Source organism: Staurois parvus, unplaced genomic scaffold, assembly GCF_062004578.1.
Source record: "Staurois parvus isolate SC_StPar_1 unplaced genomic scaffold, SC_StPar_1.0 ptg000503l, whole genome shotgun sequence".
Classification (NCBI taxonomy): Eukaryota; Metazoa; Chordata; class Amphibia; order Anura; family Ranidae; genus Staurois; species Staurois parvus.
Genome location: NW_028318299.1, coordinates 2,938,520 through 3,010,608, shown reverse-complemented (window position 1 = coordinate 3,010,608; position 72,089 = coordinate 2,938,520). Strand labels below are relative to the sequence as shown.

Below are 72,089 nucleotides of genomic sequence, written 5' to 3'. Positions count from 1 at the left end.
ATGATCTGTCCCCCTCGACGTATCTGCGCATGTGCCGGAGATCGCCGATCGGCTGCTAATGCCTGAAACTGGCACATGCGCAGATACGTCGAGGGGGACAGATCCTCATAGGAGACAGATTTTCATGCTACACCAGAACGGCGAGAGGAACGCGCGGAGCAAAGGTAAGTGAATTGACACAGGGGGGGCTTGGGGACTTAATATGGGGGATGAATTAATATGGGGGATGAATTACTATATGGGGGATGAATTACTATGGGGGATGAATTACTATATGGGGGATGAATTACTATGGGGGATGAATTACTATGGGGGATGAATTACTATGGGGGATGAATTACTATATGGGGGATGAATTACTATATGGGGGATGTATTACTATATGGGGGATGAATTACTATAGGGGGGATGAATTACTATATGGGGGATGTATTACTATATGGGGGATGAATTACTATATGGGGGATAAATTACTATGGGGGATTAATTACTATAGGGGGGATGAATTACTATGGGGGATGAATTACTATATGGGGGATGAATTACTATATGGGGGATGAATTACTATATGGGGGGTGAATTACTATGGGGGATGAATTACTATGGGGGATGAATTACTATATGGGGGATGAATTACTATGGGGGATTAATTACTATATGGGGGATGAATTACTATGGGGGATGAATTACTATGGGGGATGAATTACTATATGAGGGATGAATTACTATGGGGGATGAATTACTATGGGGGATGAATTACTATATGGGGGATTAATTACTATGGGGGATGAATTACTATATGGGGGATTAATTACTATGGGGGATGAATTACTATGGGGGATGAATTACTATATGGGGGATTAATTACTATGGGGGATGAATTACTATGGGGGATGAATTACTATATGGGGGATGAATTACTATGGGGGATGAATTACTATATGGGGGATTAATTACTATGGGGGATGAATTACTATATGGGGGATGAATTACTATGGGGGATGAATTACTATGGGGGATGAATTACTATATGGGGGATGAATTACTATATGGGGGATGAATTACTATATGGGGGATGAATTACTATATGGGGGATTAATTACTATGCTTACTATGGGGGAATATTACTATACTTACTATGGATGACACATACACATCATTCATCTACTCTTGGTCCGGCCCCCGGGTCCAATTATAAAATACTTTATTATTTCATAATAAAGTAATTATAAAATAATTTCTTTGTGTTTGATTCCTATTCAAGAGAATTACTTTATATATAGTCAATATAGGCACAGAGGTAAAGTTTTTTAACATTTTCTAATGGTGGTGTGCCTCGTGATTTTTTTCATGAAAAAAGTGTGCCTTTGCACAAAAAAGGTTGAAAAACACTGAGCTAAATAACACAGCTCTACGTATATTGATGTTTAGCCAGTAGGTGGCATAAGAGAACAGATAACTAATCTGTAAATAAAACATGACTACAAATCAAATGCAAAACAACATATAATTATCATACAGGTCAATCTTGATCTGAAAGCCCTCAGAAGGGAATGTATTCTGGGAACAGGACATATATACTTATGTAGATGTACAGAAATTTGTTAGAAAGCTTAATGTTAAGACATTTTGGGACTAAAGAGGATCTAGTGATAGACAGGAGGCATTTATGTATATACATACAAATTTGAGAAATCAATCAGTATTTAATCCCAAAAATAATAATGTTTGTGTGGAAACTTTAGAAAAAAATGGTGAAAAAAGACTTGGAGGCTCTCACCATCCCTCATATTAGGAGTAAGAAAGACATTTTCCAAGGTTTGGAGTTATTGGAAAAGAATAAGGAAATTGTAATTAGGTCAGCGGATAAAGGGGGGGGGGAGTTATCTTGAATAAAAAGGATTATGATGAGGAGTTAGAAAGATTGGTAAGTGATCAAGATACTTATGAGGTTCTGAAGGGGAATCCCACTAGTAAATATAAGACTAAATTGAGGGAACTTAAAACTAGGGGGGAAAAGGAAGGAATTCTGAACAAAAATATTGAACAATATTTTCTCATTTCTGTCATAAAAAATATTCAAAAAAACTAAAATTTTGTCATAAATTTAGGCTGACATGTATTCTGCTCCATGTTTTTGGTTTAAAAAATCCCAATAAGTGTATATTGATTGCTTTGTGTGAACGTTATAGCGTCTACAAACTATGGTATAGATACTGCAATTTACACAGCTTTTACTCTCTGACTGCGCATCATATTTCGTGAGGTGCTAAAATACCAGGAGAGTAAAAACACCCTCAAATGACCCCTTTTCGGAAATTAGACACTCTAAGCTATCTGCTGAGAGGAATATTGAGTCCATGGAAGATTTATTTTTTTTTTCACAAGTTTCTGGAAAATGACAAAAACATTTTTTTTTTTTTTTACACAAAATTGTCATTTAAATGATTTATTTCTCTTCAAGCCATGGGTATATGTGGAATTACACCCCAAAATACATTCTTCTACTACTACCGAGTATGGGGATACCACATGTGTGAGACTTTTTGGGAGCCTGTCCGCATACAGGAGCCTGAAATCCAATGACCACTTTAAAAGCCTGAAGGTGCGTAACTTCCTCATTTCACTTCCTCACTACCTATCACAGTTTTGGAGGCCCTGAAATACCAGGATAGCACCTAACCCCCTCAAATGACCCCTTTCTGGAAAGTAGACACCCAAAGGAATTTAAAAAGAGGCATGGTGAGTATTTTGCAGGTCTCATTTTTTTCTCAGAAGGTTTTGAAATATAAAAAAAAATATAAAAAATATGTTTTTGTTTTTTTTCTTCATTTTCTAAAAACTTGTGGCAACAAATGAGATCTACAAAATACTCACCATGCTTCTTATCAAATTCCTTGGGGTGTCTACTTTCCAAAAAGGGGTCATTTGGGGGGGGTTTGGTGCTATCCTGGCATTTCAGGGCCTCCAAAACTGTGATAGGTAGTCTGGAAGTGTAATGAGGAAATAAAGCCCTTTAAAAGCCTGAAGGTGCTTATTGGATTTTGGGGTCCTGTACTTGGCTAGACTGCCAAAACGTCTCTCACATGTGGTACCCCCATACTCGGGAGAAGTAGCAGAATGTATTTTGGGGAGTAATTCCACATATACCCATGGCATGTGTGAGCAGTAAATCATTTAAGGGACAATTTTGTGTAAAAAATATATATTTTTTTTATGTCATTTTCCAAAAACTTGTGGTAAAAAAATAAATTCTTCCATTGATTCAACATGCCTCTCAGCAAATAGTTTGGGGTGTCTACTTTACAAAAAGGGGTCGTTTTGGGGGGTGGGGGTGTTTTATGCCCAGCATTAGAAGTTTATGCCACACGTCATTCAGTCTTTTAACCACCTGAAGACCAAGTCTTTTCTGACACTTTGTTCACATGAAAAAAATCTGTATTTTTTGCTAGGAAATTAATTTAAACCCCCAAACATATATTTTTTTAAAGCAGACACCCTAGTGAATAACATGGTGTGTACTACAATTTTTTATGGCACATAGTACTTGCGCAGCGATTTTTCAAAAGCAAATTTTAAAACAAAAATACACTTTTTTTACTTTTAATGCACAAAAACACAATATATTGGCCAATTATTTGGTAAGATATAAAAGATGATGGTATGCCGAGTAAATAGATACCAAACATGACATGCTTTAAAACTGCGCATGCCCCGTGCAATGGTGACAAACTGCATACATTTTTAATATCCATAGGCAATGCTTTAAAAGCCTTTAAAAGCTACCATTTTAGATTTACAGAGGAGGTCTAGTGTTAGAATTACTGCCCTTGATCTGATGTTCACAGCGATACCTCACATGCATGGCGCAACCGCTGTTTACATACCGGCACAGGGTCAAGGCTTGTGCACACAGGTGTGGGAGGGGCAAATTGTTTTTGTTTAGTTATTTTGATTTTTATTATTTTTACACTTTTTTTTATCACTTTTAATGCTATCACATGGAATGCAAATATATAAAAATAAAAATATAACTTCAATGGGCATTGTCATATATTCTTTTTTGAGAACTCTGGGGTCTATCAGACTCTGGATATCTTCTCTGCCCTTACATTATCTAATCAAACCAAAATCGGTGTGATCAGATGCTTTCCCAATTTACAAATGGTGCTGTTTATATCCTGTGAAACTGAAGTGATGAAATGCTTGTAGCTTCTGATATCTTAGACTATAGAGATGATTGGCACCATTCTGGTCTCCAATCAGCTCTATGATCAGCTGGCAGAAACACCGGCTGCATTTTCAGGTTCCCCCAATGGCACAGAATTGCCCGAGAAGGCCATGGAAGGCATCGGGGGAGGGGGTCATCATTTCCTGCTGCTTGTAAAAGCAATCCTGCAGCTAATTAGCCACTAGGATTGCTTTTACATGAAAGCCGATCGCCGGCCGAAAAAAATAATACTGTAGGCAGCTGTAGGCATCATCCTGGTATAACCATTCAAAGTCCAGTGATGTACCAGTACGTCGCTGGTCCTTGTTGGTTATATATGCTATGTGATTTTTTTTGTATGCAGCCTGTGGACTGAATGACTAAAATGAGAAGAAATCTCTGCCAGAAAAAGTGTGTGGTATGCCCACCATTAGAATATACCGCCCTGCATCCACCCACTTCTAATGGTGGGCACACATTAGGTCACATGGTGCCACAAGCGCCAGTTCCAAGATGGTACAAATGTCTAAATAGTGGCACGCTTGAATAAAAATTGTCCACGTATAAGGGGTACCCCATATGGAAAAATGATGACACCAAGTCCCAAACTATCTTGCCACTGCTCCCCATGTAGTCTGGGCATCCAGGGGGGCTCCACGTGAATATCTTTTCCCTCGTAAATCCGAAACGTATAAGTGTAGCCTGTTGTCCTCTCACAGTTCTTCTACATCTTGACCCCAGAGATGGGAGACAATACAGAACAATACAGTTCAATACAAGAGGGTTAGGAGGGCCTGATCCTGGGAGCTTACAATCTAATGCAGACCATAGACGAGTCGAAAATTGTCCGATTTTCGCACCGTTAGTGGGTCAATTGGTCAGCCGTTTTTTCTGAGTTTTGGCACATTTTTTTTATCAGTAAAGTTGGAAAGAAATCTGCCAATTTTCCCGCCAATGATGGGCAAATCGGCCGATTGTTTTACAGATAAAAAATCTGCGCATGAGCCGTGACCTGCAAGAAGAAGAAAAAGAAGAAGAAAAAGAAGTAGAAGAAGAAGAATTCCAGTCCGCTATTATATTTGACATGAAAACGTATTGTGGTTGCAACAATGTATCTATTTGTATACGAATAAAACCATCTGTATCCGAAATGGATACATTGTTGCAACCGCAATACTTTTTCAGGTCAAATATAATAGCGGAGCTCTCTGCAAGGGACAGAAGATTTTTTTTACCGTTGGTTGTAACATTGGCCTATTGAACAACCGTTTTTTCTTTTCTTTTTTTTTTTTTAAATGGACTATTTTCGACCGTCTATGGCCTGCATTAGAGATATGTGAAAGACCAGGATGTACTAGACCTCTGGTGTCGCCAGTTCACCAAAAGGTAGTGTGGCACTAGTACTGGCACTCTGCTGCATATGAGAGTCATCAAAATTTACCGACAAGTGCTAACAGAGATCAGGCCTGATTCTGCCAACACTGCGGTTTTGTGTGCAATGTATCAAGTGACAGTGACCTACTGACACTGCACTTGCTGGGGGAGAAGGGGGGGTAAGAGTAGAGGCTAAACACAGGTGCGGGGCTGATCCCGCTAACGCTGCGTTTTTGGGGAAGCTATACTAATGTGATCGCTGATATAGTGCTGATCTGATCAAAGATATTGACCCATTCAGGCACTATACCAGAAATGGAGGTTTATTGTGTATGAGCGTATACCTGTCAATCAAGGGGTTAAATGTGATGGCTGGTATACTGAGGGGCAATCTGATGCCATCTTGGAGGGGTGTGAAAACCACGGGAGCGCAAATCATGTATATACAGTGGGGATCGAAAGTTTGGGCACCCCAGCTAAAAATTTGTATTAATGTGCATAAAGAAGCCAAGGAAAGATGGAAGAATCTCCAAAAGGCATCAAATTACAGATTAGACATTCTTATAATATGTCAACAAAAGTTAGATTTTATTTCCATCATTTACACTTTCAAAATAACAGAAAACAAAAAAATGGCGTCTGCAAAAGTTTGGGCACCCTGCAGAATTTATAGCATGCACTGCCCCCTTTGCAAAGCTGAGACCTGCCAGTGTCATGGATTGTTCTCAATCATAGTCTGGGAAGACCAGGTGATGTCAATCTCAAAGGTTTTAAATGCCCAGACTCATCTGACCTTGCCCCAACAATCAGCACCATGGGTTCTTCTAAGCAGTTGTCTAGAAAACTGAAACTGAAAATAGTCGACGCTCACAAAGCTGGAGAAGGCTATAATAAGATAGCAAAGCGTTTTCAGATGTCAATATCCTCTGTTCGGAATGTAATTAAGAAATGGCAGTCATCAGGAACAGTGGAAGTTAAAGCAAGATCTGGAAGACCAAGAAAAATATCAGACAGAACAGCTCGCAGGATTGTGAGAAAAACAATTCAAAACCCACGTTTGACGGCACGATCCCTCCAGAAAGATCTGGCAGACACTGGAGTTGTGGTCACTATTCCACTATAAAGAGATACTTGTACAAATATGGTCTTCATGGAAGAGTCATCAGAAGAAAACCTCTTCTACGTCCTCACCACAAAAATCATCGTTTGAACTTTGCAAATGAACATATAGACAAGCCTGATGCATTTTGGAAACAAGTTCTGTGGACCGATGAGGTTAAAATTTAACTTTTTGGCCAGAATGAGCAAAGGTAAGTTTGGAGAAGAAGGGGCACAGAATTTAATGAAAAGAACCTCTGTCCAACTGTTAAGCATGGGGTTGGATCAATCATGCTTTGGGGTTGTGTTGCAGCCAGTGGCACAGGGAACATCTCACGAGTAGAAGGAAAAATGGATTCAATAAAATTTCAGCAAATTTTGGATGGTAACTTGATGCCATCTGTGAAAAAGCTGAAGTTAAAGAGAGGATGGCTTCTACAAAGGGATAATGATCCTAAACACACCTCGAAATCCACGGGGGATTACATCAAGAGGCGTAAACTGGAGGTTTTGCCATGGCCTTCACAATCTCCTGACCTCAACATCATTGAAAATCTATGGATAGACCTTAAAAGAGCAGTGCGTGACAGACAGCCCAGAAATCTCAAAGAACTGGAAGACTTTTGTAAGGAAGAATGGGCAAAGATACCTCAAACAAGAATTGAAAGACTCTTGGCTGGCTACAAAAAGCGTTTACAAGCTGTGATACTTGCCAAAGGGGGCAGTACAAGATATTAACTCTGCAGGGTGCCCAAACTTTTGCAGACGCCATTTTTTTGTTTTCTGTTATTTTGAAAGTGTAAATGATGGAAATAAAATCTAACTTTTGTTGACATATTATAAGAATGTCTAATCTGTAATTTGATGCCTTTTGGAGATTTTTCCATCTTTCCTTGGCTTCTTTATGCACATTAATACAAATTTTTAGCTGGGGTGCCCAAACTTTCGATCCCCACTGTATATGTGATTTTGCGCACCCATGCCGCCCTGTAGTAGTATTTCTGCTATAGGGCGGTCAGGAGGCAGTTACAGAAGTTTGTGTTATGTCGCTGCATTATTTTAACTGACAATTGCGCGGTCATGCAACACTGCACCCAAATTAAATTTATGTCCTTTTTTTCCCACAAATTGAACTTTCTTTTGGTGGTATTTGATCGCCTGTGCGGTTTTTTTTTTTGCGCTATAAAAAAGTCTGACAATTTTGAGAAAACAACAATATTTTGTATTTTGTGCTATAAAACAAGTCCAGTAAAAAAATTTAAAAATCAAATTTCGTCATAAATTTCGGCCAAAATGTATTCTGCTCCATGCTTTTACTAAAAAAAATTCCAATCCGTGTAAATTAATTGGTTTACGTCAAAGTTATAGCGTTTACAAATGGCGGTATAGATAATGGGATTTTATTTTTTTTATACTAATAATGGCAGCGATCAGCAACTTAAGGCGGCAATTGGTGACTTATGGCGGCGATCAGCGACTTATGGCGGGACTGCGGAGGACATTCTGACACTGAGGGGGAACTGACCTGGGGACTTGGGGTCACTGACATCTCCAGTGACACCAATACAGTGATCAGTACAATATAAAAACACTGACACTGTACTAATGGCACTGGGGAGGAAGGGGTTAACTTTTTTTAGGCAATGAAAGGGTTAACTGTGTGAGGGTAGTGTTTTACTAGGGGGCAGGGGTGTGTGCTTCACGGGAATAAACTCTTCTGTCAGGATCAAAGTGCTCGGAACTGACAGGGAGCAGACCTGCAGTGTAAACACTGCAGCCGTGCTGCCTGTCAGTGATTGCCGGTAATCGATGGGACCCAGCAGGTAATGACCGGCCGGGACCCAGTGATTGACACCCACGGCCACGATCAAACGGCACGGGTAGGGCGGTCCCGCGCCTCATGCGCGCCCCCTACCTGTTTTGCAGAATGACATTTAAAAATGGCGTTCTGCGCAGCGGTGCTGCTCTGTCTCAGTAAAAACACTGTGGCTGGATGGCAAGTAGTTAAATGCAATTGTGATCTAGATAAGGATTTTAGGGAACAAACGGATATCTTAATAAAAAGATTTGAAGAGAAGGGGTACAAAAGTAAGGAGTTGAGGAATACAAGGGATAAGGTAATGGATATGGATAGAGATGATCTTCTAAAGAAAAGGGTCAGAGATGGAGGGAACTTTGATTTAGCATTTATTACAGGTTTTTTCAAACAGCATAAATTGGTAGAGAACATATTCAGGGACCACTGGCCAATATTATTACATGATGAGGTATTGAGGAAGCTTTTACTGAAGCACCCCAAATTCATTTATAGGAGACCTCCGACTATCAGAAATAAACTTGTGAGAAATGTTCCAGACCCACCTTCCAGGAAAACCACTTTTTTGGATAAGGTGGGGTTTTTCAAATGTGAGAGATGTATGGCTTGTAAAGTGATGAAAGGTGACAGGGATAGGAAAATTGTGCAATTTCAATCACAGGCAAGAGGGGATATATGTAATATTAGGAAATTAATTTCATGTGGTAATCATGTAACTTATCTCCTGGAATGTCCTTGTCACCTTCAATACGTAGGGAGAACAACGAGAAAATTATCTGTAAGACTTGGTGAGCACATTAGAAATATTAGAAAAGGTTTTAGGCTTCATAGTTTGTCCTACCATATTAGAAAGTGCCACAACAGGGATCCATCTTTGCTCAGGTTCTGTGGGATCAACAAAGTTGAGCCCCATTGGCATGGTGGCAATATGACTAGGTCAATTTCACAGAATGAGACAAGGTAGATCCTGCAATTGAATACTTTGTCCCCTAAGGGGTTGAATATAGACATTGATCTTAATTGTTTCTTATCCAGTTGGTAGTGTCCAAAAACAATAAAAAAAATTTTTGTGATTCTTATGAATTCTTTTATATTTATTTTTATATTTATTTATTTATTTTATTTTATATTTTATTTTGTTTTTATTTTATTTTTTTATTTTTTTATCCAAAAAACAAAGTTTATTGAAAACAAGATACAAATTATCACATTATCACACGAAAATGTACAGATGAAATGCACATAGGACAAACAGCAAAGCATAAATCATACAAAGGCAAATGAGGTCCAACGCAAGACCAAACAGTGTGGATGAACTAGGCCACGACAGGGTTGTGCCTGCAATATTTAGGTATGCTTGTCAAGTGCTAAAAATAAAGAGACGTCTGGCCTTCCACCATAACGTCTAGCGATAAAAATCTGTAGGGGGGAGAAGAGTAAGTACGATGCCTATGTGAGAGTCAATACTACAGAATACGATGGTGGAATTGTGCGAATGTAGGAGTAATTGTCGTGGGAACCGCGAACGAATTGCGGGAAGTGATGCTGACAGCATACTCAGCGTGCTATCGGAAAAATTGTCCAAAACGTGTAAAAGCATATGAAAAGAAAAGAAAAGGCGAGAAAAAAGGGAAAGAAAGAGTAAGAGGGGGAGAGAGAGAAGAAGAAAAAAAAAAAAAAAAAGAAAAAGGGGAGGGGGGAGGGGGGGAAGCAAGTGGGGAGGGCAAAATAATAGAAGGGACAACCGTCAAAAAGATCTTATCCTCAAGACAAACAGTAGCGGGAGTGGGTGGAACCTAAGCTATCATCGGCGTCAAAAGAAAGCGTGTGTAACACAGGGGGGAGTATGAGGACACCCTCAGGTCAAATACCACTAAATAACACTATCAGGAAGTCCAAATTAGGTTTTAGACAGATTGGTCCATGAGGGATCGATACTCCGGGGTAGTCAGAAAATGGGTCCAGCAGGCCCATACATGAGAGAATTTCGTAGGAGTATCGAGGGCAGTCGCAACCAGTTCTTCCATGTGCGCCGTTTTACCCACTCGAGTGAGCCATTCGCGGATAGAGGGAGAGCGTGTGGAGCCCCATAGAACCGGAATACAGAGTCTGGCTGCGTTGATCATGTGCATGGCTAATGATTTAAAATAGTGAGCCCTGGGAAGGGAAGAGTGGTGGAGGAGGAATTGGGCAGGAGAGAGAGCTAAGGGTAAGGTAGTTATAGACACTACTAACCTATGGACCTCCTGCCAAAATGGTTGAAGAATCGGGCAAGACCACCAAATGTGAAGAAAGGACCCATCCGGGGTCCCGCATCTCCAGCAGCTGTTGGGGAAGGCGGGGTTAAAATGATGAATTCTTGAGGGAGTTCGGTACCATCTAGAGGCTATTTTGTAGCTGTTTTCTTTATTTTTATATTTATTTTTATTATGTATTTTCATTTTGATTTTTGATTAAAATATTTTTTTTGTTAGAGGTTTTTAAACAATGAATGCTGATTTTATTAAAGATTGTTTACTTATATTATGATGAAGAGAGTCTTGTAGTGTTAGATGAATTAAACATTCAATATTCTATTATGAATGATGGCCTTTAGATTGTAATTGGGGAGGAGTACTGGGGAGGTATAAATGGTGAGAGGAGCCAGAAAATAGTGTCTTGGATAACGTCCCGAAGGAGGGGCAAAACGCGTCAACGTATTTACAGTTCCGGTGGATGCGTAGTGACGTCACGTCTGGTGAGTGGAGCGCACGCTGGTTTGCGGCGCTCCAGAGTGCCTTCCTGCTTTCCTTAAGGGGAGATTGTAATTCATATTATCTACTGTCAGTCCACTTCTGCAAAGGAGGAATTTATGGACTTGTGTCATAATGATGAGCCGCTCAGCTTATTATAGAAGTGTGAACACAATTTATATCATGTGAGTGCAATAAGGGCAGCTTTTTTCAAATAGTTTTATACAGTATTGCACTATTTGTGTTCTTTATTTGTTTCTCATTGCCATCTAATGGTGGGAATTGTTTTTGGAGGATATGAAGTGCAGATGTATCTGGGAGGATACACCGCATCTTTAAAGCTTGTTTGACTCTTTAGACATGCCAGGAAAGAGTCCACTGAATCTGGTGAGTGGGGATTGGATGGTCAATCACGGATGGTGTGAGCACACTCTGAAGATTTTGTTGAACACTATTTTTGGGATTGGAGCACATTTTTATACACCTTTGGAAATTTTGTTCAGACTTTTTACACATTTATATATATTTTTTGCACGTGTTCCAATAGTGTTTATATTCACATTTCTATCAGGTTGCAGCTTTCTAATATTTGGAGAACATTTAGTATCTGCTGGAACAGATTGTACATGAGTTGTTATATATATTTTTCTCTTTTTGTCTTTCAGATGGCTTTATACTCTACAATCCGGAGCATTCTATCCATTGTGAGGAATGTTGGTTATTTGATCTGTAGGGCTTTTTTTAGAGGAATTAGGTTGAGTTTTACAGTTTTGATCATATTTGATCCGTGACGTCACCCAGGATCCCCGGCCCATTTGTTTATCTGGCAGGGATCTGTCATTTAGAGCAGGAAGTGCTACCACTGATAAATGGCAGTTCCCTGGCCACTGTATGTAAAAAGAAGTCACTTATAAAGTTGTACGTCCTACTACTCTGCAACTTCACGTGTAGGTGTAAGATAACTCGACATGCAGCTAAACCCTCCTATTCTGCAATAAGCCAGGATGAATGTAATCTTGAAGCTTTCTGACAAAACAATGTGGGGTGAAACTATTGGGAAAAAAACATGAGAAATGCATACAATCAATGTATGAAACATACAATACACCATGAAATAAGTAGGCTGCGGTTGGCAGTAGGTCCATGCTCTCCAGCAATGCTTCCTGCAGGGGTTGTATGCTCATTCCACAACATGTACATCAGGGATCATGGCTGATTTCCTCTGCCTCAAATCTTAAGATAGAGTCTGAGCTTCAAAGATGCACCAGTTTCTTTTTATTAGAATGAAGGATGATGGGAGCTTTTATTACCTAAACAGTTTCTGCTTTCTGCAAGACAGTAAGTTTAATTTGGGCTCCACCCAGTGGCCACACTTAATATTGCAAAGAGGACAAACATAATGAATTTCCCTGCTGAAGGCAGAACAGTCTGCAGTCTCTGACAGTTCTTAGTAAAGCTACATTTACTGAATATTATCTGTGGCCCTTTGGTGATGTCAGGGACCATATTTGAAGCCCTCTACTTCAAGTAAGTTGACCCTCAGTGATCTAAACTTATGGTTGAGTTACTGGTGATAAATCTGTACAGGGATCTCTTCATATCTCATATCAAGAAAAACAAATGGGGTCTCTATTTAGCCCTGGGGCTGCTACATTGTAATAATTGGGGTCACAGTTTGGTGTATTTTCAGTAACAGAACTCACTCCACCAACAGATCAGAAATGGAAGATCTGCAGAAGATCCTCCCCAGGGAAAGTGTGTGTGTGTGGGGGGGTTGTCATCCACCTCCGTAGCACATGATTCTAGTCTCACATTTCTATCAGGTTGCAGCTTTGTAACATTTTGGAGAACATTTAGTATCTGCTGGAACAGATTGAACATGAGTTGTTATGTATATTTTTCTCTTTTTGTCTTACAGATATTTTTAGTCTATAATAACTGGAGTTGTATATCCAAGGTGAGGAATGTTGGTTATTTGATCTGTATGGCTTTTTTTTTTTTAGAGGAATTAGGTTGAGTTTTGCAGTTTTGATCATATTTGATCCGTGACGTCACCCAGGATCCCCGGCCCATTTGTTTATCTGGCAGGGATCTGTCATTTAGAGCAGGAAGTGCTACCACTGATAAATGGCAGTTCCCTGGCCACTGTTTGTAAAAATAAGTCACTTATAAAGGTGTACGTCCTACTACTCTGCAACTTCACATGTAGGTGTAAGATAACTCGATATGCAGCTAAACCCTCCTATTCTGCAATAAGCCAGGATGAATGTAATCTTGAAGCTTTCTGACAAAACAATGTGGGGTGAAACTATTGAGAAAAAAACAGATGAGAAATACAAACAATCAATGTATGAAACATACAATACACCATGAAATAAGTAGGCTGCGGTTGGCAGTAGGTCAATGCTCTCCAGCGATTCTGCCTGCAGGGGTTGTATGCTCATTCCACAACATGTGCATCAGGGATGATGGCTGATTTCCTCTGCCTCAAATCTTAAGATAGAGTCTGAGCTTCAAAGATGCACCAGTTTCTTTTTATTAGAATGAAGGATGATGGGAGCTTTTCTTTACCTAAACAGTTTCTGGTTTCTGCAAGACAGTAAGTTTTATTTGGGCTCCACCCAGTGGCCACACTTAATATTGCAAAGAGGACAAAGAGGACAAACAAACAAAGATAAATCTGTACAGGGATCTCTTCATATCTCATATCAAGAACAAAAACAGATGGGGTCTCTATTTAGCCCGGGGGCTGCTACATCCACCTCCGTAGCACATGATTCTAGTCTTACATTTCTATCAGGTTGCAGCTTTGTAACATTTTGGAGAACATTTAGCATCTGCTAGAACAGATTGAACATGAGTTGTTATGTATATTTTTCTCTTTTTGTCTTGCAGATATATTTCAACAATAAAATCTGGAGTATTATATCCATGGTGAGGAATGTTGGTTATTTGATCTGTAGGGCTTTTTTTTTTAGAGGAATTAGGTTGAGTTTTGCAGTTTTGATCATATTTAATCCGTGACGTCACCCAGGATCCCCGGCCCATTTGTTTATCTGGCAGGGATCTGTCATTTAGAGCAGGAAGTGCTACCACTGATAAATGGCAGTTCCCTAGCACACGGACACAGAAAAACAAACATCCCTTTCTTCAGAATAACAAAATGTAGAAATCTTTAACAAAGTGTGCAATGTACCTTGCAATGTACACAGGTCACCCAGAGGGTAGAGGTTTTTTTTTCTCCACAAAAGTGGAGTTACTCTTTAAAGCAGATAAGTAAACAAGCAGGTCACCCTGGCAGATGATGCGGGCTCACCAGAGACACAGGATCTAAGCACTAACTGGTTTCCCCCAGAGCTCCTGATGGTGGAGATGGTTTAACTGCATGTTAGTACCAGGTTGTGGTCCTCAAGATTGCCCCACCAGGAGATGAGCAAGCTGGGATTCAGTAGCAGATATAGCAGGTAGTATTCAAGCAGAAGAGCAGTGAGAAAGCAAGCCGAAGGTCAGTAACAAGTGGTTGCAGGTTGGAATCAAGCAGAAGTGTAGCCGAGGAACAAGCTAAGGTCGGTAATGTGTTGTAGTAAAGATACAGACAGCAAAAGGAGCAAGATATTGGCTGGAGAAGAGCACAATCATCTGGCAAACAGGAAGTGCAAAGGCATGGCCTAAATAGGAAGATTGTGGGAGGAGCAAGGAGTTCAAGGCTACCAAGAAACAAGTTAGAAAGTGCCTTTACCTAAGGAAGCATGCAAAGAGCTGCCCAGTATCTCAGGTGGCTCAGCATAAAAATCTACTGCCCGATGCAACAGAGGTCATGGGTTCAGGTCCTGGTCCTAACACTCCCATAGATCATATTGGGATTCAGGCTTAACCAATTTGTTTGCTGAGATGGTTGAACCTCCTGCAAACAGAACTCTGTCCTGTTCTCTCCCTAAAAATAACCAACAGAATATGCCCTCCCATGCATAGAAAAGCACAGCGAATACATAGATTTCTAAGGAGCCATGAAAGGGGCTTCAGCTTAGTGCTGGGAGTTCGATGTTTGTTCATGATGCAAGAAGGTTTGCAAGTAAATTTACTGGCTTGGGTAAGACAGCTATCAAACTGCTCCCCTCACCCTTCTTTCAGGGGCATCCCAAAGTATAAAAGTAAAGCATATTATAGAAATAACAATCACCAGACCAAAACTGAAAGAGTCCAGAGATGCCTTTTATTATTCATAATATGAGCAAACATAGACAGCCAACATGTTTCAGGAGGAAAAACTCCGCCTTCATCAGGGCTGCAAAACATATAAAACAATGAATAAAAGATCAACATGAATACAAGAATAGAATATAATGAATAAACACAACACATATTTCATTTATTGTCCCTTAACACACTGGACTGGTGCTCCCTCTTTTGCTTTTCAGCATCTAGTGCTTATATATTGCCATGGCCTGGGGAGGGCAGAGGGGCTTAGTGGATCTTTGAGGACCAAGACCACGTCCATGGACTTGAGAGACATGCAGTAGAGAGTATCTTCCCATTACATTGTTGCCACACTTGAGCACAGAAGATTGTTTGATTTGTTGTTGTCTTATATATTTTCTGTATTGATAAATTAAAATGTGTTGTACTTTGGGGGGTTTTGTTCCAAAGTACTGAACTTTAAAGTCCTATTCAACATTGGAACAAAATCCTAAAAACTGGAGGATACATTAGGGAGCATTATATCTAAAATTACCTCTATTATCCAATATATTGGTTATCAAACATTTGCATAGCAGTTCATGCAGTTCAAGTTTTGTACGTGTTCTCTGTGAACAGGGTAACAGATCAATATTAATATACTGTTTGCTTTGATGGACAAATATTTGTATTAATTTAAAGAGTAAAATACAGCATTTGTCCAGTAGATAGAGCACTTGTGTCAAATACATGGAATCTGACCCGCCAAGTCATTTCATGTGGCCCTAGCACCTCTCCTGCTGCTGCAGCACCACCCCCCTCCCTTGTCTCTGCCCCACCTGGTCTCAGCAGTCGGCAGCAGAGAGGAGGACAGAGCTCCTCCACCAGATCCTGTGTTTCTTAATGCAGCTATGAAGAGGCTTGTTCATCCCAGCAGTCAGCAGCAGAGAGGACAGAGCTCCTCTAAAGGTGCTGAGTCTCTGTACAGATGCAGCACCCCCTTGTCTCTGCCCCCCCTGGTCTCAGCATTCAGAAGACTCCTGACTCCTGTGGTCCTCCTCCAGACACTGCACTCTGCTTCTCAGCTCCACCCCCAGCTTCTTCCTGGCAGTAGCAGAAGGTAAGAGGGGTGCACTGTGATGTAAGGAAGTGAGGGAACTCTTGACTTCTGATGGTGTGGGGGGGCTCTTGACATCTGATGTAAGGGGGGTGGCGCTCTGGACATCTAGTCTTCCAGCTACAACCGGCGCCTTGAGAGCAATCCTAATGCTATTGTAGCCTGCAATGTAATTGAGTTTGACATCCTCCTGGATAGAGCTTATGAAAGTTCTTTCAATGCTTTGTCATCTAGTGATCTAATGTGGTATTTTCCATTTTAAATCAATTAAAAGACATTCGTCCAACACAGGAAATAACCTAATAACATTGAGGGGGGGGGGGGTTCCCCATCTCACAAAGAACAAACGTACATGATGTGTCACTAGGAAAATTGTGATGCTAATTCCTCATAAGTGCACCCTTTGTGTTAGTGTTACTGACAGACTGCATCATGTGTATCTTTTATGTATTTCTCCCAGAGTTCTTACCATGGCTGTATTTCACTTTGTTTCCCAGGTCTGGAGTCAACCCAAAAATTCAGTTTTTATTTTGATTGCAGAAATCAGCCCGGGAAGTGTTGTTGGTATATTTTCCCGGGATAGTGAGTACTCTTACGGTTTCCTGTGCGATGCCCTCAGATTCCAGAATTTACTGATCAGAGAAGTTCGAACAACCCTCATAACAAACAATGGATGGGCCGGTTTCAGAGAGGAGGCATCCCGATGTGACTTTGCCATTTTGTATCATTCCAAGAACCGAGGGAGAATCAACATCACAGATGTGACAGATTCCATCTATGACCAGGAAGTCTGCCATCTTTCCCAAACACTAGGTAAGACCAAGGCACTTATATTCCTAAGGGGCAAACTATTTTGGGTGGATTCCTGGAGGTGCAGCAACCTTTTGGCAGTTTAAACTTCCAGAAGGTAAACATCCAATGGGCACTGGGGCTTCTAAAGGTATTTTAGTATAATGGAGCTAACTGGCTCTGGTGAGGCAACTCATGTAAAACAAGACTCCTCTTCATTGGGTACCCAGAGAGTGGCTTAAAACATACACACATTTAAAGTAGATGTAGGGAGGTGCAGTGTGGTGCGGTAATGACACACAGTCTGGTTTTAGATACCTCAACACTTGTATTGCAGAGTATGCTCAGCTACAAACAACCCTATCAGGAGAACGCTGCTTTGGGTGAGACTCACAGTTCTGTGTAATGCAGAGGTACAGCGGGTAAATATGCACCGATAGCATCTGTTTTCAGAGGGTGGAATGCAGCCTGGCTGGCCTGGTCTCAAAGGGGAGAGTTCTGTAGCAGGATTGGGTGTCACTAGCCTGCTCCTACTCATCAGGAACCTTTCCCTGCTGCTAATACTTCCCCTCACATATGGGTGTCCTACTCTAACCACAGTGCTAAAGAGTGCCAAAACCTGGGGCAGCAGGGGCATGTCTGAGCCGCACAGGAAAATGGCCACCTGAGACAGGAGCTCCTCACACACCCTGCTATAATAGCAACCCAAAGCAATGTTCGGCATCAGAGATCGCCGTGACATATACCGCAACAGACCTCAGACCAGTAACGCTCATCACTCGTGATGACAAAGGGAAAGAAAATCACTAAGGGACCGAAGAAACTCAGAGTTCTTCTCCCAGCCTCACACAACAGACAGCCAAGATGGCACCGGCTCTAACACACAGGAATGGTTGGAGCTGCAGCAGGAAGACACATCACTATCTTCATCAGTCTCTGACACAGACATAGCTGATCCTCTGTCACCAGTGAAGGAAAAGAGCAAGAGACCAGCTTCATCTCCTCTCCTATCACCGTGTACAAAGGCTCCTGGAAGTAAAAAGAAAACAATTCCCACTTCTGCTGAAACAACAGATCTGACTGAAGCAATACATTTAATGGCAGAGCTGCCAGCTTCAGACTCCCCTGTCACAGCCATTACACTGAAACAGATGCTATTGTCCCTTCATGAAGACATACAATCTGATCTTCAAAAATCTGTACATTTTATTCAAAAACAAGTCACCCAAATTGAAGAACGTACAGATGCAGCAGAAAGGAAAATTCAGGAATGTGTTGTAGCACACAATTCCTTGATAGATGCTTATGAGACACAATTACAAGAAATCATAAAAATTAAAGAAAAAATGGCTGACATTGAAGACCGCACATGGAGGAATAACGTGAAAATCAGAGGGATCCCTGAATCAGTCACTCCACCAGAGTTATCCATCTACCAGGGGAGACTACTGAAAACACTTCTACCAAACATGTCACAATCTGAGCTCATTATTGATAGAACCCATAGACTGATGAAACCTAAACATCTGCCAGATACCGTCCCTAGAGACGTTATTGCCAGAATACATTTTTTCATGCTAAGGAAGCACTCATGATAGCTATGCGAAAACTTAAAACACTTCCAGCTCCATATGAAAAATTTGCTATATTTTCAGACATATCAGCCTATACCGCACAAAAACGCAAAGAATTTAAATGCATCACATCAGCTCTAATAACCCATAAAATACGATATCAGTGGGGATATCCCACAAAAATCTTAGCCAACTTTCAAGGGAAATTAATTCCAATTTTGACCCCTAATGATGGGATAAAAATTCTGGCATCATGGAATATCGCTATACCACCAGAGCCACAATATATGCGTAAAGAAATGCACACCAAAATATCCGCAGACTGGGTTACAATCCCGACAACCTGAACATTGGGACTTTTGGTCTCTTTTATCTTTTCCATATTGGGATGTCTCAGTGCCTACTTCCGCATTAGCAGGGTAGAGTTAGCCCCTATACTTCTCAGGTATACTACACACTCCACCAGATAATGAGTCTGCTATGCACACTCATACAAGTTTTTGTTTTGCTGATGTTTTCTTATACTTCTTACTCTTTTTTTATTCTTACTATGCTTATTACATTCTTCTTATCCTCATATTCAGCTAACATTTCTATTGATGGATACATCTCAAAAAGCAGATACCCTTCAGAGCATGGGGGGGGGGGGATGATCAGTGCTGTGCTTGGTACCTACAACTTATAACTACAACACTAGCTACTTTAGAGCAATTATATAAAACCCAAAAATGGTCATAATAACGTCCTTTAATGTTAAAGGACTTAATAGCCCTTACAAACGCACATCTCTATGGAGAGAATCTTTAACTACTAGCCTACAGGGCACTTATACCCCCTTCCTGCCCAGGCAAATTTCCAGCTTTCAGCGCTGTCACACTTTGAATGACAATTGTGCAGTCATGCAACACTGTACCTATATGACATTTTTATCATTTTTTTGTGTGGTGGTATTTAATCACCTCAGGTTTTTTTATTTTTTCTTAAACAAACCAAAAACCACAGAAAATTTTGAAAAAAAAATGTTTTTTCTTAGTTTTTGTTATAAAATTTTGTAAATAAGTGATTTTTCTCCTTCACTGATGTGCGCTAATGAGGCTGCAGTGATGAGCACTGATAGGCTGCACTGATAGACACTAATAGGTTGCACTGATGGGCACTGATGAGGAAACACTGGTAGGTGGAGCTGATGGGCATTGACAGGTGTCACTGATGGGCACTGAAAGGAAGCACTGATATATGGCACTGATAGGTGGCACTGATAGGCAGCACTGACTGGCATTGATAGGCGACACTGATTGGCACTGTTAGGTGGCACTGACTGGCACTGTTAGGTGGCACTGATAGGCAACATTGACGGGCACTGACAGGCGGCACTGATACACACTGATAGGCGGCACTGACTGGAACTGATAGGCGGCACTGATTGGCAGCACTGATAGGTGGCACTGATTGGCATTGATAGGTGGCACTGACTGGCACTGATGGGTGACACTGAAAGGCAGCTCAGATGGGCACTGATATGTGGCATTGATGTGCACTGGTAGGCACTGATATGTAGCATGGATGTGGCACTGATGGGCACTGACAGGTGGTATGGATGAGCACTGAGAGCTGGCACTGATGAACACTGACAGGTGGCACTGCTGGGGCTACACTGATCATCAGGACACACTGATCATCAGTGCCCTGATGATCAGTGCACATGTCCCCTCCGAGGAATGCCGATTACCGGCACAGCTCTCCTCTCGAGCTGTCAGCGTGACAGCTCATGAGGAGAGCAATGCCGTTAACCGACATTTCCCTGTTTACATGCGATCAGCTGTGATTGGACACAGCTGATCACATGACCGAGCCGACATCTTTGGCTCTTTCCGTGGATCAGTGATCTGCTGTGTCCAAGGGACACAGCGCACCACCGATCGCTGCGCTGCACGCTCCCGGAGCCGCGCATGTGCGGTGAGAATGGGAGGATGTCATATGACGTCCTCCCAGAACGAGAGAACCATCTTGCGCCCATCATTGGACTATATGGCGGGCAGGAGGCGGTTAAAAACCAGATGTGATATACTGTGTGTACAAGAAACACACTTTAACAAGACTAACCCACCTACATGCAAACGTAGGAAATTCACACAATACTTTTTTGCAAATGCTAATAAAAAAAACAAAGGAGTAATGATTGCAATAAAAGACACAATAGCTATACAAATTCAATCAATATTCTCACAAGGTAGATATATTATCTTAGTTGCAAATATCAACAATTTCTTAATGACATTGGTAAATGTGTTTGCACCAAACAAAGGACATAAAACCTTCTTCCAAGGCTTATCAAACAAAATGAAACTACTAAGACAAGGAGCTTTAATCATTTGCGGAGATTTTAATGAGGTAATAGATACAAACCTAGACTCCACTAACAAACTACGCAGACAATCACATGCTCTAACATCATTTTATAGAATCAGAAGATCTATATGATACATGGAGATGTCTCTATGGTAACGAAAAAAAACTATACATACTTTTCTCACTCCCAAAATTCATACTCACGGATTGATTTATTTTTAACAGATAAAAGATATTTACAGCAAATATCTAGAACCGAAATTGGCTCCATCATATGGTCAGACCATGCCCCGCTCACATTAGAAATTTTTACAACATCATACCCCAACAACCCAGGGGTGTATTTACCACAAGGCATTTGCCTAGGGCAGCATTTTTCAGGGGGGACATCACTGCCCCTTGGAAGAAGCAAGGCGCAGCATGGGGACCTGGTGGGTTCTGAGAGAGGCTGCAGGTTTCATGACGGGGTATGCACAGCCCGACTCTCGTTACTGGGGATGTCCAGAGCTGCGAAGGTGAGTGTCTCTCTCTCTCGCTATGGGGGATGGTATCTGGTGTTGGGGGGCAGTGGTAGTGGAAGGCTCTCTCTGGTGGGGGGGCAGGGGTGTTGTTGGTCAATGTCAGGCTCCCTCTCTGTGGGGGAGGGGCTGGGGTGCCGATTTTTGTGTTGCCTAGGGCAGCACAAAACCTAAATACACCACTGCAACAACCTCTCTGTATGGAGACTAAACTCAGCCCTAATTACAAACCAACATTATAAATCTCAAATGGAGAAGGAATTACTCTCCTATTTCCATATCAATAACAATACAGAGGTCGATGATTTTGTTCTGTGGAATGCACACAAGGCATACATGAGAGGAATACTCATCAAATTAGGGGCTTACGAAAAAAAAGGAAAGCTAAAACAATTACAGACATATTATCGCAAATTAAACTCCTGAAATCACAACACAAACAAAACCCAGACCAAATGATTTTATCTCAGCTACACTCTCTACAAGACTACTAAGGCTAAGACTACTAAGGCTTCAACTCATGGAGCAATATGACTTTATGATAAAATAATTGAAATTTATATCATACACGCAGGCAAATAAAACAGGACCACATTTAGCAAAACAATTGAAGCGATATCAATCCAAATGTAAAATTGCATAGCTAAAAGACCCATCTAAGGGAAAACTTATAAATCCACTAGATATAGCCAATGCTTTTAGTAGATACTATGCAAAACTATATAACATAAAAAAACTCAAGAATTTACACCTCCTACTGATAACCAAATTAGTAAATTTCTGGAATCACTCCAACTTCCTAAGAGCTCCACAGAACAACTAGACTCCTTATCACAACCCTTCACCACTAGAGATGAGCGGATCGAACATGGAAAAGTGGAATTCGTTTCGAAGTTTGGGAAATATTCGATTCGCGACGAATCCGAAGATTAGCCAACTTCGGATGCACGAATCAAATTTTTCCAAAAATGGCGGCGACATGTGTGGTGACGGAGCGGGGATCTCTGGGAAGGCGCGCAGACAAGGCACGCTGACCCATAATGCATTCATTCATGACATGTGATCGCATTAGCCAATCAGCAGCCAGCCAGCCAGTACTGTGTAATGGTGGAGCTATAAATCGCGGCCATCTTAGAATTCTCCATTAGCCTCCGGTCATTCAAGAGAGACAGACCTGTCTGTATTGAGGGACAGAGTTAGGGCCACAGAGACTTTAGGGCCACAGAATCGTTACTCAGGGACACAGAACCGTTACTTAGGGACACAAAATCGTTACTCAGGGACACAGAATTGTTACTCAGGGACACAGAATTGTTACTCAGGGACAAAGAATCGTTACTCAGGGACAGACACAGAATTGTTACTCAGGGACACACAATCGTTACTCAGGGACACACAATCGTTACTCAGGGACACACAATTCTTACTCAGGGACACAGAATTGTTACTCAGGGACACAGAATCGTTACTCAGGGACAGACACAGAATTGTTACTCAGGGACACAGAATTGTTACTCAGGGACACAGAATCGTTACTCAGGGACACAGAATTGTTACTCAGGGACACAGAATTGTTACTCAGGGACACAGAATTGTTACTCAGGGACACAGAATCGTTACTCAGGGACAGACACAGAATTGTTACTCAGGGACACAGAATTGTTACTCAGGGACACAGAATCGTTACTCAGGGACACAGAATTGTTACTCAAGGACACAGAATCGTTACTCAGGGACAAACACAGAATTGTTACTCAGGGACACAGAATTGTTACTCAGGGACACAGAATTGTTACTCAGGGACACAGAATTGTTACTGAGGGACACAGAATCGTTACTGAGGGACACAGAATCGTTACTGAGGGACACAGAATTGTTACTCAGGGACACAGAATTGTTACTCAGGGACACAGAATCGTTACTGAGGGACACAGAATCGTTACTCAGGGACACAGAATCGTTACTCAGGGACACAGAATTGTTACTCAGGGACACAGAATTGTTACTCAGGGACACAGAATCGTTACTCAGGGACACATAATCGTTACTCAGGGACGCAGAATAGTTACTCAGGGACACAGAATCGTTACTCAGGGACAGACACAGAATTGTTACTCAGGGACACAGAATCGTTACTCAGGGACACAGAATTGTTACTGAGGTACACAGAATTGTTACTGAGGGACACAGAATCGTTACTCAGGGACAGACACAGAATTGTTACTCAGGGACACAGAATTGTTACTCAGGGACACAGAATCGTTACTCAGGGACACAGAATCGTTACTGAGGGACACAGAATCGTTACTGAGGGACACAGAATCGTTACTGAGGGACACAGAATAGTTACTCAGGGACACAGAATTGTTACTCAGGGACACAGAATTGTTACTGAGGGACACATAATTGTTACTGAGGGACACAGAATCGTTACTGAGGGACACAGAATCGTTACTGAGGGACACAGAATTGTTACTCAGGGACACAGAATTGTTACTCAGGGACACATAATTGTTACTCAGGGACACAGAATCGTTACTCAGGGACAGACACAGAATTGTTACTCAGGGACACAGAATTGTTACTCAGGGACACAGAATCGTTACTCAGGGACACAGAATTGTTACTGAGGGACACATAATTGTTACTGAGGGACACAGAATTGTTACTGAGGGACACATAATTGTTACTCAGGGACACAGAATTGTTACTCAGGGACACAGAATCGTTACTCAGGGACAGACACAGAATTGTTACTCAGGGACACAGAATTGTTACTCAGGGACACAGAATCGTTACTCAGGGACACAAAATTGTTACTCAGGGACACAGAATCGTTACTCAGGGACACAGAATCGTTACTCAGGGACACATAATTGTTACTCAGGGACACATAATTGTTACTCAGGGACACAGAATTGTTACTGAGGGACACAGAATCGTTACTGAGGGACACAGAATTGTTACTCAGGGACACAGAATTGTTACTCAGGGACACAGAATTGTTACTGAGGGACACAGAATTGTTACTGAGGGACACAGAATCGTTACTGAGGGACACAGAATTGTTACTCAGGGACACAGAATTGTTACTCAGGGACACAGAATCGTTACTGAGGGACACAGAATTGTTACTGAGGGACACAGAATCGTTACTGAGGGACACAGATTCGTTACTCAGGGACACAGATTCGTTACTCAGGGACACAGAATTGTTACTCAGGGACACAGAATTGTTACTCAGGGACACAGAATCGTTACTCAGGGACACAGAATTGTTACTCAGGGACACAGAATCGTTACTCAGGGACACAGAATCGTTGAATTAAAGAGTATGTCAGACAACACGCAGAGGAGTGGCAGAGGAGGCAATGTTTCAGGAGCGAGCAGACGTGGCAGCAGAGGAATGGGTCGAGGCAGCACTAGTCGCAGCCAGAGGCCAGTGCTCCCGGTGTCATCCAGCGGTCGTGTCTCCACCGACAACCCTGCCGTCATCGATTGGTTGGCTCGGTCGTCTTCCTCTTCCCAGGTCACCTCTGACACCTACAGCCAACGGTCGGTGTGTACGTCAGACACAACCGTTAGTTGGCATGGCCCGGGAGCAAGCCCACTGAAATCACGTGTCCTCTACCTGCCCCTGTCCTTTGGTGTTCCCTCACCAAGCGAAGTATCGCATGCTGTGGGCTCAGCCCCACTGTACAGTGAGGAAGAGCTAACAGAGGGCGGTCAGGAACGGGGGGAGACATCCGCCTCTTCAGCAGCCAGGCGAAGAAGTACTGGCGAGGAGAGTGGCTCGGTAGCCAGTCTAGAGACAGGTCTGTCTCCTGACCCACACGCAGCCGAGGGGGCTAGTAGTGAGGCGGAGACCCTAATTGATGATGATGAGGCTGATCGCACTTGGCAGCCTCGTCGTCATCAGGCTATTGCTTCCGCATCATCAGGAGAAGAGGGTGCCAGCTTGGCAGTGAGCAAAACAGTCGGTGGGTTGCCCAGGAGGCAGCAGGGTCGCAGCAGTGTCAGTGGAGGCAAACGTCCACGGAGTAGAGCACCAGCTCCACTGCAGCCTACCACCACGGCCAGTAGTGGTGCCGGTGTGCACGGAGGAAGTAGCAGTCAGCCAGTGAGGAGTAGCGGGGGCAAAGTTTCCTACTCGACGGTGTGGCAATTTTTCGTCAAGCCGCCCGAGGAAGTAAACGTAGCCGTATGTCGACTATGTGGCCAGAAAGTCAAGCGTGGCCAGGGGGCCCATGTTGGGACTACAGCGTTGCGTCAGCATATGCAGCGTCGCCATTCGGTGGCCTGGGAAAACCGTGATAAAGATACGGCGGTTCTGCCTGCCCCAGCCCCCGCTCCATCACCCGCTCCGTTACTTGCTCCGTCACCCGACGTCAATCGCCCTCTATCAGCCAGTCAAGGCTCCAACACCTCTGCTGAGGGGAGTTGTCGCTCGTTGGCATCTTCCGCTCGTTCAGATGCTCCTTCTCCTGCTACTCCTCTTCACGGATTCCGTCAGCAGTCTTTCTTGGAATCCGTTTCCAAGAGACAACAGTTTGCGAGCACGCACCCGACGGTGCAGAAGCTGAACGTCCTCCTGTCCAAGTTGCTGGTGCTGCAGTCCCTCCCTTTCCAAGTGGTGGACTCAGCACCTTTCCGAGAAATGATGGCTTGTGCCGAGCCGCGGTGGAGAGTGCCAAGCCGGCATTTCTTTGCCAAAAAGGCAGTGCCAGCCCTGCATTCACATGTAGAAGAGATGGTGGGCCAGTCTTTGAGCATGTCGGTCTCTGCCAAAGTGCACGGCAGCGCCGACGTGTGGAGCTGTAACTACGGTCAGGGACAGTACATGTCATTTACGGCCCACTGGGTGAACGTGGTGCCGGCACAGCTGCACCAGCAACTTGGACAGGTCACGCCGCTTTTGCCTCCACGTTTGCACGTCCTTGGTCCAGCAAAGATGTCCGCCTCTACCACCTCTTCTTCCGCCGTGTCCTCAGCCGCCACCCCCGTGCCAAGTCCCATTACCCGACCGGCATATCACATGTGCAGGGCGCAACGGTGTCACGCTGTGCTGCACCTGGTATGCCTTGGCGAACGTAGTCACACAGGGGAGGAACTTCTGAGTGTAATGAACAGAGAAATCGACAGATGGCTGTCTCCGCGCAAACTGAAAATCGGAACCATGTTGACCGACAACGGAAAGAACATGGTGTCTGCTCTGCGTCAAGGAAGGTTGTGCCATGCGCCATGCATGGCTCACGTGTTCAATCTGGTTGTCAAGCGGTTCCTAAAATCCACCATCCCACTGCAAGACATCCTTAAAATGTCACGTAAACTTTGCATGCATTTCAGCCATTCCTACACCGCAAAGCACACCCTCCTTGAGCTGCAGCGGCAGAACGGAATTCCACAGCATCGCCTGATCTGCGACGTTGCAACAAGGTGGAATTCAACCCTACATATGTTAGACCGCCTTTACGAACAGCGAAAGGCCATCACCGATTTCCTGATGTTACAAGCGGATAAAGGTACTCCCCTGTGTAACTTAGATGTCAGCCATTGGCAGCTCATGCGTGACACCTGCCGCTTGCTCAGGCCCTTTGAAGAGGCCACGCTATTCGTGAGTCGGCAGGACTATGGGATGAACGACGTCATTCCTCTGTTGCACGTCCTGGAACAAATGCTGTTAACAATGGCTGGTCAGGGTGCGGTAGACGTGGCGCACAGATCTCAACGCCACATGACCCCTGTGGGGGCAGGACAGGAAGAAGAGGAGGAGGTAGAGGAGGACACGGGTGCTCAGGAATTATTGAGTGAAATGGGTGGTTTTTCCACTCAGCGGACAGGAGTGGAGGAGCAGGAGCATCTGGTAGAGGAGGAGGAAGAGACAGAGGACCCAGACGCACCGTGGCAGTATGCTGTGGAGATGGAGGCAGGGAGTCCCTCGCATTCCTTGGCACAAATGGCCCATAGCATGCTCGCTTGCTTGCGTAGCGACAGCCGAATAATAACCATCAGACAGAGGGATGACTTTTGGCTGTCCACCTTGTTGGACCCTCGCTACCGTTCAAAAATGGTGGCCTTTTTCACACCTGCTGAGAGGGAGGCCAAAATAACGTACTATAAAAACCACCTATGTAGTCAGTTGGTCTCTGCCTTTCTGCGCCAACGTCCATCCTCAGACACTGTGGGCCCTGTGCGCTCGCGTTCCGCTGCCATGGCAGCAGGGGAGGGGTGGGGTGGTAGGAGCAGTGGCAGCTCCACCAGCAGCGGCTGCCTCAGTCTGCAGTCGATGATGAGTAGCTTTCTTCACCAGCGCAGTGAGGAAACTACTAACCAGCCGCAGCAGCAGCAGCATCAGGTGGACCTGGAGCAGGACCTCAAACAACAGGCTCGGGCCTACTTGGACAGCACCCTGCCAACTGAGGTAGACAATCCCCTTGACTACTGGGCAACGAAACTTGACCTTTGGCCCCAACTAGCTGAATTTGCCCTTGAAAGGCTGTCATGCCCGGCCAGTAGCGTGGCATCGGAGCGCGTGTTTAGTGCGGCAGGAGGTATTGTAACTCCGCGGAGGACACGACTGTCCACCCAAAGTGTGGAGAGACTCACGTTTGTGAAAATGAATCAGGCGTGGATTAGTCTGGATTTCAAACCACCAGTTCATGACACAACTGACTAAATCCGCCATGAATCATGCCCCAAACATGTTATTATTTTTAACATAGGCCTCTGTATGGCCTTCAATTTAAGCTGCTTACGCTTCGCCACTTTGCCATGGGCCCCTGTACCGCCTCCTCTTGCTGCTGCCAGGTCCAGAGTGTGTCATGGGTCCCTGTACGGCCTCCCATTGCTGCTGACTTCATCGCCAGACTCTGCCATGTGCCACTTTCAGGTCTCCTTACACTGTTGGTGGGTTCCATTTTGTGATAGGGTGCTGTATGGCCTTCCATTGCTGCTGCCTCCACCGCCACCCTGCGCCATGTGCCTTTGTCGTCTGCTCACGCTGCTGACGGCTTCCGCTTTTTAACCGAGGCCTGTGTTTGGCTTCCGAATACTGCTGCATCCAACGCCACCCTGCGCCATGTGTCTCTGTCGTCTGCTCACGCTGCTGACGGCTTCCGCTTTTTAACCTAGGCCTGTGTATGGCTTCAGAATAATGCTGCCTACACCGCCACCCTGCACCATGTGCCTCTGTCGTCTGCTCACGCTGCTGCCAGGTCCATACTGATTCATGGCCCCCTGTACCGGCTCCTCATGAACGTGGTTCAGCGGGTTTGCATCACTTAACGGCAAATCGTTGACAAACGCTGGGACGTTCAGTGTTGTGCGCATTAAGCCAGACACCAAAGGGCAGCACAGACCTGTTATTACTCGCTCAAGCATGGCTGAACAAAACCAGTCTCTACCACAAATTGGACCCAGACCTGCCCAGGGTCTCGTAAGTAGATTGCACGGAGGAGTAGAGTTCGTTATTGGAATTAACTGTGAGGGACTTTTTAACCTAGGCCTGTGTATGGCCTTCAATTGAAGCTGCTTCTGCTCCGCCACTCTGCCATTGGACTCTTGATAGTCGTCTCCCCACGCTGCTGCTGGGGGGACTTTTTAACATAGGCCTCTGTATGGCCTTCAATTGAAGCTGCTTCTGCTCCGCCACTCTGCCATTGGACTCTTGATAGTCGACGACTATCAAGAGTCCAATGGCAGAGTGGCGGAGCAGAAGCAGCTTCAATTGAAGGCCATACACAGGCCTAGGTTTAAAAGTCCCTCACAGTTAATTCCAATAACGAACTCTACTCCTCCGTGCAATCTACTTACGAGACCCTGGGCAGGTCTGGGTCCAATTTGTGGTAGAGACTGGTTTTGTTCAGCCATGCTTGAGCGAGTAATAACAGGTCTGTGCTGCCCTTTGGTGTCTGGCTTAATGCGCACAACACTGAACGTCCCAGCGTTTGTCAACGATTTGCCGTTAAGTGATGCAAACCCGCTGAACCACGTTCATGAGGAGCCGGTACAGGGGGCCATGAATCAGTATGGACCTGGCAGCAGCGTGAGCAGACGACAGAGGCACATGGCGCAGGGTGGCGGTGGAGGCAGCAGTATTCGGAAGCCATACGCAGGCCTAGGTTAAAAAGCGGAAGCCGTCAGCAGCGTGAGCAGACGACAGAGGCACATGGCGCAGCGTGGCGGTGGATGCAGCAGTATTCGGAAGCCAAACACAGGCCTCGGTTAAAAAGCGGAAGCCGTCAGCAGCGTGAGCAGATGACAGAGGCACATGGCGCAGGGTGGCGGTGGAGGCAGCAGCAATGGAAGGCCATACAGCACCCTATCACAAAATGGAACCCACCAACAGTGTAAGGAGACCTGAAAGTGGCACATGGCAGAGTCTGGCGATGAAGTCAGCAGCAATGGGAGGCCGTACAGGGACCCATGACACACTCTGGACCTGGCAGCAGCAAGAGGAGGCGGTACAGGGGCCCATGGCAGAGTGGCGAAGCGTAATCAGCTTAAATTGAAGGCCATACAGAGGCCTATGTTAAAAAGTCCCCCCATCAGCAGCGTGGGGAGACGACTATTAGCCTCCTCATGCTGCTGCCAGGTCCAGAGTGTGTCATGGGTCCCTGTACGGCCTCCCATTGCTGCTGTCTCCATCGCCACACTCTGCCATGTGCCACTTTCAGGTCTCCTCACACTGCGGTTGGGTTCCATTTTGTCATAGGGTGCTGTATGGCCTCCCATTGCTGCTGCCAGGCCTGTAATCTGCCATGGGCCCCCGTACCGACTCCTCATGCTGCTGCCAGGCCCGTAATCTGTCATGGGCCCCTGTACCGCCTCCTCATGCTGCTGCCAGGTCCAGAGTGTGTCATGGGTCCCTGTACGGCCTCCCATTGCTGCTGTCTCCATCGCCACACTCTGCCATGTGCCACTTTCAGGTCTCCTCACACTGCTGGTGGGTTCCATTTTGTCATAGGGTGCTGTATGGCCTCCCATTGCTGCTGCCAGGCCCGTAATCTGCCATGGGCCCCCGTACCGACTCCTCATGCTGCTGCCAGGCCCGTAATCTGTCATGGGCCCCTGTACCGCCTCCTCATGCTGCTGCCAGGTCCAGAGTGTGTCATGGGTCCCTGTACGGCCTCCCATTGCTGCTGTCTCCATCGCCACACTCTGCCATGTGCCACTTTCAGGTCTCCTCACACTGCTGGTGGGTTCCATTTTGTCATAGGGTGCTGTATGGCCTCCCATTGCTGCTGCCAGGCCCGTAATCTGCCATGGGCCCCCGTACCGACTCCTCATGCTGCTGCCAGGCCCGTAATCTGTCATGGGCCCCTGTACCGCCTCCTCATGCTGCTGCCAGGTCCAGAGTGTGTCATGGGTCCCTGTACGGCCTCCCATTGCTGCTGCCAGGCCCGTAATCTGCCATGGGCCCCCGTACCGACTCCTCATGCTGCTGCCAGGTCCAGAGTGTGTCATGGGTCCCTGTACGGCCTCCCATTGCTGCTGCCAGGCCCGTAATCTGCCATGGGCCCCCGTACCGACTCCTCATGCTGCTGCCAGGCCCGTAATCTGTCATGGGCCCCTGTACCGCCTCCTCATGCTGCTGCCAGGTCCAGAGTGTGTCATGGGTCCCTCTACGGCCTCCCATTGCTGCTGTCTCCATCGCCACACTCTGCCATGTGCCACTTTCAGGTCTCCTCACACTGCTGATGGGTTCCATTTTGTCATAGGGTGCTGGCAGATTACGGGCCTCCCATTGCTGCTGCCAGGCCCGTAATCTGCCATGGGCCCCCGTACCGACTCCTCATGCTGCTGCCAGGCCCGTAATCTGTCATGGGCCCCTGTACCGCCTCCTAATGCTGCTGCCAGGTCCAGAGTGTGTCATGGGTCCCTGTACGGCCTCCCATTGCTGCTGTCTCCATCGCCACACTCTGCCATGTGCCACTTTCAGGTCTCCTCACACTGCTGGTGGGTTCCATTTTGTCATAGGGTGCTGTATGGCCTCCCATTGCTGCTGCCTCCACCGCCACACTGTGGCTCCACACACTGGTTTTGGCCCCGTGACTGCCCAAATGAGTGAAGTGTGCGGTGATTCTAAGATCGACGGCACTCATCTGCATGTCATACTGACTGACAGTATTATTTCTCTTCCCCAGCAGACTCCAAGGGCATTTAAATTAAAGGTACAGTGTTCTGCACTAATATAAAGGCTCTCTGAAGCCTAGAAACACCCTTTTTATAAGTTAAATTCGCAGCGAATATATTCGCCTTGAATCAAATTTTTTCCGCGAATTCGGCGAATCAGCCGAATTGAATTTTTGAATACTTCGCTCATCTCTATTCACCACCTCTGAAATTAATAAAATAATTCATGATCTCCCTTCACACAAATCACCAGGACCTGACGGTTATACCAATGAATATTACAAAACCTTTTCTCCAACCCTTATCCAATATCTACACAAATGTATTAATAAATTCACAACATCTGAAAATATCCCAAAAGAAACATTAGAAGCTCTTATTATCACACTGCCAAAACCAGGAAAACTTCCGACATCACCAGCCAACTTTAGACCTATATCACTTTTAAATACAGATACGAAGATTTATGCCAAACTACTAGCCAACCGACTTCAATCATTATTACCAAATCTAATTAATTCAGATCTATGGATTTATCAACGGACCTCAAGCACCAGACGGCACACGTAGATTCATAAATTTAGCTCAATGGGCAAATTACACACAAACACCATCTCTGCTCATCTCATTAGATGCAGAAAAGGCGTTTGACAGAATCTACTGGCCATATCTACAACTGGTACTAGAAAAATTTGGAATAACAGGTTCGTTCAAGAAAGCAATTATGGCTTTTTATACATGCCCTAGTGAGTATGGTCATCTGATATACTCTCTGACCCATTCCAGATATCAAATGGTACATGGCAAGGGTGTCCCTTATCACCTTTAATCTTTGCTTTATGCATAGAACCATTGGCAGAAGCGATACGTATACAACCTGACATTGGAGGTATCAAAATAGGTCACGAAACACATAAAATAGGACTATACGCTGATGACATCATAATTGCTATGATCGACCCCATCATCTCAATAATAACATTGCAAAAGATTATCTCACAATTTAGCTTATTATCCATGTACAAAGTAAATGAAGCCAAATCCTCCATGTTGCCGATAGCAATCCCACCTAAACTACATAAACAAATTTCATCAATCTCCCCCTTTTCATGGGCCACATCATCACAAATTACATACCTAGGAATAAAATTAACATCTCCCCACTCTAACATATTTAAGATCAACTTTTCCAATCTACTCATTAAAATAACAGAACTATGTAAAGAGTTCTCCAGCACCACTATTTCATGGGTTGGGAGAATTGCTATTGTAAAAATGTTTATCTTACCACACATTTTATATTTCTTTCGAGCCATCCCAATACCATTACTATCTTCATCCATACAAAAACTACAATCACTATTAAACACCTACATCTGGGAACACAAAAAGGCACGGGTCAACAAATTGACACTATACACTTCTTGATCAAATTTAGGTATGGGAGCCCCCAATCTACAATTATACTATAAAGCAATAGTGCTGGATCAGGCACAGCATTAGTGGTCACCTCAAACAGACAAACGATGGGTACAGATAGAACAGTCCTTTATCCATAGTGACACTCAAGCCACATTGGGAGCTCTTACTCTCACCCATAGAGCCTCAAGATACTGCCTAGACACAATCAATGTGACTCTCCGCACCTGGGTGTTTGAGCACCTTTATGGACATTTGATGTGTTGTATTAATGTGCTAAATTTATTCACGGCAGAGTGATTATTTGATGGTTTTGATTTTGAGTGTTGATACGACACGGATCACATTCACATATTTTATATTCCCGGTTGGAATATACATGTTGCACTTTTAATAGTTTAACCCTTTTGTGCACTGGGGAGTTTGTTGTATTGGTTGGGAGATATATATATTTATGTATATTCCTTTATTCACATTTATAGTGCTGCACTAATATATTTATTAATATTATTATTATACAGTATTTATAAAGCGCCAATAGTTCGCTCAGCGCTGTACATTACAAAGGGGGACAGAACATGTGACAGAACAATACCAATACAATGCAAAACATGAGGGGATCGAGGGCCCTGCTCTTTCAAGCTTACAATCTAGGAGGGAGGGGATGGTGGCACAGGAGGAGATAGCTGTGGGGGATGGAGTGGTAGGAAGAGTGGAGGAGGTCGGCAAGTTAGCAGGGGGTGGGGTAGGCTTCCCTGAACAGATGGGTTTTCAGGGTGCGCCTAAAGGAGAGGAGAGTAGGTGATAATCTGATGGGTTAGGGCAGGGAGTTCCAGAGGATGGGTGACACCCTGGAAAAGTCCTGGAGGTGGGCATGGGAGGAGGAGACCAGGGAAATAGAGAGAAGGAGGTCTTGTGAGGAGCGGAGTGTGCGTGCTGGGTGGTACTTGGATATTAGGTCAGTGATGTAGTTTGGGGCAGTATGGTGGACGGCTTTGTACATCAGTGTTAGGATTTTGAATTTGATCCGTTGCGCAATCGGAAGCCAGTGGAGGGATTGGCAGAGGGGGGTGGAGGACACTGAGTGGAGGCCAGTGGAGGGATTGGCAGAGGGGGGTGGCGGAAATGGAGCGGTTGGAAAGGTGAATGAGTCTGGCAGCCGTATTCAGGATCGACTGAAGCGGGGATAGCCAGCGGCGAGGCAGGCCAGTGAGGAGGGAGTTGCAGTAGTCGAGTCGTGATATGATGAGGGAGTGGATGAGCTGTTTAGTGGTTTCTGGAGTTAGGAACGTGTGTATTTTGGCGATGTTGCGGAGGTGGAGTCTGCACGAGTTTGTTAAAGATTGGACTTGGGGCTGGAAGGATAGGTTGGAGTCCAGAATGACACCAAGTACTCTGGCCTGCGGGGTGGGTTTGATGGTGGCGTTGTTGGATGTGATGGAGAAGTCAATGGGGGGTGGGGTCCGGGCTGGGGGGGAAGACAAGAAACTCAGTTTTGGAGAGGTTCAGTTTAAGGAAGTGGAGCAACATCCAGTCTGATATGTCGCTCAGTAGATGTGTGATTCGGGCGGAGACTGAGGTGGTGAGGTGGGGGGTTGAGAGATAGATTTGTGTGTCGTCGGCATATAGGTGGTAGTTGAAGCCGTGAGAGTGTATGAGTTGGCCAAGGGAGGAGGTGTAGATGGAGAAGAGAAGGGGCCCGAGGACAGAGCCTTGAGGGACCCCAACAGAGAGGGGGAGTGAGGGGGAGGTGGTAGCATTATAGGTAACACTGAAAGAGCGTTGTGACAGGTAGGATGAGAGCCAGGAGAGAGCAGAATATCTGAGGCCGAGGGAGTGTAGTTTTTTGAGGAGGAGAAGGTGGTTGACTGTGTCGAAGGCTGCAGAGAGGTCAAGGAGTAGGAGCACTGAATAGTGGCCATTAGCTTTGGCGGTTAGCAGGTCATTGGAGAGTTTGAGTAAGGCAGTTTTGGTGGAGTGTAGGGGATGGAAGCCGGACTGTAGGGGATCGAGGAGGTTGTTGTCATTGAGGTGAGAGCTTAGGCGGGTGTAGACTAGGCGCTCAAGGAGTTTGGATGTAAATGGGAGCAGGGAGATGGGTCTGAGGTTGTTCGGGTCATTGGGGTCCAGGGAGGGCTTTTTAAGTATGGGGGTGATGTGTGCATGTTTCAGAGGGGAGGGGAAAGTGCCGGAGGAGAGGGAGAGATTAAAGATGTGGGTGAGGGAGCATAGGATGGAGGGGGAGGGAGGTCGTAGGAGTTGTGAGGGGATAGGGTCGAGGGGGCAGGTGGTGAGGCGGGCATCAGAGAGGATCTTGGAGACTTCCTCGTTGGTAGTAAGGTCAGAGGTGTGGAGTGTTGGGGGGGCCTCAGTATGAGGAATGTAGGGTGGAGTGGAAGTGGAGGTCAGAGCAGTGGTGGGGCCGTGGGAGAGGGGTGATGAGGGGGTAGCTGAGTGAGGGGGAAGGGGGTTGGAGGGAGTTTGAGCAGCGACAAAGTCCCTGCGGGGCATGTCGAGGGAGAGGGGGGATGAGGGGGTAGCCTCTTGGTGCCGGTGGGGGTGGTTGCTGCTTCTCCTCTCACTGTGGCAGCTGTGGGTAGGGGAGGCGGTGGTGGTAGCTCCCCCTCTCACAGGTGTCCTGGTTCGGGCGTTGGGCAGTAGCGAGGCTTAGAGACAGCGGTAGGCCGCAGGGGACAGGGCGCCCAGTACTCCTCCTGGGCGATGGCAGGACCTCGGAGCGGCTGGGGAGGGTACCGACGGGGGCGGTGGCCCCTCAGGAGCAGAGATATCCCGAGGTTAAGAGAAGAAGGGTGAAGAAAGTAACATGGGAGACACAAGTGCTTAAGTTCTCCTGCTTTAGTTCAAATGCTGTGTTTAACTGCTTTGCACTCCTTCAACGCAGCACTCAATCAATGCAGCACAGCCATCAGAGACTGTGCCCCCCATCAGTGATCTCCCCCCATGAGCTGATCTAAATTTATATTGAGATGCTCAAATTTTACTCTATTGGTAAGAGGTTAGTGTCAGCTGCTTGAGGGTTAGGGCTTCATTTTAGCGCAAGAGGATTTTTTTTGTCATATAGAGGAACCAGACTGTGCATTTCTCACTTGTCGCCACTGAATGCCTAATTTTTCTCCTCTCCCTCCTGCAGGCATTCAGTGGCAGCAGGTGAGAAATGCACGGTCTTGTTCCTCTATCCATCTCCTGCTGCCATGGGCTCCTGTATGCCCCTTCCGGCCGGCCCCCCTCATCTCCTGCAGCAGTGCCGTCAGGTTCTGTCAGGATAGACTGTCCCCAGTGTTGACAGTTCCCCCCACTACCATAGACCGGAAAGGAGAGAGAAAGCTGGTTCTGCCCCTCCTCCTCCCACCCTGTCCTCCTGTGTCTGCCCCGCCCACACTCCCCAGCATTCTTGTGTCTTCTCTACCCCCTCTTCCTGTCTCTCTCTTTTTTTCCTCTCTCACTATCTTTGTCTATTTATCTCTCTCTTTCTTTCCTTTCTCATCTTTCTTTTTCCCTTTCTCTCTCTCTCTCCACAGACACCACGGACCCCAGATAAGTGCTCCTTTACTTGTCAAATAGAATTCACGTCTCTCTCTCTCTCTCTCCCTGTCTTTCCCTCTCCTTCTCCCCCTCTCCTTCTCTTGTCTTTCTCTCTCTCTCCTTCTTTCCTTTTTTTCTCTATCTCTCCTTCCTTTCTTTCCCTCTCACCAAAGCTCCCCATTGGGGCTCCTACTAAAAAAAAAATAAAATATAAAATTGTAAAAAATCAAATAAAAATAAACATCTACTGACACAAGTGCCGAAACTAGCAAAGGTTGTTCGTGCGACCGAGCCCTGGTGTTCCACCTCCGGACTCCAAGGAAAGAGTCCCCGGACTTGGGGCTGTTCAGTCCAAAATACCCAGGCATACTTTTTGTCCCATTCCGGGCCTGTACTTACCTATTTTTAGACCACCGTGGTATGGTAAGCTCCTCTGTTTCAGCTAGTGCCAGCTGTAGGGGAGAGAAGGGAGTACTTGATAATGGTTGGAAATGTCTGGGACTGATGGCATCATCCTAAGGCTCCTATGACATGTCCTCCTCTCCCCTGCAATTGCCGCTGACTGACACGGGATCTGGATCATGATGGATCTGGACCAAAAATGGCCTGAAAATAGGTAAGTAACAGATTTCTCTTACACAGATTAGTCAGATTAGCTGTTGGGTGGGGGAGGGAGCATTTTAAGAGTAGTTAGGTTTTGTATGAAATTCTACATTAACAGGAGCATTAAACTGAATGGTGAAAGAGTCCAAACTTAACCAATTCCATACCGGGCAATTTTCCCCCTTCCCCCCCAGGCCATTTTTCAGGTTTCAGCGCTCTCACATTTTGAATGACAATTGCGCAGTCATACAACATTGTACCCAAACTAAAATTTTATCATTTTCTTCACACAACTAGAGCTTTCATTTGGTGGTATTTAATCATTGCTGGGGTTTTTATTTTTTGCTAAATTAACAAAAAAGGCCAACAATTTTGAAAAAAAAACACGCTTTTCTTTGTTTCTGTTATAAAAGTTTGCAAATAAATAATTGTTCTTCATAAATTTAGTCCGAGATGTATTCTGCTACATGTCTTTGGTGACAATAACCCAAATTAGGATGTATTATTTAGTTTGTAGGAAAGTTATAGAGTTCACAAACTATGGGATAGATCTGAAAATTGATCCATCCTGAAGTACTGACAGCCAATCTAATTTCTTGAGGTCCAAGAATGTCAGAACAGTACAGATATCCCCCAAATGACCCCTTTTTTGCAGAGTAGACAGTCCGACATACTTTATAAGAGGCATGGCGAGTTTTTTGAAGTTGTATTTTTTTTGTCATAATTTTTCAGAAAATGAAAAAATGAAAAAAATATTTTTCACTATTTTTTTTTACATACTGTCACCAGTGCAGTACAGCGTCATCATATAACTGGCTTGGCGGTGATCAGGGACACTGATTGGTGACAGTGTGAAAAAAAAAAATATATATATATTTTTTTTTTTTACATTTTTTATTACATTTTTTTTTCTTTTTTTCAAGATTTTTTTTTCATATTTCACTATGACCAAAGTAGTACAATGTTACCATAGTAACATTGTACTACTTTGGGGAAGTGATCAGTATTTTTTTTTTTTTTACACAATTTGCTTATAGCAAAGAATTACTTTTACTATAAGCAAGCATTTACCTGAATGACATCGATTCATTCAGGGTTTTTTTTTTTTTTTTTTGTGCTTAGCTGTGATTTGGCCACAGCTAATCATATGAAATATGCATGTGATTAGCTGTGACCATTCACAGCTAGACACTAGTGTACAATGGATGGCATGAATGAAGCCATCCATTGTATACAACTGTCATGTGACCTGCTGTGATTGGTCATAGCAGGTCACATGGTACCGGCAACGGGGGCCGGTACTCAGATCTGTCATTGGCTGTGTCCGAGGTACACAGCCGGTGACAGATCGCGCCACTGCGCGGCTCTGCAAGCGCACAAACTGTGCATGTGTGGGAGGACGCCATATGGCAGCCTCGTGGAAAGTTAATACATTTTTGCGGACGCCATTTGGCCATAGGCCAGGTGTCAAATGGTTAAAGAATGAATTATATGATCCCATAAAACATGTACAGTAATGCATTTCAATCTCCCTTCATCGGGTCTGAATATTTGTTGTTGTTAAAGGACTCAAAGAGGCAGAATCACCAGGATATGTTATCTAAACTGTGATATAAAAATATCTTCAGAATGGGTCAGACTTTGACTCTTTACCATTCACTCTAGTGTTTGTATTGTGCGAATTCTGAGGCTGTTTAACTACTTTAGCCCCCGCCTGTAATTCCCCTTCTTTACGAGGACATTTTTCAGTTTCCAGTTCTATGATAGTTTGACTTACAATTACTTCATCATTTGCATAAAACATTTGGATTGAAAAGTTATCAAAACGGCGACACATCCAATATTGTCATAAAAACAATAACCAGAAGATAACCATCTTATAATGATACAAAGATCCTATTGTAAGAATGTTCAGTTCAACGCATTTCGCCATTTAGCTTCTTGTGGACCCAGAAGGTATTTTCCATATAGAAATATCATGCTAGTGGCAGGTGCTGAAATCCACAAGCTAACACAACTCCCCCTCCCAAGCAGTGGAACCATAGGGAGGGGGAGGAAGAAAGGAAAACAAGGGAGAGAGATGGGAAAGGTGTGTTGTATCTCCAAACAGGGAAGCCAGTATCTGCAATGGCAAGGATAGGATACAGAGGGGCCTTTTAAATGTTAAGCATTCCTAGTCTCCAATGTATTATTCCTAAGGATTTTGTGTCAAGCTGGTCCAAAGCTCTCCACCAGTTTAAGGCATTTCTCCGCTAAGCTTTTTTCAGGAACCCAGGGGTGCTTTCCACATAGAGAGTGTAAGCTCCAAGGATCAGGCCCTCCTGACCCTCTTGTATTGAACTGTATTGTTGCTGTATTGTCTCCTGTTATATTGTAAAGCGCTGAGCAAACTGTTGGCGCAATATAAATCATGTATTATAATAATAATAATGTGACGGGAGTCACTTTGGGTGGGGGGCCCATGGAACACAGCCCCCTTTGGAGAGGTGGGGAGACCCCTGTCTCAGCTCCTCATATCCCTCTTATGTGTAAGACACCCTGTGCCTGTTAGGGGTACAGGGTGGAATGTCCTAGTATTGTGTGGACTTTAGATTGTAAGCTCCACGAGCCGGGCCCTCCTATTCCTTCTGTACTGAAATGTATTGCAATTGTACTGTCTCCCTTATATTGTAAAGCGCTGAGCAAACTGTTGGTGCTATATAAATCCTGTATAATAATAATAATAATAATAGGTGGGGTGTGGGGGTTGTTCATTGTTTATTGCCACCTGGTTGTTCCATTGTTCTATTGTGTCTTGCTTGCCAGCAAACTATTATGGGATGCATGTGTTCCTGTATTGTCTACTGCCACGTGGTGTATCCCATTGTTCTATTGTGCATCTTGGTTTGGTGGGGGGGGTGTTTCCTGCAGCCCTTCCCTCTGATGGGATGGCCTGCTGATGTGTTTCCTGTTACTGGTTGTATTTCCCTGCCCTGTGTATATATCTTGTGTTTGTGTTAAAATAAAGCAGTTCACTTCCTATCTTAAGAAGCCTGTGGTGCTGTCTTGTCCTGTATGGTCAGCGGTGGTGTCCGTGGATTTGTGTTCGGACAGGGAAGCGGGAGTCTACCGGAAATACCCTACTGCGGTCAGGGTCCAGTTCCGTTACAAATAATAATAATATTAATATAGTTATATTATGCATGTGACAGATGCTGCAATCCACAGGCTAAACAAACTCACCCCTCCCCAGGAGATGAACCATGAGGGGAAGAGGAGGAAAAAGATGTGCAGAAGAGTGAAAGAGAAAGGGGACTTTGCTAATCAGGGGATCCAGTATCAACAATGGCAATAAGATACCCAGGAGCCTTTTAAATGTTAGGCATTCCTAGTGCTTCTTTTTCTACTTCTTTATTTTTCTATTCTATCACACTTCCCCGGAGAACTCCAGCCGCCCCAGGAGCTTCATCTTTCCCAGTTCATACCGGTAGCTAAAATCAGAGCAGGGAGAATAATATCACATACCTATGTTCATTATGCCCCTCAACACATCCTAAAACCTACATTAAAATGACACGCATATTTTCATGGAACGTCAAAGGCCTAAGATCACCCCATAAATGCATGGCTATATTACGCCATCTCAAGCGACTAAAAGCAGACATAGCTCTACTTCAAGAAACCCATCTGACTCAGTCAGATTTTGCCTGCATGAAAAAGTTATGGGTAGGCCAGGTATTGGGCTCCCCTTTGCCTAACAATAAAGCAGGAGTACTCATACTCATCCACAAATGACTTACCCCTGAAATCCTGTCCACTGAAACGGACAATGAAGGGCGTTTCGTCTCCTTTCACATCAAACTAGGCACTAACGATTTAGTCCTATCTAACATACAGTGGGGCAAAAAAGTATTTAGTCAGCCACCAATTGTGCAAGTTCTCCCACTTAAAAAGATGAGAGAGGCCTGTAATTGGCATAATAGGTAGACCTCAACTATGAGAGACAAAATGAGAAAAAAAATCCAGACAATCACATTGGCTGATTTGGAAAGAATTTATTTGCAAATTATGGTGGAAAATAAGTATTTGGTCAATATCAAAAGTTCATCTCAATACTTCGTTATATATCCTTTGTTGGCAATGACAGAGGTCAAACGTTTCCTGTAAGTCTTCACAAGGTTGGCACACACTGTTGCTGGTATGTTGGCCCATCCTCCATGTAGATCTCCTCTAGAGCAGTGATGTTTTGGGGCTGTCTCTGGGCAACACTGACTTTCAACTCCCTCCAAAGGTTTTCTATGGGGTTGAGATCTGGAGACTGGCTAGGCCACTCCAGGACCTTGAAATGCTTCTTACGAAGCCACTCCTTCGTTGCCCAGGCGGTATGTTGGGGATCATTGTCATGTTGGAAGACCCAGCCACGTTTCATCTTCAATGCCCTTGCTGATGGAAGGAGGTTTGCACTCAAAATCTCACGATACATGGCCCCATTCATTCTGTCCTGTACATGGATCAGTCGTCCTGGTCCCTTTGCGGAGAAACAGCCCCAAAGAATGATGTTGCCACCCCCATGCTTCACAGTAGGTATGGTGTTCTTTGGATGCAACTCAGCATTCTCTCTCCTACAAACACGACGAGTTGTGTTTCTACCAAACAGTTCTATTTTGGTTTCATCTGACCATATGACATTCTCCCAATCCTCTTCTGGATCATCCAAATGCTCTCTAGCAAACTTCAGACGGGCCCGGACATGTACTGGCTTAAGCAGGGGGACACGTCTGGCACTGCAGGATCTGAGTCCCTGGCGGCGTAGTGTGTTACTGATGGTAGCCTTTGTTACGTTGGTCCCAGCTCTCTGCAGGTCATTCATTAGGTCCCCGTGTGGTCCTGTGATTGTTGCTCACCGTTCTTGTGATAATTTTGACCCCACGGGGTGAGATCTTGCGTGGAGCCCCAGATCCAGGGAGATTATCAGTGGTCTTGTATGTCTTCCATTTTCTAATTATTGCTCCCACAATTGATTTGTTCACACCAAGCTGCTTGCCTATTGCAGATTCAGTCTTCCCAGCCTGGTGCAGGTCTACAGTTTTGTTTCTGGTGTCCTTCGACAGCTCTATGGTCTTTACCATAGTGGAGTTTGGAGTGTGACTGTTTGAGGTTGTGGACAGGTGTCTTTTATACTGATAACAAGTTCAAACAGGTGCCATTGATACAGGTAATGAGTGCAGGACAGAGGAGCCTCTTAAAGAAGAAGGTACAGGTCTGTGAGAGCCAGAAATCTTGCTTGTTTGTAGGTGACCAAATACTTATTTTCCACCATAATTTTCAAATAAATTCTTTCCAAATCAGCCAATGTGATTGTCTGGATTTTTTTTCTCATTTTGTCTCTCATAGTTGAGGTCTACCTATGATGCCAATTACAGGCCACTCTCATCTTTTTAAGTGGGAGAACTTGCACAATTGGTGGCTGACTAAATACTTTTTTGCCCCACTGTATATGATCCCAACTCACCAGCTAAATAATTTTTCCAAGTGATGTCTTCACGGATATCACACGATATTCATCTCCCTCTCATTATATTAGGTGACTTTAATTCTTACAACGATCGACACTGGCCGCCTCTCTCCTCCTCACCCCCTGCTTCCATGACACGGAAATATTACAACTAACAGACATCTGGTGTTTATCCCACCCAGATGGCAAAGATTACACCTTTTATCCTCATGTGCATCACACACTGTCCAGAATCGATTGTTTCTTCTGTAATTCGATACTGTTAAATCACATTACAGAGTCCACCATACACTACATGGCTATCTCAGACCACTCCCCGATCTCCAGTGCATTGAACCATTTAAACACAACTCACCCCCCTAGATTATGGCACTTCCCATCCTTCTTGGCAGACAATCAAGAGCTATCTCAGATTTTAGCTACAACCTGGTCAGAATTTCTGACCACCAATAAGGCCCACCAATCTAACCCAAATCTCTTTTGGGAAACAGGCAAAGCAATGCTAAGAGGCAGAATAATCACTTACGCATCCACCTACAAAAAAAACTCCTTCACAAATTTAAAGAAGACAGTGACCTTTTAAGACAGGCTCAGAGAAACTTGACAGAATCAAACTCGCACAAAAACAGGAAAACCTGGCTAGAAGCAAAAAATCAATTTGACACCTGTGCGTCAGCCCAAGAATCTGTACATCAATCCTACCTCGATCTCCAATACCACAAATTTGGCATCAAACCGGGCAAACTCTTGGCCCATCTATACTGAAAACCCTTCACTCCCACTCAATTTACAGCTCTGAGGGACTCCCAGGGCTCCCTTAAAAACACACCAGAAGGAATGATATCCATTCTAGAAGGATTCTATGCTCACTTATATGGCCCAGATCCAATAAACATTCCACAAACCAACTCATTTTTGGAACAACTTACCCTTCCACAAATAGACCCCATTGCACTGCAATCTCTCAATGCTCCAATAACACAGACAGATATCTCCTCGGCAATCCAATCCAAAGCCCCTGGCCCTGACGGCTACACTGCAGAGTTTTACAAGCTTACGGCTAAAATCTTTACCCCGACCCTCCAGTCAGTATTTCACAAAATTAAGGAAGGAGGCGATTACATTCCATCAGGCTTTCAAGCCCATATAAAATTGATAGCAAAAAAAGGCAAGGACCCCACTGATCCGGGCTCTTACCGTCCGATTTCCCTCTTGAATCTAGATGCAAAAATATTGTCTAAAATAATAGCAAACAGACTGGCCACCATCTTACCTTCACTCCTCCACCCATCCCAAGTGGGATTCATTCAGGGAAGATCGGCCGCCTCCAATATACGCAAAGTTCTAACAGTCTTAAACCATGCCAAGCACAACCCACTTCAAGATCTAGCGATCATATCCCTTGATGCCAAGAAGGCGTTTGATAATGTAAATTTCACTTGGCTTCAATTAGTGTTACAGAAATTTGGCTTCTCAGGCCCCTTCGCTCATATGATCCAATTGATGTACTCTGCACCGACGGCTCAGGTCATAGCGGCAGGATGCACATCCAATCCTATCTGTCTACACAAGGGGACAAGACAAGGATGTCCTCTTTCCCTTTACTTTTTAACCTAGCCCTGGAACCATTAGCTCGCTTCTTGTTATTTAAATCTCAACTTCATGGAGTTCACATAGGGCAACAAGAACTGCGCATTTCATTGTTCGCAGACGACATATTAATCTTCACCTCAAATCCGGCCCTAGACATAGCCTATATACGTGATATATTCTCTGATTTTCTACACTGCTCAGGTCTCTGTATAAACTTTTCCAAAAGTGAAATACTCCCTTTATACCATGCTCATCCCCCCTCTTGGACCCAGACCCCGCTTTTTAACCACTAATCTACAGGGCGCTTATACCCCCTTCCTGCCCAGGCCAATTTCCAGCTTTCAGCGCTGTTGCACTTTGAATAACAATTGCGCAGTCATGCAACACTGTACCCATATGAAATTTTTATAATTTTTTTGTGACAGAGCTTTATTTTTGTGGTATTTAATCACCTCAGGGATTTTTATTTTTTCTTAGTTTTTGTTATAAAATTTTTCTCCTTCACTGATGTGCACTAATGAGGCTGCAGTGATGGGCACTGATAGGCTGCACTGATGGACACTTATAGGTGGCACTGATGAGGAGGCACTGGTAGGTGGCACTAATGGGCATTGACAGGCATCACTGATGGGCACTGAAAGGCAGCACTGATATATGGCACTGATAGGTCACACTGATAGGTGGCACTGTTAGACGGCACTGACTGGCACTGTTAGGCGGCACTGATAGGCAGCACTGACGGGCACTGATAGGCGGCACTGATGCACACTGATAGGCAGCACTGACTGGCACTGATAGGCGGCATTGATAGGTGGCACTGATTGGCAGCACTGATAGGTGGCACTGACTGGCATTGATAGGTGGCACTGACTGGCACTGGTGGGTGACACTGAAAGGCAGCTCAGATGGTCACTGACATGTGGTATTGATGTGGCACTGATGGGCACTGAAATGTGGCACTAATGGGCACTTGCAGGTGGCATGGATGAGCACTGACAGTTGGCACTAATGGACACTGACAGGTGGCACAGCTGGGGCTACACAGATCATCAGGGCACACTGATCATCAGTGCTCTGATGATCTGTGTACATGTCCCCTCCGAGGAATGCCGATTACCGGCTCTCCTCTGTCAGTGTGACAGCTCGTGAGGAGAGAAATCCTGATAACCGGCATTTCCCTGTTTACATGTGATCAGCTGTGATTGGACACAGCTGATCACATGACCGAGCCGACATCTTCGGCTCTTTCCGTTGATCGGTGATCCGCTGTGTCCGAAGGACACAGTGCACCACCGATCGCTGCGCTGCACGCTCCCAGAGTCGCGCATGCATGGTTAGAATGGGAGGACGTCATATGACGTCCTCCCAGAACGAGAGAACCGCCTTGCGCCATCATTGTACTATATGGCGGGCAGGAGGCGGTTAAACTTGCCAAAAGTCATATCACATACCTAGGCATAAAGATAGGGAAACTCGCCTCGTCATTATACACGCTGAACTTCACACCAACAATAGATAACATTACCATCCCACCATTTCCTATATGTTCTGCAAGTGCTGAACTTCATCAACTCAATTGCTCCAGTCAAAACCACCAGATTTCGTAAATCCTTTATAGACACCATAATACGAAGTCAAAAGTACAAAATATCAAATATCTATACTCCATTAAATCTGCATTATGCAAAACCCTTGGAAACCTCATCAGCAACCTCTTGGGTCAAAGACTTTCACAATGCAATCACAGCAGACCAAATACTAACAGGATTTAACACCACTTGTGTCTTCATTACAATTGACTTCTGGCATGAACAACCGCTTAAGATTATGCATTGTGCTTACATGCCTTGTGCCTTTTCAAAACTTAACCCATCTATTTCCCTCTGCCCACTCTGTGGATCCTATATGCCATCTTTAAAGCACAGATTTTGGCTCTGCCCTCCCATATCCAACTTCTGGGACCAAGTAAACCGCTTTGCGACATTCGTCACCAGTGTCCAAATGACCAAAGACCCGCTACATCTCCTCTTCGGCAACTTGGAACAAACTCCCTTTGACACTTCTCCTATACATCTCTCATCTCTCAGGTAGAAAAAAACCATGGCTGACTACCTGTCTGTTGGTTGCAAGAAGAGCTATCTTAAAGAAATGGGTCTCAACTTCACCACCAACCATATCGGACATGAAACAGGATCTTAACCTCCTTCTCCGTGCGGAGAGACTCGACCTAATATCATCACCTAGCACTCGCAGATCTGACTCTTACAACCGAAAGTGTTACCTATATATCACTAGAACATTCTCCACGTCTGATCAACAATTATTCCTACAGGACTCTAGGCTCGATTGTCGAGCTATCAGTTTTAGCCAAATCTAAACTACTTATTGATCACATATGGTTGGTAGAAAGCACTGCTGTTGCTTGCACTTGAACTTCTTTTTCCTTATGCTTTTCACTTCTCTACTTCTCCTGCCTGAGAGTTAAAGTTTGAATACTCATATGTCTCTACACAAACTGTCACATATGTACCATGTTTAAATTCCACTTGCTCCTTTGACACATTTCACCTAAGGATACAATCTGTTCACCCGTGGAGCAAGTCATTAGCTATCCCCTCTACATGCTACCTGCTGTCTGCACCCCCCTCTTCTTATTTCATGCTTTGATCTCTTCTTTCTCCTCTCTGGTTCTTCCTTATTTCCCCTCACCTCAGCTTCCCCCCCAATCTATCCCTACATATTTTATTTGATCTCACATATTTGTAGGATTTCAGCTTACTGTACATGTCGTTGCACCTTTGAGGTGCAGATACAATAACCACACCCTGACATAGCATACACTCTCTATATCAAGTCATTTAATGTCTTGGCTAATCACTTCTCTATGCTCATTACAGATTGTAATATATCCAAGGCTCTTTAAACTATAACTAAAACTAACCCCCTTTACTACTTATCCATTAATCACTGAGAACCAATTTCTCAACGTTTTCGCAAAAGATACAAGTTGATTGTGACTGTTATTTCTTCGTTGCAATGATATGTATTCCCACATCGCATTGTTTGATCTTTATTATTTGTAATAATAAAATCCAATAAATATTTCTTTAAAAAAATGCCAGAACAGTAGGAACACTCCCCAAAACACCTAACAAATTACCTTATTTCCAAATGTATAAACCCCAAGATGATCTTACTTTTTTGACAAAATGTGTGGATACCTGTTTCAGTATATCTATACTTTGACTCTGCCTCTTTTTTGGCATGATGATCTCCATTCTTGCTTTGGGTCAGGTAGCCATAATGTGGTGGAGCTAGTAGCTTAGCATAGGAGCCAAGTAACTGACATTTTTAAAAGAAGGTAAGAAATGGCAGAACCCATTGATCTGTGATGATGGGATAGCTTTAAAGATATTCTCAGGTATTGATTTGGTCTATAATAGTGAGATGTCCATTGTGTTCTTGCAGGTAAGGAGAATGTACTTGTGGTGGTCGATGACCTGGATTCCAACACTCCAAACGACAAGGAGAGGATACTCAACAGCCAGCCTCTTATCTGGGAAAGGACCAGAGATCTCATTCTCTTCAGGAAGAGATCTACATTTAAAGAGGAGACAGGAGAGAAGATAATGGAAATAATATCACAGATAGACAAAACGGCTAAGCTCACCAACATTTGCATAGGTAAATCTCAGTGCTTAAAATAATGGCTCCATTTGTGTCTATGGAAATATACTCCGGAACTTATTGTGTCTAAACAGGGCTGTACGTCAAATCCAGTGCTAGATGGATATCCCAGGGTCTATATAGCACTTCTGTGTAATGGGGGTTGAAGGACTCTTCTTCATCTGCCCTCCCTTGCCTTTGCTTACAGAGCTTTATTGAACCAAAATGTCTTTTTAAGGTCTAATAACTATCAGAAAGTGAATCATTTTTAGCTTTTGATCAGTTAATACCTTAATTTTTTTTTCTTTTTCTTTCTTTTTTTTAAAGAATTTTCTTTTGCGGTACGTTCCTTTTAGGTATGAAAGGGGGTATACGAGTGCTAAGAAATAAATTATGAGCAGCTAGCATAAAGGTGTAACCTCTGGACCTTCGGTGTAAAATTTATCAAAAAATGCAGTGCTATAATTCTAATGGTACTGTATCATAAAACTTCCATAAATGCGCTGTGGAGCAATTAAATATTAGCAGGTGTATAAGACGTCTGATGGAGTGATGTTTAAAGTGCAAAAGTGACATATAATATATTAACTATAAAATCACATAAAATAACAATAAAACGTCCAATTATGAAATATAAGTGAATTCCGTGACTCCAGTGACTGTGAATGAGTATACATTGCACTAACCAGATAGCGCAAAATAATGCGCATTTGAGTAATCAGACCACTCCTGGTCATGTGGATCTGGAAAGGTGAGGGTCAGGAGATCATCTGGCAAACCAGCAGCAAGACAGGTATTCAGCATGTCATCACTCTCCAGGTAACAGGAATACTCATCCATCCAGCAGGGGGGTCACACTCCAGGTATCAAAGATACATAGCCATCCAGCAGGGGGACCTCTCCCAATATCAGGTATGGGGCACCAAAAGGAATCCACCTTGAAAGGGGGGGTCGCAATAAAACGAGCCCAAAGCAGAGAACTTGATAGTGTAGTAATTTCAATTTATTGATAAGTAAATCCACATATCTGCATAAACAGTAGAGAAAATGGCCACTGGCCTCCATGTGGCCTGAGCCACGTGATGTCACTGGCTAGGCTCCTCCCTAACGCGTTTTGTGCCCGAGCACATTATTAAAGGGAGCGTGCCTTAGCCAACTGATGCTTTATATAGGGAGCCGCGCATGCGCGGTGAGGTATGGTGATGCCATTTTGGCCCGTTTGCGCATGCGCGATGCATGTGGGAGCGGCCATTTTCCTGGTTATCAACACACAGCAGAGGAACGAGATGGACATGGATGTGACTATGTCCTGTCTGATTTCAATCCTGGCAAACAACGAACTTGCCTAAATATTAGACATAAATGAGGTATAATCAATGGGTGTGGGAATATAATTAAATAATATATGGAGTGCTACTTCTGGTGAGGGGAAAACAGGAAGAATTGCAATCTCCATATTGCTGTAGCCTGGTGAAAAAGCAGACAGCAAGGCTGTAGACATACTCAGGTTAACCTTATTGTGGAACTACTGGTCCCAGATATCCAACTCCCTAAAATGATTCCTCTGATGCTGTGAAAAAACATAATAATTTAACAATAATAATAATGTGTAATAAATATGGGGCTACAGAAGTAATACATGATGAAAACATGATAAGAACACAAGGGGAAATACATTATTTAAAATATATGTCCCATAATAATTAAAATAACAGCAAGTATAATGTAGCTGTTAAAAATCAGATGTGAGGGGTATTCAACAGTATAAATCATATAATAAAAATCAATAATTAAACACAGATAAAATAAAGAAAAAAAGTAGACGATAATAAAAAATGTACAATATGTAAAAATATGTAAATCATACGTAGAATCAATATACAATGACTAAAATGAAATTAGGATCTTGTGTAAAATTTTTTTAAAGGTGAATGGATGAATAGCAAAACATGATGCTAATATGTAATGTTAAAAAGTGAATATACACTTAAAATGCCAAAAAAGCAGAAAACACAGGACAAGATATCCCAGCACTGGGGTAATATTACTCCAGTCCTCAAAAATATAATATAATATAAAATGGGAGACCGAATAAAAACATACAGTAAGAACAACATAATGACAGTGGTTGTATCTACAACCCTGTTAAAAACCATAATAAAACTGGGACACCTGTAAAGATGGGACTAGCTGGTATCGATAAAACAATTGATATCCAGATCTACGTTCAAATCTTGTGGAAAAAGCTAAAAAATCCACTTTGTTTCCAACTTTGATACAAACCTTCATTTGAAAGTCCCTCTCCAATGATGCTTAATAATGTCAATACCAGTAAACTTTAAGCACTGGGGATTTCTATTATGGAATTTTCGATAATGCATCAAAAGGAAATGCTCTTTGAACCCTTTTTTGATGTTGTACAGATGCTCTCTTAGCCTGTCTCTGAGCCTTCTTGTGGTCCTTCCGACATACTGTTTACCACAAGAACATTCCAAAAAGGTACACCACATGTGTGCTGTTACAGGTGATGATGGACTGTATGTCATATGTTTTCATGGTGGTATTAGAACAAAAGGTCTTAACTGGTGTTTTATGTATTCCATTATTTATGCATAACATACACTTTTTACAGGGGAAGAAACCTTTATTCTCCAAGAATCTTTTTTTCAAAATGTTAGCCTGAGATGTAAAATCTTCCATTCTATCGCAGTTCCTCCTAATGTGTAAAAATTTACCTTTTGGGATATTAGTGAGCCATTTTGGGTGATGGCAACTATCAAGAGGGATAAAACTATTTCTGTCAGTGGTTTTAAAAAATGTCTTAGTAAAAATCCCAGTGCCATCATTAAAATCATATTGATATGTTAACTTAATATTAAGATCATTAAAATTTAGTGTCGTAAAAAAATTCTTTAACCACTTCCCGACCGGCCGTTGCATATAAACGGCCGGACGGTGGCAGTACAGGGTCGGGTGGCCGTTTATGAACGGCCTCCCCGCACCCTGCTTGTGCGCGCTCCCTGGGAGCGCGCAGCACCGCGATCCGGTGCCCGCTGTGTCCTCCGGACACAGTGAAACACCGATCGTCGGACGGGACCTCTGTACGAGGTCCCGATCATGTGATCACTGATTGGCCAATCAGTGATCACATGCAAAGTAGTAAGCAAGATGTCACTTGTGACATCATTGCTTACTACGTGTGAAATCTGTGAATGATCACAGAGGTCACATGGTACAAGCCTATTCACAACAGCCTTGTACCATGTGACAAGCTGTGACCAATCACAGCTCACTCAGTATTTCTCAATGAGTGCAAGAATGCACACAGAGAGAAAGAGAAATGATTGCTCTTACATCCTATATGGGTGTAAAAGCAATCATTGTAAAAAAAAAAAAAAAAAAAATCTTCATCACCCCCCACAAGTAGTACAGTGTCACCATGGTGACACTGTACTGCTAGGGTGACAGTATGTAAAAAAAAAAATAAAAAAAAAATAATAATATAAAAAAATAAAATATAAAAAAAAATGTTTAAAAATTATAATTTTTGGTTATAAACTATTTTGTTTTTGTTTTGTTTTTTACTAAAAAGATAACGAAATACATTTTGGCAAAGATTTATGATGAAATACTATTTATTTGCAAAATTTTATAAAAAAAAACACTTTTGTTCAAAATTTTTGGACTTTTTCATTTACATAGCAAAAAAATAAAAATCCCAGCAGTGAATAAATACCACCAAAATAAAGCTTTATCTGTCGCAAAAAAATGGTAAAAAATTAATTTGGGTACAGTGTTGCATGACTGCGCAATTGTCATTCAAAGTGTGATAGCGCTGAAAGCTGAAAATTGCCCTGGTCAGGAAGGGGGTAAAAGTGTCCGGTCTGGAAGTGGTTAAGGAAAATTCATCTCCTTGCCAGAGTAAAAATACAACACCAATGTAACGGCGGTAAAATAAAAGATCTGGCCAATCCCTAGAGTAGATAAGATTCGGGTTATTATTATTAGAATTGAAAAGCCTGTTATATTGTGAAGGATTCTGGTTATAAGAGGATTCTGGATTCTGAAAAAAATTATTTTGGTTCCTAAAAGGGGTACGCTAAGTAGTCCTATTTTGTTGATAATAATGGTCATTCCCCTGGGAAGATTCGGGATAGTATAAGACACGAAACAGGTTCTGGTCGTTATTAAAGGTATTAAACTACATTCCCCTACTTACCTTGTAAGGTAGATGTAGCTGCCTTATACAGCAATATAAAACATTCAGATGGAATGGCAGCTGCTGAATTTTATTTGAGTATGGCCACAGATATACCCACAATACAAAAAGATTTTATATTAGAACTCCTTAATTTCACCATGAAACACAACTACTTTTGGTTTGGCAATAAGTATTATTTGCAGACTACTGGCGTAGTCATGGGAGCAAAATTCGCCCCGAGTTTGGCGAATCTGTTTATGTCCAGATGGGAGGAGGATCTTATCTACTCTATGGATTGGCCAGATCTTTTATTTTACCGCCGTTACATTGATGATGTGTTTTTACTCTGGCAGGGAGATGAATTTTCCTTAAAGAATTTTTTTACGACACTAAATTTTAATGATCTTAAAATTGAGTTAACATATAAATATGAATTTAATGAAATTACTTTTTTGGATCTTACGCTTTTTAATGATGGCACTGGGATTTTTACTAAGACATTTTTTAAAACCACTGACAGAAATAGTTTTATCCTTCTTGATAGTTGCCATCACCCAAAATCACTCACTAATATCCCAAAAGGGAACTGCGATAGAATGGAAGATTTTACATCTCAGGCTAACATTTTGAAAAAAAGATTCTTGGAGAAAGGTTATCATGACATTAATCTGGATAGAGAAATTAAAGAAGTAGGTAACCTTGATAGGAATGACCTCCTCACCTCCAAGACCAATTCTAGGTCAGAGAAGTTCTGTCCTTTTATCACAAATTTTAGTATACAGTATAAAGAGGTAGCCAAAATTATTAAGAAAAACTGGTCCATCCTAAAGAATGACCCAGTTTTAGGGCAAATTATACCCGGTCATCCAGAAATAATTTATCGGAAGGCACCTCCACTGAGATTAACTCTAGCTCCAAATATAGTGAACCTACCCTAGATCTTTAACTTTTAATTTTGGACATAAAGGTTTCTTCCTCTGTAAAAGGTGTATGTTATGCATAAATAATGGAATACATAAAAAACCAGTTAAGACCTTTTGTTCTAATACCACCATGAAAACATATGACATACAGTCCATCATCACCTGTAACAGCACACATGTGGTGTACCTTTTGGAATGTTCTTGTGGTAAACAGTATGTCGGAAGGACCACAAGAAGGCTCCAAGGCAGGCGAAGAGAGCATCTGTACAACATCAAAAAAGGGTTCAATGAGCATTCCCTTTTGATGCATTATCGAAAATTCCATATTATTTTATATATATTATATTATATTATATTTTTGAGGACTGGAGTAATATTACCCCAGAGCTGGGATATCTTGTCCTGTGTTTTCTGCTTTTTTGGCATTTTAAGTGTATATTCACTTTTTAACATCACATATTAGCATCATGTTTTGCTATTCATCCATTCACCTTTAAAAAAATTTTACGCAAGATCCTAATTTCATTTTAGTCATTGTATATTGATTCTACGTATGATTTACATATTTTTACATATTGTACATTTTTTTATTATCGTCTACTTTTTTTCTTTATTTTATCTGTGTTTAATTATTGATTTTTATTATATGATTTATACTGTTGAATACCCCTCACATCTGATTTTTAACAGCTACATTATACTTGCTGTTATTTTAATTATTATGGGACATATATTTTAAATAATGTATTTCCCCTTGTGTTCTTATCATGTTTTCATCATGTATTACTTCTGTAGCCCCATATTTATTACACATTATTATTATTGTTAAATTATTATGATTTTTCACAGCATCAGAGGAATCATTTTAGGGAGTTGGATATCTGGGACCAGTAGTTCCACAATAGGGTTAACCTGAGTATGTCTACAGCCTTGCTGTCTGCTTTTTCACCAGACTACAGCGATATGGAGATTGCAATTCTTCCTGTTTTCCCCTCACCAGAAGTATCACTCCATATATTATTTAATTATATTCCCACACCCATTGATTATACCTCATTTATGTCTAATATTTAGGCAAGTTCGTTGTTTGCCAGGATTGAAATCAGACAGGACATAGTCACATCCATGTCTGTCTCGTTCCTCTGCTGTGTGTTGATAACCAGGAAAATGGCCGCTCCCACATGCATCGCGCATGCGCAAACGGGCCAAAATGGCATCACCATACCTCACCGCGCATGCGCGGCTCCCTATATAAAGCATCAGTTGGCTAAGGCACGCTCCCTTTGATAATGTGCTCGGGCACAAAACGCGTTAGGGAGGAGCCTAGCCAGTGACATCACGTGGCTCAGGCCACATGGAGGCCAGTGGCCATTTTTTCTACTGTTTATGCAGATATGAGTGCATTTCTTCTTGTGGATTTACTTATCAATACATTGAAATTACTACACTATCAAGTTCTCTGCTTTGGGCTCATTTTATTGCGACCCCCCCCTTTCAAGGTGGATTCCTTTTGGTGCCCCATACCTGATATTGGGAGAGGTCCCCCTGCTGGATGGCTATGTATCTTTGATACCTGGAGTGTGACCCCCCTGCTGGGTGGATGAGTATTCCTGTTACCTGGAGAGTGATGACACGCTGAATACCTGTCTTGCTGCTGGTTTGCCAGATGATCTCCTGACCCTCACCTTTCCAGATCCACATGACCAGGAGTGGTCTGATTACTCAAATGCGCATTATTTTGCGCTATCTGGTTAGTGCAATGTATACTCATTCACAGTCACTGGAGTCACGGAATTCACTTATATTTCATAATTGGACGTTTTATTGTTATTTTATGTGATTTTATAGTTAATATATTATATGTAGAGATGAGCGAATTTCTCAAAAATTCGATTCGGCTGATTCGGCGAATTCCAGTATGAAATTCGATTCGATGCAAATTTCTTCGCTACGAAGTTAACTTATTAAAATGGTTTCTAGGCTTCAGAGAGCCTTTAAATTAGTGCAGAACACTGTACCTTTAATTTAAATGCCCTTGGAGATGAGGAAGGAGAAGGAGAAGGATGAGAAGAAGGAGAAGGATGAGAAGAAGGAGAAGGAGAAGGATGAGAAGAAGGAGAAGGATGAGAAGAAGGAGAAGGAGAAGGAGAAGGATGAGAAGAAGGAGAAGGAGAAGGATGAGAAGAAGGAGAAGGAGAAGGATGAGAAGAAGGAGAAGGAGAAGGATGAGAAGAAGGAGAAGGAGAAGGATGAGAAGAAGGAGAAGGATGAGAAGATGGAGAAGGAGAAGGATGAGAAGAAGGAGAAGGAGAAGGATGAGAAGAAGGAGAAGGAGAAGGATGAGAAGAAGGAGAAGGAGAAGGATGAGAAGAAGGAGAAGGATGAGAAGAAGGAGAAGGAGAAGGATGAGAAGAAGGAGAAGGATGAGAAGAAGGAGAAGGATGAGAAGAAGGAGAAGGATGAGAAGAAGGATGAGAAGAAGGAGAAGGATGAGAAGAAGGAGAAGGAGAAGGATGAGAAGAAGGAGAAGGATGAGAAGGATGAGAAGAAGGAGAAGGAGAAGCAGAAGGAGAAGGATGAGAAGAAGGAGAAGCAGAAGGAGAAGGATGAGAAGAAGGAGAAGGATGAGAAGATGGAGAAGGAGAAGGATGAGAAGAAGGAGAAGGATGAGAAGAAGGAGAAGGATGAGAAGAAGGAGAAGGATGAGAAGAAGGAGAAGGATGAGAAGAAGGAGAAGGAGAAGGATGAGAAGAAGGAGAAGGATGAGAAGAAGGAGAAGGAGAAGGATGAGAAGAAGGAGAAGGATGAGAAGAAGGATGAGAAGAAGGAGAAGGATGAGAAGAAGGAGAAGGATAAGGATGAGAAGAAGGAGAAGGATGAGAAGATGGAGAAGGATGAGAAGAAGGAGAAGGATGAGAAGAAGGATGAGAAGAAGGAGAAGGATGAGAAGAAGGACAGTTCTGTGACAGTTTCTGTCTATTTCTGACAGTTCTGGGACATTCACTCCATACAGCGGTTTCAACCGCTGTATGGAGGGAATGTCATAGAACTGTCAGAAATAGACTATTTATGACAGTTCTGGGACACTCACTCCATACAGCGGTTGAAACATTGTATCTATTTCTTTCCATAAATGGATCCATTTATGGAAACAAATAGATACAATGTTTCAACCGCTGTATGGAAGGAATGTCCCAGAACTGTCATTAATAGTCTATTTCTGACAGTTCTATGACATTCCCTCCATACAGCGGTTGAAACCGCTGTATGGAGTGAATGTCCCAGAACTGTCAAAAATAGTCTATTTCTGACAGTTCTGGGACATTCACTCCATACAGCGTTTTCAACCGCTGTATGGAGGGAATGTCATAGAACTGTCAGAAATAGACTATTAATGACAGTTCTGGGACATTCCTTCCATACAGCGGTTGAAACATTGTATCTATTTGTTTCCATAAATGGATCCATTTATGGAAACAAATAGATACAATGTTTCAACCGCTGTATGGAAGGAATGTCCCAGAACTGTCATAAATAGTCTATTTCTGACAGTTCTGGGACATTCCCTCCATACAGCGGTTTCCGGCAAAAAGTGTATGTGCAGAGTTCCTCTATTCTGCAGATACACTTAGAGGAGCTCTGCACATACACTTTTTGCCGGCTTGGAATTATTCTTATTTTCATCCTACTTCTTCTTCTTCTTCTTCATCCTCATCCTCATCCTCATCCTCTTCTACTTCTTCTTCTGAGGATGAGGATGAAGAAGAAGAAGAAGAAGAAGAAGAAGTAGGATGAAAATAAGATTAATTCCAAGCCGGCAAAAAGTGTATGTGCAGAGCTCCTCTAAGTGTATCTGCAGAATAGAGGAACTCTGCACATACACTTTTTGCCGGCTTGGAATTATTCTTATTTTCATCCTACTTCTTCTTCTTCTTCTTCATCCTCATCCTCATCCTCTTCTTCTTCTTCTAAGGATGAGGATGAAGAAGTAGAAGAAGAAGAAGAAGTAGGATGAAAATAAGAATTCCAAACCGGCAAAAAGTGTATGTGCAGAGTTCCTCTATTTCTGACAGTTCTCTGACAGCTTCTTCACATGTACAGCGGTTCAAACATCTGTATCCTAAATGGAAACTAATAGATACAATGTTTCAACCGCTAAACATGTGTTCCTTCTGTCAGAGAACTGTCAGAAATAGCGGAGCTCACTGCAGGGACACTTTTGCCGGCTGATCGGGAAATATTCGATTTGCGCACTCGAAGTAGGCAAAATTTCGGATTCGACGCGAATCGAATATTTCCTGAAATTCGACTCGAATTCCGGTTCGCCTGGTTCGATTCGCTCATCTCTAATTATATGTCACTTTTGCACTTTAAACATCACTCCATCAGACGTCTTATACACCTGCTAATATTTAAGCGCTCTACAGCGCATTTATGGTACGTTCCTTTTGTTTTTATTTTTTTTAAGTTTAAGGTAGATTTGAGGGCCACATCAAATTTTATGTCAGTAATTTTTATTAAAGTTTTCAAAATAAAATACAGGAAAACAGTAAACGGTACATCAGAGTGACTGAGATGACAATAAAGGAATTTGCAGTACTGGGGCCATGTGCAGTATGGTCTACATATAACATAAGTGTTCTAGAATACTTGGCTTGAATTCAGGTGTTGCTCCATATAATCCAGGGTTTCAAAAAACAATCAAATTTGGTGTATGAATCAAACCTTAATGATAAAGCTCTTTCATATTCAAAGGTAAGCTCAATTGAAGCTACAACTCCGAAACATTTGGGGCTAAGTCTTTATTCCAGTGTTTAGTTATATCTGACTTGGCTGCTAGGAGTATGCGTGCTACTACTGAATGGTAGGTGAGCGGGAAGGCATGAGTGGGCGTGGTCAAGATGCCAGTGACAGAGGATATGAGTTGGAAATATTTTTATTGAAAAGCGTATAAGCGTACAGTTTATTGTGAGAAGGCACTGAAGGAATCAATAAGACCTCCATCTGTATGTAGCACAGTAAAGCCTCCTTACAACAGAAATATTCACATGCCTCATATATCCCAAAAATGAGATAATAATTCTTAATACAACTAAAAGGAGTATTCCTCTTTTTCTGAAATGAGGAATAATCCTTTAATTTTTGGGATTGAGACATGTGAATGCCTTCAGTTCTAAGAAGTCTTTACTGTACTATACACTGAATTGGTTGGAGGGCTTTTGGATTCATGTATTGCCTTCTCACCATGACCTGTATTGTTGTTCTGTGTTGTTGGGCACCAAGCCCATCCCCATAGAAGTCATGGTCCCCATACACTGCACTGATGATGGCCACAAAGCCGCATGCAGTTTGGAATAAAAGGCTTTATAATGTTGAGCTATATTGGCTTTATACACCAGTGGTTCTGTGTGTGATTCTGGCCATGGAATGAGGATATATAATACTGATACTGGAATAATGATTCTAATTTGTTTTTGTTTGTAACAGAATCAAGCAATCAAGGAATCGCTTATGTGGTAAGTTGAAACTACTCTCCATTTTATCTGAAGACCTCCTGTCATATGTTGGCTTTTTCTTCTGATCTTCTGTTGTTGGAGGGAAATAAAATCTACTGGACTCACACATAGACTTTGTTCTGGTTTAATGACAGCTAGAGTCAGCCAACCAAGGCCATATTTTCACACAGGCACCCCTGGGCACTGAAAATGGGCCCCAGGTGCATGGGGGGCCCCTACAGCCCCCCCCCCCAGCAGGAGGAATCCCATGTGGACAGGAGGGGGCAATCAGTGCAGTAGGTGGGAGATATTACTGGAACCAACCTTCTATGTGGCTTTCACTGCAGTACATGAAAGCCAGGAGAGCCACAAAAGATCAGTAATCAGCATCCAGTAATTTCCCCTGCCTGGCACACAGATCACCCCCTCCTGTGATTCCTCTGCTGCCTGGGCTCCCCTGTGTACCCCCCCCCCCCTTTTCAGGATGGAGAATGGGGGAAGGGATTGGTAAATATTAAATTTCCCAGCCCTTCCTTTTCAAAATGAATATAGCGAATGACCAGTGCTAATCATTCACTGTGTTCATTCATCGCTGAAACATAGTAAACTGCGTTTACAGTGCTTCAGTTATGAATGAATAGAATCCTCTGTTCCTGTTCATATACAGTATATCTGCAGTTCAGCTGAGGCTGCAGAAAGGAACCAGGGAATATGTTTCCTCAATCCCTTTCTCTGGCTCAACAGTGAGACTTTGGAGGTCTGTTTAGACTCCTGATATCTCACCATAGATCCCCCAACAGCACTGTGAAAAAAAAATTAAATAAAAAAATTGTAAAAAAATAATTATACAATTTGTAAAAAGTCAGACTAAAATTTCTAATAAGACTAAAAAGCGACACCCAATATGTAGGATAATTTAGCCGTGCCAACTGTTTTCTGTGGCGTAGCCCCAGTGCATTACTTATCCCAGGGGCCCATGATGCTATTAAGAGGGCACTGCAGCCAACCCATCCCTTTAAGCCAAGGCTGTTGTCATGGACCCTTTCCTAGGGTTGTGTCATTATGCTGACAGCAATAAGGACCATCCCTGCTGGAGAAAAAGAATTCATGATGTCATCAGACTATAGTGTGTGTGTGTGTGTACAGATAGTTTTTTTTTTTTTTTGTGTTCGGAAAGCCCAAGACACGGGAGGGGGGTAAAAGTGTGTTTAAAAGCTTTTGTTCTGCTTTAACTGAACATACCTGTTTTCTTGTGTTTCAGATATGGTCAATCTTCATTCAAGTTGTGAATTTTGTACTGGCTCCCATTTTCAAGGTGAGAAATGAAGCTTTTTCAATTGAGTTTTTGGTTTAACTGTTTTAAAAGATGTGCACGTCTTAGCTGTGATTCCCTATTCTGATGCTGTTTTTAGTACATTAAGGATCTGGAACTTTCCGGAGTATTGAGTTTACTCCCTGCAGAAGCTGTAGAATAGGGAAGTGTGACGGTGTGTTTGCTGGATGTAATAATTTATTTATTTATTTATTGAGTTTATATAGCGCCAAAGGGTTTGCTCAGCGCTGTACAATAGAGGGGGGGACAATAAATGAAACATTACAGCAACATCAAACAGCACACAAGGGGTAAGAGGGCCCTACTCTTTTGAGCTTACAATCTAGGAGGGAGGGGGTAGTGGTACAGGAGGAGGTGGCTGTGGGGGATGGAGTGGTAGGAGGAATGAAGGAGAACGGCTGTTAGGTGAGGGTGGGGTAGGCTTCCCTGAAGAGGTGGGTTTTCAGGGAGCGCCTGAAGGTGAGGAGGGAAGGTGACAGTCTGATGGATTGGGGTAGTGAGTTCCAGAGGATGGGGGAGGACCTGGAGAAGTCTTGCAGTCGTGCGTGGGAGGAGGAGACCAGGGAGCAAGATAGAAGGAGGTCCTGTGAAGAGCGAAGGGTACGGGTAGGGTGGTACCTGGGAATCAGGTCGGTGAGGTAGTTAGGGGCAGTGTTGTGAATGGCCTTATAGGTCAGAGTGAGCAGTTTGAATTTAATGCGTTGGGCAATCGGGAGCCAGTGGAGGGAAAGGCAGAGGGGGGTGGCAGAGGTGGAGCGGCTGGTGAGGTGGATGAGTCTGGCCGCTGAGTTCAGGATGGTCTGAAGCGGGGAGAGTTTGCACTGGGGTAGGCCGGTGAGGAGGGAGTTGCAGTAGTCAAGGCGTGAGATAATCAGGGAGTGTACGAGTAGTTTAGTGGTGTCTGGGGTAAGGAAGGAGCGTATCTTGGCGATGTAATAATGTACAAAATATAAAAAATGCACCATTTACATTCAGATCCCAAAATAGTGAACTTGTCTTGTACCGTGTCTCTTACATTGGGAGCACAGAAAAATGTTATACTAATACCTCTTCCAAAATTAATACACTAACAAATCCCCTTATAGCATAATCTCCACCTTCCCCCCTGAAGATGCAAATGATAATAATGATGAAAATACCAAAAAATATACCAACAAATAAATAATTCCCACCAAGCAAAAATTAAAAAGTGAAAAATAAAGTTCAAAATTCAAATTCAAATAAAGAAAAAAATCCACATAAGTGACTAGTATGAGATCACTACAGATAATGGGAGGGATCCAGGAAGGTGTTTGGCCCCCCTTTACCTGTCTGTAGTGATCTCATACTAGTCACTCCCACTGCACAGATCACAGGAGACACACAGAGGCAAACACAAGCACAGGAGGGCTATGTTTTCATCGCTGTGCATCTGGATGGCAATAAGGCGAGATAGTTATTGATTATTGGTAAGGTTATTAACTCCTTACTTGAATTAGAAGTACACACTGTTTTGATTGATTTTTGGCACTGGAGAGTGATTCACTTACACGTTTTGTTTCACTTACAGTACGTTTTTCACTTATTTTTCACTGAATAGGTTCACTTGTGTGTTACACACTAGAGTGAATTCACATATTGTTGATATGATTACATAAAGGATAATGCACTATGTATTATTTCTTTTCCTTTTGAGGTAACACTTTTCGTGGAAGCCGCTGGGAGGCTCAAGAAATTTGGACATTTTTTTGTATCGCCTGTATTACACAGGAAGGACATTTGTGTGGATTTTTTTCTTTATTTGAATTTGAATTTTGGACTTTATTTTGGACTTTATTTTTCACTTTTTAATTTTTGCTTGGTGGGAATTGTTTGTTGGTATACTTTTTGGCATTTTCTTCATTATTAGCACAGAAAAATGACTTTGTCTTGTGCTGTGTCTCCTACATTGGGATTACATGATGGTCAACTTGTCTTGTGCAGAACCTTTTACAATGAGAACACACAATGGTGAGCTTGTCTTCTGCTGTGTCTCCTACAATGGGAATACACTGTGGACAATTTGCCTTGTGCTGAGTATCTTACAATAGGGACACACAATGTTGAAATGACCTTGTGCTGAGTCAATTCATCTTGTACTAAGTCTCTTACAATGGAAACACATAATGGTGAACTTGTCTTGTACTAAGTCTCTTACAATGGAAACACATAATGGTGAACTTGTCTTGTACTAAGTCTCTTACAGTGGGATCACATGCTGGTAAACTTGTCTTGTGCTGGGTCTCTTACAGTGGGACCACACAATGGTGAATTTGTCTTGTGATTAGTCTCTTACAATGGGAGCACACGATACTGTCAGGAATGGGCTCAACACAGGTGGTGCTGGGGCTCACCTGCCTTGTGGGCTGCAGTGCTGGCCAGCGGGTGCTCTCAGCAGCCAGAATCCTACTCCTGCAATCAAGCCATCACCTAAGGCTGATTGCAGGAGGTGTATTTAAGCAATGGCCAGGCCTGCAGTCAGTGCCTTGGTGTTTGTTCCCATGAGCCCCTGTACCTGCATCCTGTCTGCTTCCTGCCTGATATTCCTGCCAGATCGTGACTCTGCTAGAACTCTGCCTGCACCGACCCCGGCTATTCCTGACCAATCTCCTGCCTGCTCCTTGGTACCTTGTCTGCCCGATAGTTACCGACCCGGCCTGCCTGACTGCGTTTGTGTTCCCGCACATATTGTGATTTATTGGAGGTTTGGGTTTTGAACTGTGTGTACTGTATAGTCTTAATAAATTATATTGTTTTACACCATACTTGAAGCCTGTGTTTCCCTGTGTCAGTCCACACATCTCTGACCATACCTGGATCCCTAACAGATGGTGAACTTGTCTTGTGCTGAGTCTCTTACAATGGGAGCACACAATGGTGAACTTGTCTTGTGCTGAGGCTGGATGTCATCTCTAGAGTAAATGTTATCTGATAGCTGAAAAAACATAATCCCAGTGACTATATTACTCTTTCCCATTATTTATATACTGTATGTATTTGTTGATTGATGTGAGTGTCTACACAGTACAGTTGTGCGATTTAGATATGCACAACATAGCCTGCCATGTATGTTCTCTGCAGGACGGAGCTTTTAGCTTAGTATTGGGTACAGCCATCATCCCAAAGGTTTTTATGAATATTGTATACTTATTAAAATTGTTGATTATGCTATCTGTTATGCTAAACAAAATATCTGGTGTCAGTTATTTATTTTAGCTGGACAAACCAGAATACTAGACTATGATCAATGGATTGCAAATCAGATCTGACCCTTCCATGGCTTGGAGAAGACATCCCAAACATCAGGTGAGGGACATTCTTTTTTTTTGTTTACAATTGTTTTTATTTATTCAGGAATAGACTGTATAAACAACATAACAGCATTATGTATAATATACAACAGAAAAAAGGCACATCTGTAATATTCATTCCAATAAGGTACAATCATGTAAGGCATAAAAGTTAAGTACATGAACAAGGTAGGCAGGAAGGTAGGCAGAACAATAAGGCTACCAACAGAGAAACACTATCAATTAAATCATGAATATTCATTGGTTAGATAGTAAATGTCTATGAGTTTTCCAAACATTCAATTTTCTGTCAAATAAGTGCATCCTGTCCAGTAACGTATAGTGAATACGTTTCATAAGCATCAATGCATCAACTCTTCATAGAACCGATGCCAATGAAGGGCAATGGCCCATAGGATTGAAACACAGATGGTGTGAATTAGCCTCATAGCCTCAGTCCATATTCCCGAGATATGGGCTCCCATTAGGCAAGTCTGCATAGACAAATGCACCAGGGCATCTGCCACTGCAGAGGCCACTTCAGAGACTTTGCACCATACCAATGAAAGGCTTAGAAAGGCCCAAAATATATGCACAAGGGTACCAGCAAGGCCACAACCCTGGAAACAAAGGTGGGAAGTCCCTGGAAACATATTGTGTATTCTAGAGGGAGTATAATACCAACGGGTTAATACTTTAAGGGCCGTCTCACGGACAGAAAGAGATCTAGAGTTCTTACGTATGTTATCCACCATGGCGTCCTAGTCCTCTTTAGATAAGGTGACACCACTATCAGCCTCCCATTTCTGTCTATACAAGGGGGTGAGGAAAAGATAGTTGCCAAAAAAGATGATACAATTCTAAAATAAGACCCCTATCTCTAGGAGAGTCACAGCTAATAAGTTCAAAAAACGTAATTGGGAAAGAAGGTATTAAACCGAAATGTGAATTATGTCTTATTTGCCGATAATGATAGTATTCACCAAGTGGGATATCGAAAAGTGTGCGTAACATCTCAAAAATTATATAAGACCCTCCTCTTTGAAAATCAGATAATCTTATAAAGGATCAATCTTACCACCAGCAAAATGCCTGCGGAGACAAAAATGCTGCGACGAAATTTAGATCTCCAAAAAATGATAAACCCGGCAAAACAGAGGAAATAAGATCTAATTTAAGTTAATAACAGGACCAAAGTTTCAGTGAGTGGGCAACAATTCATTTATGGGTCAACGACGAGTGAGGGGGGATTTTTGTCCATAATAGACCCGGTAGATAGAACGGGCTTATAGATTGAGATTCAAATCTGACCCAAGGGATCTGGGAGTTAATAGTTGCCCACTGCGATAGTTGTGAAAAGCGAATCGACCGGTAATAAAGCCAAAAAGTAGGGACTCTGAGGCCACCTGCCCATTGCGACTGATATAGGATGGATGAAGTAAAACAAGGACGTTTGTTACGCCAAATAAAATTATTAATCATCCGGTGCAAACGATCAAGGAATGTTTTCGATACCGAGATTGGGAGTGCTCGTAATAAATAATTTCGGCAAAACATTCATTTTCACCGCTGTGACTCAAAAATGAGATAGGGTATCCATGCCAGATCTTTAACAAAGTAGAAAGGCTTGACACACACGGTGGGTAATTAGTTGCAATTAGTCCCTAATAGCTGGGTGTAAGATAGATGCCTAAATATGAGATCTGGTCTGTGGCCCAAATGGGAAAGAGCCACGGAGGGATGCACTGAAGGATTCAGTGACATTAATAGGCATGACAACTGATTTAGTAAAATTTACAGTGAGACCCAATATGGATGCAAAATCATTCAATAATGTGCATACATTGGGCAATGATACTAACAGGTTAGTAAGGAAAAGCATAACATCATCTGCATACATACATAATTTGAATTGTGAGACCAGAAGTCGGTAATCCTGAAATATCTGAATGTGTTCTTATAGCAGTTGCCAAGGGTTCCAAAACTAGCACAAATAGTAAGGGTGAAAGTGGACAGCCCTGACTGTTACCTCTGCCCAGTGTTACAAAAGTCAGAGTTGCAGCCTGGGAGTCTAATTCTTGTTTGGGGGAAGGCATACAGAGAAGGTACACCATTTGAACAATTTAGTTGTAGCTTGTGAAAGATCGGTCACCATCTCCGGAACTCCCCGAACACGCAGGTTGTTCCTGCGATTATGATTATTGAGATCCTCAACCTGTGCCTGCAACTATGCAAAGGCTGTTTGTAGATGATCATGATCTCTGGACAGCTCGCAATAAACTAAGCTGAGCTCATCATGTGTCTCTAAGCGGTCTGTTCTAGAACCCAGCACAGTAATTTCCTGAGAAAGGAAGTTTGTACTCTTATGGAGCTCCGACTGGAATTTAGCGGCCAATTTAGTGTACATAGTCTCCAAACAGGATTCCAATTCCTCTTTGTAATCTGCTGCGTATACTCACTGTCCTGTGTATATGGATGACCTGCGGTACCCTGCGTGAAGCGGGACGGGAATGATCGGTCGGTATTATCTTGGGACATGCTGCAAATTTCCTGCGTCTTCAGTAAGTATGTTGTAAAAGATTTCTGATCATTTCCCCTACTTTTCTTCTTGGTGGACGGCATGCAGGAAGTCTCCTAAGGGTGATCAACTGAAAATTATATAGCCAAGGAAGAGAATAACCCCAGGGGACCAGTAAAGCCTGATGCAGATATAAGGATCCGTCTACATAGGAATGATCATCGCAGGGCAACACAGATGCCCCAACAAATTCTTTAAATTGTAATAATGATTATCACAACGGGGGAGGGGTAGATATAGGCCGTGGTAAGATATCCCCCACAAAGGCCAGAGGCCCAGGCAACCCAGGTGTAGGCCCCAGAAAGACTCCAGCCCCGGTTATGGAATCAGATGGGCACAGGGGCCGTTATTATTCAGATCCCTGAAGCTACTGGCTCCAGAGCCTCCTAAAGGGGGTGTAGAGAGCCAGATTCCTCTCCCCCAGGTGGCTGAAGGCTATAGTAGGCCTTCGGGCCCAGTAGGGGCCACATTTTCCTGAGAAGAGGCCTACGGGTTCCACAATTGCAGATTATAGCTGGCTACAGTCCCCAGAGCCCAGATGGGGGATCAGGTGGCCGCCAATAGCCCTCCCCAGCAGCAGGTTGTACTTACGAAGACCGGGCGGCAGCGCAGCAGTGCCCCCGATGGCTCTGATCATAGAGCGGACCAAGGTCACACTAGGCCTCAATAGGTCGCAGAAGGGATCAGAGCCACTCAGCTCCCCTCCTCCAGGTGCAGGCAGTGATGGCAGGACCTCCGGTTCCTACTGTGGGCCCGAAGACCACCAGGGTGGCAGCGGATTAGTTGGCGAGGCGACGGAGCTCTCAATTATGCAGCCGCTCCAGTCGCCATCTTGGGCACACCCCAGGTGAGGGAAATTATGTCATTCAGAGTGACCCAGAACCCAGAAGAGTGTACTAGTTTAACCCAACAGAGCTCATTTTTTACTGGTCCAGCTTCTGAGAACTCTGAGAATCTCATTGGTTACTCCAAGGTCATATTCTCATAAAATAAGCTCATCAGTCTTCCACCTGCCAGAGAGAAGTTGAGTGCCATCTCCATCATCCTTATCCTTCTCCACTAATATTCTCCTCTCTGGTGCAGAGACATTGTATGCCAGAGCTATATAAACATATAATAATTTGGATGTGACTGTGTGTGTGGGAGCAATAACATAAAAGAACCAATCATATCTACTATTATTATCATCTTTATAATGCATCTCAGCAAACCTGACCTTCACCTAAACACCCCCTCAGGCTAAGAAACGATTAAACATTTATCCCATGCATGCAGCCTTTTTTCAAAAATCTGATCTTACAAAAATCTAGGCTCACGGCCGCCACCCGTCCTCAAGACCCCAAATCTTCCCAACCTCACCCAGAATGTTGTGCACCACTACCTTGACAGGAAGGACTTTTTTTGTGAATGGAAACCTGACACCGTGCAATCCACGTGTAGTAATGGACTACTAAGCTAACTAGAAAAAGTGTCTCAAAATCAAAGTCCCAGGGAGTTTGAAAGGAACTGTAAGACCACTCCGCATAACTCAAGCTGGAAAGGAAAGGGATACCCAGAGCCCCACCCACCCACTTGTAGATTTCTTTATTGAAGTGGCACTGAAGCAAGAAATGGTCCATTGTCTCCTCCACCCCACCGCACTCCACTCTTGGACAACCATGGTTCTCCGCAGAGCGATGCTTCAGGTTGGCCTTCACATAGAGTCTGCCATGGAATGAGAGCCAGGCCAAATCCCAAAACGTTAAAGGGATTCTCTCCAGATTCATCAAACGCAGACCCTCCCTCATAACCGGGCCTGGGCAATCCCTCAAGGCCAATGGCTTGCTAAAGGCAGATTCAACAACTCTCCTCTCCAGGGCCTTCCTAGGAAGAGACTTAATTTCCTCCGCCGTCACTCGCCATTGCCAAAGCATTTTCAGACATGGGACAACACAAGCCGGGAGCTTACCATTTTGGACCCTCAGGCTTTTCACTGGCCCTCCATGCTCCCAGCTCTGCAGAAAAGGCCTAAACCAGGACTGAAAAATACCAACACACCCAAGCGGTTCCTCTGCCAGCATGCTATCAAAATTATGTTTCAAAAACATCAGAGAAAAGAAAACCACCGATTTGACCATACCTAGGCCACCCATCCACATGGGAAGGTAGGTTACAGACTTCTTAATGAGGTTCAGTCTGTTCCCCCATAACAGCTGGAAGAAACAACTGTAGATCCTCACATAGAGAGACTGGCAAAACACAGACAAAGCTAACATACAGAAATACCGGGATCGGGTAAGTTTAAATCAGGTCAATCCTTTCCCTGTAAGAGAGTTTCCAATCCTTCCAGCTGGTCACCTTGGCATCGGCATCTTGTAGCCTGCTTACCCAATTTGCAAGGCTGTAATCACTGGGACCAAATCTGATGCCTAAAACTTTAATTTCCTGCCTGGGCTCTGAGAAGGCATCCGAAAGAGTAAAGCCTTCACCTTCCTCTCCCATTCAGAAAACCTCACTCCTATCCTGATTGATCTTTGAGCCAGATGCCTCAGGATACTGTTCCATCACCGAGACCACCTCCTCCGCCTCCTGCCTCAGCATACTGTTCCATCACCGAGACCACCTCCTCCGCCTCCTGCCTCAGCATACTGTTCCATCACCGAGACCACCTCCTCCGCCTCCTGCATCCCAGAGATGAAAACAGACACGTCATCAGCATAGGCCATGACCCTCAGAGGAGGAGCCCCAGAAATGCCCAAAGGAACTCCACACAACAGTCCGCTCTCTAACCTCCAAATAAAAGGATCAATTGCAAACACGTATAGAAGAGGACTCAAAGGACACCCCTGACGCACACCTGAGCCAACCTCAAAGGGCCGTCCAATCCAACCATTTACAAGCATGAAGCTTTCAGCCCCTCTGTATAAAGTCTTTAGCCACTCAATAAAGCCCCCCTGCAGGCCATACTTGCCAAGAAGCAGCCATAGGTACTCATGATTGACCTAATCAAAAGCTTTGGCCTGATTCAATGCCAGCAAGAACTTTCCCCAGCCTGCAGCCCTGCACCGCTCCAGGGCCTCCCAGACAGCTAACACCGCTGAATAAGTGCTTCTACCCCGAACCGAACAGTGCTGATGGCGAGAAAGTAAATTGTTTGCAACAGACGATAAACACCAGAAAAATATATTTGCCAGTATCTTCCTATCAACATTGAGAAGGCTAATGGGCCACCAATTCTCAATTCTGGAAGAATCTTTACCCTTTGACAAAAGAATCACTGCAAATTGTTGCATGCAGGGAAAGAGCAAACACTCTCTCAGACAGTCATTAAAAACCTCCACCAAATATGGGGCCAGAGTAACCTTAAAATGCTTATAAAATTTGTCTGTCAATCCATCTGGCCCAGGCGACTTCTTCATGGCAAGCTTATCAATAGCTTTAACCACCTCATCTGCCGTGATGTCCTCTGCCAAACTCACAGGAGAACTGCCATTTCCCAGTCCTGGAGTAGAGTCCAGAAAACCCAACATGCTCGCCCAATCGAGGTCCCTCCTACCCAGGAGGTCAGCATAATATGACCTGGAGGTTTCCAGTATCCCCGACTTGGACTTTGTCAGGGAACCCGTACTGTCAACCAGGCCTACAACTGACTTAACTGCTCTACCTTGTTTGCAATTCTGGTAAGGGTCAGGCAAGTGATATTTCCCATAATCCCTTTCCAGAACCAATGAGGTATGCCTGTCATATTGACACTTCCTGAGCAAGAGTTTAACCTCAGAGACCATCCCCGGATCTCCATTATTCGAGACAAGCCTATCGAGCTTCCTCCGCAGACGCTGGTAGGTGACATACATATCAAGCTGTTTATTTCTTCCTATGGCCTTGAAAAACCCAACAATCCTTTGTTTTGTAAGCTCCCACCACTCGGACTTACTGCTGCAAAAGTCCATAATTGATATCTTTGTCTGAAAAAAATCCTCAAAGGATTGACTCACCTTCTCATCGTCCAGGAGTGCCAAATTCAGCTTCCCTCCCCCTAGGTGGTGTATTGGGGCCACTCAGAGTCCCAGACAGAATACAGTGATCGGAAAACTCCACCGCCTGACACACTGGTGCCGAAAAGGCAGAGTTCCCCTTTATAAAATCCTATTCTACTCTGACTAGCACCTCCCTGAAAAGTGAATCCCGTGTCGTCTGGGCAGCAAGGAATGTGCACATCAACCAGACCTGCCTCTCTAGCTTTTTATTTTTTAAAAAAGCTGTTACAGTCCAGCCTGGCTCCAGTACCTTTCCTGTCCTTAGTCCTAGTGATGGTGTTAAAATCACCACCGAAGACAACTTGCTGGGCTGTAAAATGAAAAGGCTTGATCTTCATGAAGAGGCATTTCCTGTCCCATTTTGTCTGGGCCCCCCCCATGGAGACATCTAAGACCATGCATCTCCCCATTTCTACCTCAGTGATCCACCGACAGGTTACCATGCCAGAAAAAAGTACTGCAACTCCAGTGTAAGGCTCGGCCGCAAAAGACCAGAAGGAGGAGCTACGCCTCCACTCCTTCTTCGCCATATGAATATCTGCCAAACTGGACAACCTGGTCTCTTGCAAAAAGAAAATAACGGCATCAAACCTGCTGAGCAAAAATAAGGCGGTGTTACGAGCACTTATTGATTTTATGCTGGCGACATTAAAGGTCGCCACCTTCAAAGTAAGAACCGCCATCAGGATGATTGAGGTATGCATTTCTTAGCCTGCTTACCCCCCTCCCTACTTGGAGACCCTACACGCTTCAGTGTCCTCTGTGATTCCTCCTCCATGGAAACCACAGACTCATCACCCGAAGATCCCTCATCCTCCACCTCAGATAATATATCAAATGTGTTAGACACCTCCACCCTCCCAGGTTCAGGTACAGGCACATCCTTCTTCCGCTTCTTCTTCCCAGACTTCCTTTTTGCCTCCAACCACTCCATATCATTATTTGACAACCCAGACTGCAAAGCCCCCTCCCCTTTCACCATCACCCACAAAATCATCCACCCCACTCTCTCCACTCATCATAATGGTCCCCCCAACCTTCACCCCAGCAGCCCCACCATCATCCACTCCACCCCCCAGAGCCTCTCGCCCTCAGATCCTCAGATGCCGGGGAGCAGGGGTCTGTGAAACCATACACACTGGTCCAGCTCCCTCCACAGCCCCCACTACCTCTGGGGAAACTGACACAGGAGGATCAGACACAACATCCAATGACTCAGGGGGCACAACACAAGGAGATTATATATTAGATAGATCATCACACACTGGGACCACAGGGACAGAGACATTGTGGACCCTGGTACAGCCCCCCTCTCCTCTGCCTCCTCCATGTCCAGATGAAAAAACTCTTCCACCAAAGCTGACTGGTTATGCATGGCCTCAGGGCACTGGCTGTATGAATGGCCAACCTTATCACAAAGATTGCACCTGATGATATTACAATCCTTAGCCAGATGCCCCAGATCCTGACATAGAGAGCACTTCATCTCTGGACATGAGGAGGCGAAGTGACCCCAAGAATCAGATGTCCCAGATCCTGACATAGAGAGCACTTCATCTCTGGACATGAAGAGGCGAAGTGACCCCGAGAACCAGATGCCCCAGATCCTGGCACAGAGAGCACTTCATCTCTGGACATGAGGAGGCGAAGTGACCCCGAGAACCAGATGCCCCAGATCCTGACACAGAGAGCACTTCATCTCTGGACATGAGGAGGCGAAGTGACCCCGAGAACCGCACTTATTGCAGAGCTTGGGCTGTCCAGGGTAGAACACAACAATCCTATCCTTCCCAATGAAGGCTGAGGAGAGCAGATTCTGGACCTCATTCCCACACACATACAGCCTCATCTGCACTGACCACCCACCAGTCCATATCCCCCTCTCATCCACCAGTCCATACCCCCGTCTCATCCACCAGTCCATATCCCCCTCTCATCCACCAGTCCATATCCCCCTCTCATCCACCAGTCCATATTCCTCTCTCATCCACAATCTTCTTCAGAGGGGTCAGTAGCTCCCCAAATCTCCT

The 72,089-nt window shown here is 43.7% G+C and overlaps 1 protein-coding gene across 1 annotated transcript; it reads left to right on the top strand.

Annotated features, from left to right (window-relative positions):
• Window positions 1–11,590: 11,590 nt before the first annotated feature.
• Window positions 11,591–60,299, top strand: LOC149452009 (uncharacterized). Its single transcript, XM_089689882.1, has 8 exons — window positions 11,591–11,617; window positions 13,149–13,187; window positions 14,126–14,164; window positions 17,021–17,336; window positions 48,008–48,223; window positions 58,817–58,845; window positions 60,086–60,139; window positions 60,237–60,299. Exons 1-8 carry the CDS (start codon window positions 11,591–11,593, stop codon window positions 60,297–60,299), a joined length of 783 nt encoding a protein of 260 aa, XP_089546008.1.
• Window positions 60,300–72,089: the final 11,790 nt, after the last annotated feature.

What these genes read in the sequence shown, in the direction of transcription:
- LOC149452009 (XM_089689882.1), top strand. Translation starts at nt 11,591, where the DNA reads ATGCCAGGAAAGAGTCCACTGAATCTG. An exon ending in ACTGGAGTTGTATATCCAAG is followed by an intron (nt 13,188 to 14,125) that starts GTGAGGAATGTT and finishes TTTGTCTTGCAG; the next exon opens with ATATATTTCAACAATAAAAT. An exon ending in TCTGGAGTATTATATCCATG is followed by an intron (nt 14,165 to 17,020) that starts GTGAGGAATGTT and finishes TTTGTTTCCCAG; the next exon opens with GTCTGGAGTCAACCCAAAAA.